This window comes from Perna viridis, chromosome 9 (assembly GCF_037379345.1).
Source record: "Perna viridis isolate PV_CMFRI_1.1 ecotype Kerala chromosome 9, ASM3737934v1, whole genome shotgun sequence".
Taxonomy (NCBI): Eukaryota; Metazoa; Mollusca; class Bivalvia; order Mytilida; family Mytilidae; genus Perna; species Perna viridis.
Window position 1 is genome coordinate 32319196 of NC_142453.1, and position 72089 is coordinate 32391284.

General features: G+C 32.1%; 3 protein-coding genes and 1 pseudogene across 6 annotated transcripts; 2 read left to right on the forward strand and 2 right to left on the reverse strand.

Annotated features, from left to right (window-relative positions):
• The first annotated feature begins 2402 nt into the window (after window positions 1-2402).
• On the forward strand, window positions 2403-6876 carry LOC148607856 (uncharacterized). Its single transcript, XM_088545997.1, has 4 exons — window positions 2403-2498; window positions 4529-4553; window positions 5018-6064; window positions 6665-6876. Exons 1-4 carry the CDS (start codon window positions 2451-2453, stop codon window positions 6835-6837), a joined length of 1293 nt encoding a protein of 430 aa, XP_088402123.1. The 5' UTR covers window positions 2403-2450; the 3' UTR covers window positions 6838-6876.
• A 3413-nt stretch (window positions 6877-10289) lies between these two features.
• Window positions 10290-19402, forward strand: LOC148607857 (uncharacterized). 3 transcript variants are annotated; one of them, XM_088545521.1, is made up of 4 exons: window positions 10290-10375; window positions 10650-10788; window positions 12059-12181; window positions 19188-19402. In XM_088545521.1, the coding sequence occupies exons 1-4, from the start codon at window positions 10298-10300 to the stop codon at window positions 19235-19237; spliced, it is 390 nt and encodes a 129-aa protein (XP_088401647.1). In that variant the 5' UTR covers window positions 10290-10297; the 3' UTR covers window positions 19238-19402. The 3 variants fall into 3 exon arrangements, with proteins under 3 accessions (XP_088401647.1, XP_088401649.1, XP_088401648.1); XM_088545523.1 differs by lacking the exon at window positions 19188-19402 and adding an exon at window positions 15346-15482; XM_088545522.1 differs by lacking the exon at window positions 19188-19402 and adding an exon at window positions 13264-13346.
• Window positions 13516-23573, reverse strand: LOC148607858 (uncharacterized). Its single transcript, XM_088545519.1, has 12 exons — window positions 23341-23573; window positions 21999-22153; window positions 20977-21069; window positions 19580-19736; window positions 18529-18574; window positions 17809-17967; window positions 17298-17353; window positions 16894-17031; window positions 15654-15825; window positions 15060-15167; window positions 14202-14417; window positions 13516-13737 (listed from the first exon to the last, which is right to left on the reverse strand). The coding sequence occupies exons 1-12, from the start codon at window positions 23520-23522 to the stop codon at window positions 13531-13533; spliced, it is 1689 nt and encodes a 562-aa protein (XP_088401645.1). The 5' UTR covers window positions 23523-23573; the 3' UTR covers window positions 13516-13530.
• A 30607-nt stretch (window positions 23574-54180) lies between these two features.
• LOC148607859 (carbonic anhydrase 1-like) lies at window positions 54181-67123 on the reverse strand (annotated as a pseudogene). Its single transcript, XR_015915392.1, has 9 exons — window positions 66943-67123; window positions 65762-65791; window positions 61293-61463; window positions 60683-60834; window positions 59389-59481; window positions 57628-57691; window positions 57063-57220; window positions 56312-56645; window positions 54181-54413 (listed from the first exon to the last, which is right to left on the reverse strand). The product of XR_015915392.1 is annotated as a carbonic anhydrase 1-like (transcript).
• Window positions 67124-72089: the final 4966 nt, after the last annotated feature.

Here is a 72089-nt window from a genome sequence, read left to right on the forward strand (position 1 = left end):
CAAGCATTGAAAATAATCACTGGAGATTAAGATAATACTAGCACTAATCATGAAAAAAAGGAGTTTTGGATTACAGTCTACACTGATGAAACAGCGACAAATGCAATCAAAGACGAAAGAGCTAGTACATACATTTAATGTAATAATAGAGATCAACATTATGGATACATACACTAGTAACTTTGGTCAATATTTATCGTTCTTGTAAAGTAGCTCTCTATGTAAGAATCATGCAAAAACTGAAAAATGTGATACACCCCAAAAAGGCTACATATTTTTATTTTTGTAATTAAGTTGTTTTATGGGTCTATATTATGAAATGTGTAATTATTCAGTCCAATCGGTCTGCTCTTAGAAGATAATCAACATTGAAAATCCAATAGATTCTATTGTATTTGTGTGTTATTTACAGAGTCATCCACCTTAATATTGAAATCTACAGTGCATTCTATATAATTTTATTTCCTAAGAACACGGTTTATATGAAAAACTGAATGTCAATTTCTGTTTACTTTGGCAATTCAAACAAAATATCAAAAATAAAAATATGTAGGCTTTTTACCTATGAATCACATTTTGCATGATTCTTAGCTGTAGTGTTACATAAGCATTTATTAATTGAATTTCATTTATTGAACTTCATGATCAAGATATAAATAGTAAGTTGTTTCAGAAAAAAATGATTTGGCTCGAATTCTATAACATGGCATACCTAAAAACTCCTTTTTTCTTCACAATATCGTAATTATTTGCTTAATGAAAACCTCTGAAGTAATTGAGATGGAAAAATATCAAATATGAGGTGCAAAGTGTCATCATGAGATAAACACTGAGAGGTGAAACTGTAGAAAAGAGAAAGGTGTCTTTCTTCGGGACTGACCAATTAATGTGAGGTACCCGAGTTTGACACGTGAAGGCTTTTCTATACCAATAAATAATTCATAAATCTATGGCTTAATTTTCCTTTCCTCTTTCGTCTACTCAGACACGACACTTTATGAACAGCTCGGCGGATGTTTCTTGAGATTCAGGATGTCATGGAACAAAAGTTCCTCTAGAATACTATAAGTTCCAAAAGTAGAAGTATTACATATACAATTACGGCCCTCTGAGGAGGTGAATATCCAAAATTGTCAACCTGGACTAGGGTTATTTCCCTGAGGGCTTTAGCCGGAGGGGAATAACCTTAGTGAGGTTGACAATTTTGGATATTCACCAAATTAGAGTGCCATAAGTGTTTTATTATACCGAACAAACTAAGGACTGACAAAAAATGCATGGTTTCAAATTTGCAAAGATGGGTTACATGTATTTACCTGCTCTTGTACTTTGGCGGGTTATACACCGGTGAATAATAGGGTTATTCAATAATGGCATGAAATTTGGGGGTTATCAACCTTTCTTGTAATTAAAACAAAAATCCAAATTAATCTATGTCACATGATTATATTTCATCCAAGAGAATTAATCCTTTATTATGTAAGGTATAATAATACATAATATCAGTTCTTCTGGTAATGTTATTGTAATATTTATGCCTAACGAAATAAACCTAATACATGTTTAACATTTGTTTCTAAAGGAATTTTCATTATGAAATAATTCCTAAGAAATTTTGTAACAAGGAACAAATATACATTGATAGAGGATACTTACCCTACCGATGCACCTGGTCCATGCCCCCCACTTTTAAGTAGAACCCGAGTTGCACATTTACCTCTGGTTACTTAATGTTCGTTGTAGTGTTTCTGTTTATACCGGTCTTGTCTTTATCCTTTCGATTTTTTGCTCGAATCTTGATTCCCTCGTATACCCGTATTATTGCTTCTTCGTCAGACATCATTCAATCTGGAATGTTTAATCTAGCTATACAATGTTAGCCCATGGTAAATAAACGGTGTGAAAAAAAAAGTTATTTTTCAAATAATCATTCCGAATGAAAAAGAGGGGTTCCCATTTGACCTATATTGCTCTTACAAACTCGTTCCTTGGTTTGTTTCAATAGTTATGTAACTATGTCAAGAATTAAAGTAATTATACATAATTTGTATAAACGTGGTTGTTTCTGTTGTACTTCGTCGGTATAATGCCAAATGTAAATTTAAATCATTTAATTGGTTTTTTTTATTATTTTTAAGCATAACAGCATGGAATAGTACCTTAATTTCATCGCCAAGCTGCTTAGATAATACAGTTTTGATTGGTTCACATTTTCATAAATTAAAAAAAAGATGGAAAGATTGAATAATAGTTGATCTATACAACATAATATAACAGCAATTGAACAATGCAGGTGCTTGTTAATGCTTAACTTTTGCATAATGACATCTTATATGTACAAGAATATTTCTAGTAATCCCTTAATAATTAAATTTCATTAAAGACGTAGTAGTTGTATATAAGGAGGCAATATTTGTGTTAGACCGTGCATTATTACCACAGCAGACGAGATGTATAAACTCCTAGGTGCTGGGCTTTTGGTGGCATTGTGTTCGTCCGTAAGTAAATTGCTTTAAGTCTTAGCTCTTGCTTTTAAATTGTTTACACCACTTTATAAATTTGGTAACATGTAGATTATCATTCGTTAAAAAAGTAGGGACACAAAAGGTAAATTATATCTATGAAAGGAAATGATTAGAATAACGCTAAGATTGATTGATTCATTGATATATGGTTAACGTCCTACAGCAGATATTTCATGAACGATTGACCAATCGAACAGACCCTGCTTTGTGCTATACCCAGATAGGTATGACACCTCACTCGGATACATTTCCTGATTCTGAGCCACTCTAGCTCCTTAAATACCACGTGCTAGGGGAGAAGCCATGAGTACAAACTTTAAAGTCCTTGGTGTGACTCGTTTGATATTTGAAAAAATGGTGAAAAAGAAATAACATAGATATATAGATATATAGTTTGAGTCTTAAAAAATCAAAATACCATCATTGTTTACTTTCAAGAAAATTATATGATGAATAAATGGACATGGATACATGGTTCTTACCCGGAAACACTGAAGTTTTCATTATAAGTAGCAATAATTAATTTCTGTCTCCGTTTGCTGTAACCTGAGCTCTGACCTTTAATTATTTAGCTAAAAAAAACGTATTTTTTTCGTTGCCTAGGAAGAATTTTGTCGTAGATTATAAAAAAAATAGATGTTTTAATGTTTATCTTCATCATTATCTTTCGACAAATATGGCATCACTTTCACCACTAATTTCACTCTGATTACAGACAAACCTGTGTATCTAGAAAAATTTTCAAGACATAGCCTCCCCTAGATTTGAAAAAAAGTTACATCAAGTTTATGTAAAATTATATAAAAAACTGACCTGACTTTTCCAGGGTTATTAATTTTAATTCTGCAGAGAGTGCAAAAATAAACAAGCACCTGAGATTAACCTGATATGGACCACTCATTTACACAGTTTAATTCACCTATTGTGTATAGATGGCTATTATCCTTCTATTAGCCAGCTTGTCAATATATTTAATGTTTACCTTTAATAGATAAGGAATATCTTAAAACGTTAGTTCATTTTTGTCCTCTATACAGAATTGATAAAATTAAAACAGCAAAAATCAGGTCAGTTTTTGATACAATTTTACATAAAATGAATGCAACTTTGTCATATTTAAGGCATGCTTTGCCTTAAAAGTTTGCTAGATACACTGGTTTGTCTGTAGTAAGCAGGAAATAAGTGGTGAAATTGAGACAATATTTGTGGAAACGTAATAATGAACCTTAGTTTTCCGCAACTTATTAGAAAAATCAATTATTCTTTCTTAGTAATATGATTCTTGAATAATATACAATTCTTGATGGTTCACCCCTTTTTCGTATAGTATCGTGCTTAAAATCATTCTTCTCAGATAAAAATCATCTACCAAAGGAGTCTTTCTAAAATTGATCAAGATTATACCAAATAACCAAGTCTTGGACAGTTTACATTTCATCAACCCGGAAAGATTTTATAAACGACCAGTAATTGTACACATGTTTTACAGAACCATATAACAAAGCTGCGATCTTACTTTGGAAAAGAGTAATCAAGGGAACCAAGGTTATAGCGGTAATCAAAAGAATATAATCCAGGGACAAAGACCAGACATGGAAAACAGACACACACAACAAAGAACATAAAGTAACTAAAATCATACATACAAAGTAACAAAAGTAAATGAGCAACTCAGACTCCACTAAAAACTGGGAGCATGGACCAGGTGCACCGGTAGGGTAAGCGTCCTCTGCTTGTCTAGAAACACCCCCCGAGTTGCTCATAAAAAGACCGGGGTAGACAAACGAGGAAAGGTAAATTATGACCCGTTGAATAAATCAGTTTTCATGATGTTTTCATGAAATATAGCGAAGTCATTAATCATTTCTGTTTTATTGATAAAATTAACTGTTATATTCCTAATTTTATTATTCATAGCTTAATTGACGAAAGCAATATATCTTTTTTTTATAAGTTTGTTTGTTTGTATTAATTTTTTGTTTAATCATTAATATACCTTCCAGGTGTATGCTACTACATACAGACCAAGTAAGTAGAATTTTAATGTGTTCTCCGTGGTAGAGCCTTATTTAACTTTCCGAAACAACAATTAACGTTGTGAACACTTCAACATCAACCGTAAATATCAATTATCATAATTTTACTTTAGCAAAGAAGTTTCATGGATTAAACATTTTCATCTCTTCAAATGCAATTACAAATAATATGGAGTCAGATGATTCTCTTATGTATGAAGTCCATCAACCTCAAATAAATTTTTCAAACCCGTCCTTTGCAATAAAATAAGACCAATGACTTGTACAGGTAACATAAAAAGTATCGTCTGTATACGTATTAAGCATTTTGAGAACGTAAATATATGCAGCGATATTATTTCCATATATTTTAATTATCATTCACAAATTACTGATTTTTTTTCCAAATACGTGCTTGATAATATTACATGATATACATGTGTTGTAAGTATTACATTAAATCTTATCTTATTCTAGAATGTCCATATAATTCCGGTTACTACATTTATGGTCAGACATTTACAGACAAAGACGGTTGCAGCATTTGTAGGTGTGAAGATTACGGTAAAATTAAATGTTCCGACAGCAAATGCGGATGCTTATACAGGGGACGACTCTATAAAGTGGGTGATGATTATGTGAAAGTAGACGGATGCACAAAGTGTACCTGCAAATCACATAATAATCCGGTCTGTGATGACAGCGAATGTGGATGTAAGTCCGAAAATAAGTTTTACAAAATTGGCGAAACCTTCGTTAAATCTGATGGATGCACACAATGCACATGTAAATCACATGGTAACCTTGATTGCAATAGCAAATGCGGATGTATATACAAAGGAATCTTGTATAAAGTTGGTCAATCATACATTAAATCTGATGGATGTACAAAGTGCACGTGTATTGCGCATGGAAAAGCAAAATGCTATGACAAACCCTGTGGATGTACCTATAAGGGAAAGTACTACAGGCCAGGCGCTAAGTTCCCTGCAACTGATGGCTGCAACATGTGTACATGTCAAAGAGGGGGTAAAGTGAATTGTTCCTCGATGAAATGTGGCTGTGTTTACAAGAAGACGTTTTACTCTATATTAGCCACATTCCCTGCTGGTGATGGTTGTAACACATGTACATGTGTCGCTCATGAGAAAATTTCATGCACAGACACAAAATGCGGCTGCGATTACAAGGGAGGATGGTACGGTATTGGCAAAACTTTCAAGGATAAATGCAATACGTGTGAGTGTATAAAACACAATGATGTAAGCTGTACCAAGAAAGAATGTACTTGTGTGCATAACAAGAAAACCTTACAAATTGGCGAAACATTTAAAAAAGGATGCAACGAATGCAAATGTACAGAAAATGGCGAAATTATCTGTACGAAAATTGCTTGTGTATGCAAATACAACGGAATTACTTACCAAATCGGACAAAAGTTCAAGCACGTTGATGGTTGTAGGGACTGCAAGTGCATATCACCTGGAGAGGTGGTGTGTGGAAAGAAGCCATCATACTGCAATGGTGAGTCGTTGTTTGTCATATATATGTTGCATCATATCTTTCCATTTTGCAGGATTTTTATTTTATTTAATGTTTATGAGCCGTTTTAGTTCTGCATTTATTTTTTTTATTATTTAAGTATTCAACATTCATCAGTTTGCCGAAGTTACATTCATTCATTGTATCTTGCGACAGTTTTACTAATAAACTGTGGGAGCAGGAATATGTTATCTAAACTATGTTAAAACCGAAGGGACACATTTTCCGTTTCTTTTTGTTTTATTTAATACAGTTGAACCTGTCCTACCTTTTTCCTAACCTTCCAAAGATGAGCGAAATCATCATCACACAAGAAAGGTGGTCTTTATATACAGTTTAATACTACATAAAATGCACTTAAAGGATACTTCAACCATAGTCTTTTAGGACAGATTATTACTGAATACAGGTTGCTGCTACAAAGAAAATCGAACGGATATTGTGAAACGCAACAAATGCGCCTGTATATGACCTGAATACAGAACTATTAAACTTTCAGTGGTCACCGGAAAGTTTTCAACAGTGTAAACTCACCTAAAATACTATTAATTTCAATTTACAATTTATCATATTTTTTTTCAGTTTGTTCACAACCAAAACAAGTCGGACCCTGTAAAGCAAAGATTCCCTGTTTCTATTTCGACAACTATGCCCGGAAGTGCCTGCCGTTCTATTATGGCGGTTGTGGTCGAAACGGAAACAATTTCAAAACGAAAGGTGGTTGTGAGGCCAGATGCAGAAAGTACTATTCTTAAAGTCAATTATGTACTTCGCATTAAAATTATGAGAACTAATTCATCTTTTACCTTTTTTGCATTGTTGACATTCAGTGGAAATGTAAAAGCAAATTCGTAGTACCGATAAAACATATAATTATTATGCCATTCAATCTCCGGAGGAACATCACTAAAATGAAAAAGGTAAAAAAGAATTCCATTACCACACATTTCCTGAACGGAGTCAATTGCACCTAAAAAAACAAAAGCGATCGATTTTACAAAAAAAGTCATACATGTAGAATTGAAATTGAAATTGAAACACTCGGCGGGTGTTTCTAGAAAAGCAGAGGACGCTTACCCTACCGGTGCATCTGGTCCATGCTCCCAGTCTTTAGTGGAGTCCGATTTGCTCATTTACTTTTGTTGCTTTGTGTGTATGATTTTAGTTACTTTTTGTTCTTTGTTGTATATGTCTGTTGTCCATGTTTGGTCTTTGTTCCTGGATTGCATTCTTTTGATTACCGCTATAACCTTGGTTCCCTTGATTACTCTTTCATATACATTACCAGGACCCCGATATAATTATATATAGCTATTGCCAGTTGTTTAATCTGGTTCCTAATCTGGTTTCCTGGTCAATATTATAAGTGACCCAAAGATCGCTACACTTTGAGAAATTTGTGGAACGGAAACATTACCCACACTTTCTGGTAACCAGTGGTTTTTATTGAAAAACATTCGGGTCAACACGATTACGAAAGCAGTGGCATAGAAAGACTTAAGTCTTTGATTTAGTTCAAAATACCTCAAAAAGTAGCTTACTTTTTTATGTCCATTACCGCTCGGGTCAGCTGTCTCAGCCATCACACGACATTGTGTAAAATTACCGTAAACGGTGATTGGCCAAAAAAATCGACTCATTATATCGACTTAAAAAAATCATCAAAATGACCCGGCCAGCGAAAGCTATATTTTTATATAGCCTAGCTGGCCGAGTGGTCATGGGCGCTGGACTTATTGCAGGCGGTGTTGCCATAGATGTCACAGCGGTACGAGTTCGAGTCCCGCGGAGGGAACGACCAAATATTTGCTTCGCAAATTTGACAGTTCTAACATCGTTGGGAATTTTTCAGACCCTTCTATAAGTTTACGTTATCTTCCCTGTATCAATTTGATCCGATGGAGCAGTGTAGCGAATAGAGTCGTCACATTCTGAGACGTTGTATATATATATATATATATATATACAATTATGTATTTTGAAACAATATGAAAAATGTTGATAACATTCATTGCAGTATTACAAGATTCAAATGCATACCTTGTATTGTACTTTCTTGGTTTATGTCAATGTCGATTATTTTATTTTAGTAAGTTTAACTGTGAATTTATTCTTTGGATGCTGCTGCTGTTGGTGAGAGCTTTGTCGTTAATTTGCAATACAAATACTGGTAGTATTTTTAACCCGCACTTGCAAAGTGGAGGTATCTACATTTATTTTTTTTGTCCGTTCATATTTTCCTCCGTTACGCAGAAGGTATTCATCTCCCATCCATTACCTCTCCTACACCACTGAAAGGAGTTGAATGAAACAGACCTTTTATCATGTCCCCATTGTACACATCCTATTCAGGTTTTTGATCCAAATCAGTGTAGGGGATTCACATAGCAAATACCTGGAATTTCTCATTTATGAATATGGGACATGGTGGACCCATTTGATATCCATTACTCCTTCATCACTACTGAATAGAATTAAATGGAGGTCAAAAAGGGCATGTCTCGAAAGATAGGAGAGGTATATCAAGTAGGTGAACATTACACTATTACTTGTTTTATTTTATAAGAAACTCATCTTCAAGTTGGTCTAAAGCTGCCTGAACAGAACCATTTCTTTTTACTCTTTCAGATCAGTTTCTTATAAATTAATCACAAATACAAAACTGTAAGAAAGTCCATCCGATCGTAAGTAGCTAAACATATAATTCAAAGAAATGTCAGCGTTTAGGATTAATTATTTTAAAATCCCACAAAAACAAACACATACATGTTCGTGCAAAAAGTATTTGATTAATTGATTCTCGAATAAGAAATAAGTGTAAACAAATACATGTATTCAGTTTAAACTTTTCTATTGTTTTGTTGATTTGTAATGAAAGTTGGAAAGAAAATCAATTACAGCTAAATTTGATTTATTGATGCCTTATGAAGCTTATGTTATGTTTGTTTAAGAAACCTTTATATTCAAATATTATAAAAGAACAATCTAAGAAATACTTATAAAAATCAAACTATAATCATTGGTTCAACCTAAAGTTATATGAATTAGTAACTGAATTGAAGACAAAAAACCTCTGGCATTTCTAAACCTTTTGTTGGTTATCCTGATTGGTCGATTTCTACTGACGATGACAAGACATTGGACCTTTGCAGCTTTTAGTATTGGTGTCAATTTAATTGAGCTGTGTTTTTTCGCGTTTTCGTTCACAAAATAGCCTTGTGTCACTGTAAAAGAATGGTCACCAGTTGCATAAACCTGTGTTTTTAGCTTGGTTAATTTTATTGCAAGACAGTAGCAACATATAAAGTATTATAATATTCATTCAATGCCGAGGACCACTTTTAATAAATCAACACATTATTGACATTATTATTGACTTTTAACTAATAGGTAAGAAATTGAGTGCCAGACTGTAAAAGTAACACAGTGGTTGAATACTGATATAAAATAGCCGACCGTTTCGTAAGTTTAGTTTGGCTATTTCTACCATCAAAACCAACGAACAAAACAATTTCCCATTAAACATTGGGTAAGGAACGATTTCGTTCTAATGCACTGCAAATGAATATTTCAAGGGCAGATACCTGTGTGAAAGTTTTTGACATTTTAATATAAACATTCTAACATATTCAATGAAGCATAGATTAAATATCAAAGAAAGAAGATATCCACGAGAGAAAATATATTGTCATAGTCATGAATATAACAGATTTTTTATTTCTTTGATTCTCACCAGAACTTGTACTGAAATACACAAAATCATACATAAAATATCGGCCTCGACTTCATTAAACTTGCAAAATACGTATGTCTGGGAACTTTTTTAAATCGTTGTTGTATCATTCCATTCTTAGATTTGAATTAGACTCAGTTTGAAAGCTAAGAATAAATTTAAACGTATGCAAGTTTTGTGGGACTGTGGGGTTTAGCTTATCGATATGTACACCATGGCTTTAGATGAATCTAAAATGTCCAGCAACAGTGTGTTACAATTTTAAAATAAAACGATATAGGTACTGGCCAGGTTTTCTATACCCTTTTAAGGAATATGAATCTAGAATAGTGAAAGAATACAATTAATTAGAAAATGATACATGTCATCTATTTTTACGATTCAAACCGGATTTCACAAGGTTTGGTTGTCCAAAAGACAGGCTTTGTTATCAATAACTCCTGCTATTAAGGGAACTTATATTGACCTCAAATTCTTATCAAATGTCACTTGACATATCTAAGATAAAAATGAATTTCTGGATTATTTTAATCTTTTTGTTTATTTGTTTTCAATTAATGGTAAGAACTTGCATATTAAAATTATTTTGGACAAAAATGTATATTTCACTTTTGTTGACAAATTCATTTATATCAAAACATGAAATATTATATGCATTCCAGATTGTACAAATAAACCCTAAGGATCGACGTAATGAAATCCTAATGACACATTGATATGTAGTTCCCGATTTTTAGATACTTTCATACTCTTATTAATAAAACAGTTTTGCAATAGTCAAAATGGTGTATTTATTAGTTAATATATGCTTTGATTTTTCCATTTGTTAAAAAGTTAGCTGACACCACTCCATGCAATGCCCAAATAGACTGCGCAAGTGACGAATGCTGTATCAGCAAGGACAGACCTATTGGAAAGAGACACCTCTACAAAGCAACTGGCTATTGTCTACAACTCGGTAGTCAAAATTCTTGTATGTATTTTATTTGCTGCAAAGAAGTGTGTTATTTGTTCATTTACACACGCGTACATGATTATACTAACTTTAAGCATGTTTAATGTGCATTATGTATATACTTGAAATTTAGAAATTTTAAAGCAGAAGCATTACGACAAATGCGACTGACTTAAGAAGGTCGACCTAGGGTAAAAAACATTACTCTTGAAATCAGTGATATGCTTGTAACATATTCAATTTCATCAGTGTTTATCAAGCTTTCATTTGAAACAGAATGAAATCAATCCAAGTTACTTTGATGCTTACATGAGATTAATGTTAAATGTTACATACAAACGTTTCAGTGATTTGAACATCTAGGAGTTGTGTCTCTTGACCTAGGTCTACCTCCTTAAATAAATTTATAATAACATGCACTTGTATTATGGAACATGTAACATTTATAATATGAAATATTTCAAGCATTCGCAAAAAAAAATCTTATTCGTAATTTCGGCCTAAACCACAATATTGCAGTTATTAATGCTATTAATGCTATTGAATAGTTATTTCTAATTGTTCAGTATTTAAAACAAATATTTGAGATAAATCCACTCTCTTCTTATCAAATTTTATGCGTATTTAGTGGAGTTATTTTTTTTTGTACGTGTTATTTGTTTGTTTGTGTGCGTGTGTTTGTTGTTGTTTGCGTCTATTTTCTCATTCTAGTCACTATCCTTGCAATGCATCCTTTTGATTTCCGTTAGAATCCTCTCGTTCTCATAATTCCTTATAAAAAGAATCAAAAGGTCGGCCGATTATGATTTAATTGACATTTCCCTAAGTTACGAGAAGAATAAGAAATACAATAAAACCTCCCTACACCGATCCCTTTTTGGACTTTGGTTTTGTTCAAGCTCCATGAAGCTGCAGTCATTCGCTTCATATCATACTAACCGCTGCAAGCAGACCTTCCGAAGTTCTCTGACATTATTCATGTCAAATTTCGTTTGACAATTGAATGAGGTCGCCTAAAATCATTCTTTTCTTACCGACTTTACAAGATTCTTGCATTTTCTGAGAGGCTGGCAACAGAGTATGGAGTGAATTTCGCACGTCAGACGCCGTTTCGTAGGTTAGGTCTGGATTAGTACAGACAAATGTTCGGTTTACGAATGTTAAAATGTATTTAAAATTTATAAAAAATTGACTTTAGATGTGCCTGTTTTAGACAGATTTTGGGATTATTCGGTGTTTAGTTTTAAAAGATTTCACCGTACATATAAATAAATAGTTTTTATTTTAGCATGTTTTGTGAATTACGGTTCAGCTACACAGCCACCAGATCATTTAGTCTTTGGATGTCCTTGCCGATCCCCTCTTAAGTGTAAAGGGACTGGTAAATATGATATCCCTCTGGGAGAAATAGGTAAAGAATTATATTATATTTAGTAAATATACTTCAGGCTTGCAACCCTTATTTCTACCAATTCAGAGCCAAATGTGCCACATATTTTAATCATATAATTATCATAAAATAATTCACATATGCTAGGCATATGATTATCATATGTTTGTAAAAACATATGATTATCATATAATAATCGTGCTATAGCTATTTGTAAACAGATGTCCGATTCATATGATAATTACATTTGGCAAACCACATGTTTCTCTTGTGTGGCATACTTGGCCGTGTATACTATTAAAAATAGTGACAACAACGTACTTATTTATGTACACCTTTTACATGTCGTCTCATAAAAAAAACTGACCATTCCTACCGACAATTTATAGAATTTACATCTTTAATGTCAGTTTATTGGTAGGTACTAATAGGGTAATTTATTGGAAAGAGTGAATAACTAAAATATTACCACGAGTGCCGACGAACGTCTAGATTTAACGAGTGTGTGGAACTTATTTCTCAAGCGTTCTTGGCACGAGGTATAATATTTTTGTTTTTCACGATAACTAATTATTATATAGATTTTCTTCATAATTTACCGCTATTTTCAATATAAATTTTAAATTCTGTGATTGGCGTATTGATATCAAAGTTGTGATCTTTTGGCGGGAGAAAGCGCGAGAGTGAAGTTACCGAATTTATTTCACAGTATTACACTGGAAACTTTCGATAAAACACTGCTATCAATATATTAAAAATCTATAATACAATGCTCAAGCGATGACCGACAGCATTTGGTATCACTCACAGGTCTAGCTCTTTTTATTTTGCCATTGATGTTTAATACAATTCTGTATTGTACGTGATAACAAGGGAAATACAAAAGATGATAAAAGATAATATCATTTCATGATCAAATTTATCAACACTGTTTTAAGTTTTACCAAGCAAATATAAACTTATCGTTCATCGTGAGTGATTATCTCCGTTTCTTTTAATTTTACTAAATCGACAGTTATCTGAATGAAAGATCGCATTTTCATAGAATACTAAATATCTTAATAAAGTGATAAGCTCTTTTTTGAATTCTTCTTTTTCTACAGGACTCTGTTCACCCTAGTTCCTTAGTGGAAACTGTGAGAAAAAAAATGTCAGTTTTGTTTTATCAATAAAGTATTCAACGTTTTTTATTTTTTTTTTCTGTACGATGGTTGTTTTATTGATAAACATTGTATGACTTTTTTTTCATATTCACGGAATGCAAACTATTTCTTTAAAGGGACGTAATCAACTAAAAAAACTCGATCGACAACTTTGTTGGCGGTCTCATTGTGGGGAAGAAAAATCAGTAAACATTTTTCTTTGAAACTTTATAGAATGACTGTTATGTTTTGAACTGTATTATCAACAGTGATATTCCTTGAATGTATAATTTGACCATTTCGTTTGAAGGTCAGATGGTAGTCACCAAGGAATACTCTTATGGTAATACTGTTCTGTCCATTTAAAGATACAGCTGTATTCGTTCTAAATCGCTGATGAAACAATTCTTGCCACTTCTTCCCGGCAGCATTAGGCTTAAAATGTAAAAGAAAATCACATAAGCATTTTGGATCAATTTTATGAAAAATGTTTGCTTCAAATTCAGGAAGTTTTGTTGTTTTGTATCTACATTTTTTCATTAAAATTATTGATATTGTAATGATACCATTAACATGATATATTACGACTTAGATCTCACTGAGTTGATCTATATCTGATGCGTTGTTGTTCATTACAACATCGAACTGGAATGCCCAAACATTGCAACATAATTTCTTCGTTTTGAGCAAGAAAATGGTTGATGACAAACACACACTAGAGATTAATAAATGTTCTCTATGGTAAACGTCAAATAAATCATATATGTGTGTGTGTTTTTGTTTGTTTGTTTGTTTTTGTTAACGAATGGGATACTTCAAAATGTATCTAATTGTTATGCTTTTTTTTTTTCTGTCTTGGTGTGTATTATCGTTGGTCAAGAATTTCATTATTTACTTACCGTCACAGCGCTCCCAGATGCCAATGCTATTTTTGTGTTGTAAACAGCGCCGTCCCAAAAACCCCAGAGTAGGACACCTTCAATGGACGGATAACTTAAGTAAAGCGTCATGACATCATCTAGTGCTGACGCTTTACTGACGTCATTAGAGTCCATGATTGATAATTCGGTTATCCATATTGGCAGTCCTGCTTCAGCCACTTTGTCTAATCTGTACTATAATAAAATATATTCATTAAACCTTTTTCATGGATACTATTAATATCCTTTTACGCTTAGTTAATTGTTTTCATCAAGATTTATAACCATTGACCAATTGACTTGCCCGATATAAATATGTATGACTATTAGAAACGGCAACCTTAACAACATTTATTATTCCTATTTAATATCTGTTCAATTTGTAAATCATGGTATTAATATCAAATACGCTTTCACCAAGTGAAATGGTATACTGTATCCATATACTGAACTCATTTTAGCTACTTGTTATACATGTCCATATGCGTTTTGTTTTTTTAACAAGGTTGAAATTCTACAATACAACATCAATTATAATTCGGTTCTTTTAAACGGCTCAGTGTTAGGAATTTATTCCCTATTTTAATTCATTCTGCTCGCTTCCGATATATATGTATATATACATGTACCTCATTCCAGAATACCGCGATACCACCCCTTCATTCAAAGGAATGTTAATAGATCATTTAAACATTATGAAAAACCAACTCATCTCATTCCCTATACAACATGAACCTGCTATACCCATTACCTCATGGCTTATAAGATGAGTGTTAAAAAAATCATTCAGGTATTACATCTAATATTTGTTTGAGTTGAAAGTGAAAGATCACATACCTTTAATACGTCCATCTGAACATTACTTGACGGCAAGTGACTTTGTACACCTAATCCATACAGAGGTACTCCGGATGTTTTAAATCTTCTTCCCTGGTTTTTATATGCCTAAATTCGCAAACATATATTACAATGATTCATATTTCAATTTTAACACATGAAATGGATAGACAACTTTTCAAAAGTCGTACAAATGTCATATTGATAACAATAGAATGTCACGCCCCAAAACATGTACTTAAAATGTATTGGTGTTTTTGTATCATACACATTTGTTTGTTTTCAGTTCACGTTTTGAAATGATGATTTGTGCTGACAATTTGCTTTACGTACCCAAATCGCCATGCCAGAATGTTAGTCCAAATACAGACTTACGGACATCTAATCCTTATTTGTTTTTTTGGTTTTTTTTGTTTTTTGTTTTTTGTTTTTTTAAATATTTCTTGATGTAATGTCTGTTTAATCGAACAGTGGATTGGATGCAATTGTTCAACGGTTAAATTTGTACGGTTAGCAAGTAAATCGAACGTAAATTTGCATTTTATCAAAGCGAATTCAATACTTCATAATTATTTAATAATAATATAAACTTACAGTCGTGGACAAAGATGATGAAACTATTTGAAATTCGTTTAAAAACAGCTTTATACTGGGGTCGGAATCATGGATCCATTTAAACATATCATAAGTAATATTAGCTGCTCCCAAGTGCTCCTGGAAAAAGTCTCCATGTAAATCCTCATTATTGACGTCCCAGTGTTCTAACCTAAATTTGGTTTAAGAGTTCTCGATAAAACCAAGGTTCTAGCGGAAATCAAAATAATGTAATCCAGGAACAAAGCCCAGACTCGATAAAACCAAGGTTCTAGCGGAAATCAAAATTATGTAATCCAGGGACAAAGCCCAGACATGGGAAACAGACATACACAACAAAGAAAATAAAGTAACTAAAATCATACATACAAAGTAACAAAAGGAAATGAGCAACTCGGACCATTCAAAACTGGGAATATGGACCAGATGCACCGGCAGGGTAAGTGTCCTCTGCTTTTCTAGAAACACCCGCCGAGCTGCTGATAAAAAGTCAAGTCCGGGGTAGAGGAAAGAGGAAAGGAATACTAAGACACGTTGAACAAATCAGTTTTCATGGTGCAGATGGATACTCCGTAACGATCCACGAGTTCATGATGACGACCATAAAACTCTTGAAGTGATAACTTCAATCTTGTAGCTACATAACTGTTTCAGAATCATAATTGTAAGGAGTATAAGGTTTGCATCATTATATTATCCATATGTTCAGCGCATATGTTACACACACACATATATTTTGTCCTTTTCTGAGAAACTTAAGATTTCACCTACACTGCATTGTATAACAAATCTTGTTCTCTTTATACTAATTATTTCGTAATATGGAACAGAACAGAGCTTTTAATTTGCATATTAACATTCTATTTGAAATTATGCTAATGTAGGAAACAAGTTGAATAAAGATATATGTGGAATGTTCTTTGGCCAACATATACATGTACCACCGTTTTATTTTAGGCTAATAAAACAAAATCTATAGTTTTTCAGTGAAAATGAACGGCATAAAAGGAAGTATTTGTGGAAATTATGCAACCAGTACATGTACATTTGATCTTTCCCTGACCCGCATAAAACAGTAAAATATCGATTTAAAATCTGCCATAGTGTATCATAAAAGCAAAGATGATACTATTTTTGTTATCTTCAAACTATTTTTGATGGTAAATTTAAAACCAAATTATCATTTTAGCTACATTAGCCCTTACTTGACCAGACGGATTATCATTTCAGGAAAACTTACATTCCTCTTGACCGAGCAGTCATTTCATTCACTCTGTTATGCATATCTTGTAGCATTTCCGTATTGGATAATCCGCTAAGCCACTTTGGATTATGAGTTGATCCCGCCCAGAACATGTTATGTCCACGTACTTTCAATCTATGCACAGTAAATAAAACTTAATTTAAACTCGTATAAAAATTTTATTTTCATATTATAAATGCTATTTACTATTTATATTGAGTCAATATTGTAGTATCCACGTATTTTGCTTCTTTATTGTATAGTTAGGAATATTGAATTTTTTGTTTTCCTCTTTATTTTTTTTCTTTTGGGTTTTATATATCATGTATCATGCGTTCCTTTTGTGTCTTTATCTTTACCAGGTGCTATGCTAAGTTTGTATTATTTTATTTAATGCTTACCCATGAGCTCGTACAGCCTTTACTGCGTCGATACCTTTGTCATAGTTTGGATGCCCCTATTATTAAAAAAAAAACATTAGGTTATATTACGTCTTTTGTGGTAATAAGGTTACCAATTATTTTATAAAAATGATAGGAATTTATTACTACGCGCTATAATTATATATATATAATATATATATATTTAAGAATTGGCGATAATAAAAATTTTGTCTATTGAAAAATACAATAAATTTTCCATGTGCGCGTAGTGCAATAAACAAAATATGCACATGGAAAAATTATGTTATTTTTAAATAGACAAAATTGTTATCACAACCATTTCTTATTAATTAATTTTAAAACATAGTTTTATCTTTAAACATGAGAAAAGTAGCCCTTAATTTAACTGAATAGGGGCATGTCAATATTTTTTTCCCATTGAGATATAACAAAAATATTTTAACCAATCAGATTACAGTATATATCTCAAATTAATTTATTAAAAAAACAACAATGGAAAAATAACTACCCTTGTCCATTCCATTAGTCTCCACTTTAGTGCATTTTCAGGTACACCCCATTCAAAGTTATTGTAAAGAAAGTCTTGATAAGCCTTGTGTGAACTATCTGTGATGTACTGCGATTTAAAAGCAGTACCAAGAGCAAATTTACTTCTCAATTGCTTTATCTAAAAATAAATAAACAGGAGGAATAATACAATCTTTACTGACAGTAAGTGAAACACAATATTATATCATAAGGTTTTCAAATTTGTTTATTCTATTTTGTCGCGTGGATGGACATTAATCTATATTTTTTTGCTACATGAAACATGTACTATATAAAATCAAACAAATGAAACGTATTGATATAGTCCATATGTTACATTGTCGCCTCTGGTAACGCCAGATATCTGTTTTTGTTGATGTTTACTGTACCCATTCTATACTATAAACATATTTTGGGCGTAAAGACATTGTCATGGTTTAGTACATTTAAATTTATTTTAGCTTGTAAGTTTCAATTTGTTTTAATTCTTCTAAATTATAAAACATCAAATATCTGATTCATATTGTTGTTTTGACGGAAAAAACATTCACCAGAAACTGTGAGCATTTGAACCGATATAGATTCAAAGTGTTATGCCAGCTACTCCTATTATAATTTCCAATATCTGCGAACATAAATCAAATTTCACGTTAAAGATATGAATCACGTAAATGTATCTTAATTAAAGACACATGCCTACCTCAACTGTTACACCATTAGTATCTAAACTATTACTCGATGATGCACTGAAAAAGTCAACTTTCTTATAAGAATCGAACAAATATATAATAGGGATGGAACATGATTGTTTCTAAATTATAATCTAATTTGCTAATTTAAATATTCTTATAAAAGATTAATAGTAATACTTTAATAACCAATTAATTAATTAGTTTGTAATGATTTCTTTGTAAACATCAATGAATTTTCTCCCTTTGCAACGTCGTACCTTTGTTCTTTGTATAAACATATCTTTAAGAAGCATGAAGGTATTATTCAAAAGAGAATGACGTTTTAGTAAAACAAAAAGAATAACGTTGAATAACGTGATCATATAAAAACTATTATTGATATCTAAATTTATGCTAGAAGCATGTATCTTTCACATAAACCTGAAATCCCATGTATTAGGAAGTACTGAAGACAACTGTTTTTTTTAAAACCTGGCGCTCGCCTAAAATTAGTCTGGCTAACATATGTACAGTGGCAGTTTCTGAAACATATATCACTCAAAAATCTTTCGGTGACGCTGTTTCGGATCGTAATTATTTAACTCAACAATAATAAGATATTGGTGTTTTTTATGCTCATGTTTACTATATGGCATTATGTGACAACTTGTTTTTTTTTCGATTTCAGATCGGAGTTTATGTTTGTGGCAACGGTTTCCACAAATGTTCACCACGTAAATGGAAACAAAATCGGTTAGTTCATTTAAATGGTAAATTACATGCTCGATCGATTTCTCATGTCCAACAATGAACATTTTATTTTTAAATTAACCATGTATGAATCAACTATATCCACCCGCATACTGTTTAAGGTATTCATTTTTGGCAACCAAATCTTTCGAGTAATTATATTTTTGCAAAAATTTCTAAGCGTTATTTTTTAATATACCATAAAGAGGTCGACTATTTTCAGTTGTTTTGTACCCAATTTTGCATTGATCATAAACATACAGAAAAGCAGCATTATTTATATATTTTGATAATATTAAAGATAAATTATATATTATGTTTTGAACCTACTCTATACGCAGCGTTCCTTTCCTGATTTTATTTATTCTGTCATTTGCCTTTGTCTTCCACTGAGGGTCATGAGGAATCTCTTTACAGCTGGCTTTATCTACCAGGTAGTTTACGTTTGGATCGTCTATCTGGATGTACATATTTACTGAGTTTACCCCTATAAATGTACTTTAAGTATGAGTTCTCTATGTAAAGTGCGATTTATTATTGTTGGCATGCATTCTGTTATTCCATTCACGTTGTAAAAGAAAGGTAATCTTATTTTGAACATTTTTTTATGTCTTTGAACATTGATTGTTAATAATTACTCAGCTGCACACATTAGCTGGTGTAATGAACGCAAATAAGACTTTTATGTATTCTTTAATCATCTAAACTCATTTTGTTCAAATCATGCAATTCAGATTGCCATACATGGTATTAATAATGTTTCAAACATTTCTGTCTACTACACGTGCTGTTCAAACATGTTCATGTTTGTATCTGGGAGATCTTTTGTTACATGATTCAGATGGTCTTCTTATAACAGTATGAAGATCTGTTTCTGTTACCTTCCATGGCCGTGATCAATACGTACGACTGGTACTTTTATTATTCAACAATCTCAATACAACAGCAACGTACAAACAATAAGAAGAGAGAAAGATACAGAAGACTCCCTTCTTGAAGGCAAACCCTCTTGAACTTAAATCTCTTAAGTTTTCTCTTTAATAAGTTCCTTCTTAGTCCTCTTTTCTAAGTTCCCTATCTCCCTGTGTCATTAATAATACCCTCTGTATTTGAACCTGTACAACCACATTTTTCCTCATGTACCCTTGTCATCTTAATGGTTGTATTCTTGTTTATGTATGCAGGTATGTCATATGTACATGTAACACCTTTTTGATTTGTACAAGTATTTGGTAATTATTTATCATGTTTTATTATCTGTTGTCCACATTGGAATTTTATTATGTATTGGGAGTTATTTTGTACCTGTTCTCATGTTTTGTATAGTTGTTTTACTCCTTATACATATTAATTTAATCAAAATTTCACATGATAAAATATCAGTTATAAAGTCTCAAGATGACCAAACACTTTCCTCCCTTTCTCAAAGACAAACATTATTTAAGAATGTCTAGCCACTGTCCTATCACATTCGTTTGGTCTCGGAAAATGGACAAAGAATACTAAAGCCAAAAGTCTACTTGTTAAGGATATTATTAGTAATATGGCAGACCTGAATGCACATGTTCATTATCGATCGCTGTTAAAATATTCTGTCAATTCGGTTACATAAATTGCCGTTATAAAAATGTTCATAGGGTTCGTTGTTTAGACGATTGATTTTAGCAAAGTAGCACCTCGATAATGACATATTTCATAGAAATTATTATAAACAAAGTAAAAAGTACCTGATGGAACCCAGAAGTCACCACCAAACTCATCCCAATCGAATTCTGGTTGATGATATTTGTCATTTGCAAAGTTTTTGTAATGATGTTTCCCTGAATAAAACATGATTGGCTTATTAGTTAGTAGACAACACATGTTCGTATCATCAATGGTTTAAAAAGTAGTTTCTTTGTTTAGATAGCCAATATCGGCATAAAATTTAAAACTTGAAGTTTTAATGTACTCTTATATATGTAAAGAGGCAATGTTTAGTACTGGAACGAATTTACAAAATACTCTGACGTGTGACGTTATTAAAGGAACTCGATTTGGCAAATGTGGTTTTGTGCGACAGCTATAGAATTATTGTATCAATATTTATATTTATTTTATATCTATATGATTAGTATTTTGAATTTACTTCGTTTAAACACGTCCGGTCCGGTCGAACTAAGTATGTAATAAACCAACTTTTTTCCGAAAACTATTATGTTAATTCACAATAATCAGAACAGGAGTAGGATTATTCAGTTTATTAATCAAGGAATGTTTCTAACTTTCTAACTTTGAAACCAGAAGTCTTTTTCACAAAAAAAAATCGTAAGTGTAAAATAAGTCGTAAGTTATGATGTCATAATAGAGTTAAGTATTCTGACGTCACAACTTACGACTAATTTTACTCTTACGGTCAGCGGCAGTTTACATTTATAAATCGCGAAGCTATGTGCGAACTGGCCTTAACCAATATCGAGTATAATTTGTTAAAAAAATAGAAAAACATTAAAATTAAAATTTTGATTATTTATTCAGAATAAAAAATGAATTATCTTGCATTATTTTAATCGCAGAATGTGTACTAATCGACGTTGGTAACGTCATAGTACAAAGCCATGTTGTACAAACAACCTGTTTTGCTTAAAGAGGAAAAAAAACAGTCAGAAAGCGTGTTACTTCTGAAATTAAGTGTATTACGTAGTAAACCGGTTAGTAGCTTTAAAATAAACGGAGGAGATAGCTCATAACCATTAAGCCATATACGTACCATCTGACGTAGTGTATTTTAAAGTCATGTGGAGATTCGCATACATTTTTCCTTGTGGGAAATTGGAGGTCATAAGTTTGATAAAGACATTACATTGGTAGTGTTTTCCTCCGTGAACAGAAAAAGTTTGTCCAAGACCAGAGTACTTATGGGTCCTGAAATATAATTTGAATTATGTAGTCAACTTGCTAGATCCATTAAATTATGATAAACGTCATTAATATTTTAGAAATTTAACCTGTTGTATTATAGTGTTATTAACTGGCCGATTCTGTGTTGGCCATGGTATTGATTTCGAGGTTTGATGTATTATTCACAAGGGTAAATACAGCTGACCGAGAATCAATACGGGGCCAATACAAAATCAGCCAATTGGTAACATTTTATCAAATAATCCAAACAGTCCGTGCACTTGGTCTGTATAACCAGTTCGTATGACAAACTAGTCCGTATTGAACTGCATATTGACTCTTTGATGAATCGGAAATAGGAAATGAATACCAAATTGGCCAATACGACTTTCCGTATTGGACCAGGCCGAATATTGGTTATTTACTGTGTACATTATTATGATAATTCATATATTTATACTGGCTAGGGTAACGTGAACCATATTTGTCATGCCGATTTGAGCATACGAGGACCGATTTTTATATATCATTTAAAAAATAAATAATCTAGAAAAAACGCTATGAGGTCAAATGTATTTCTCAGGCTTAAAAACCCGTCTTTCTCCAAGCATGTACCAATGTGTCTTTTTACGCATTTTAATATGTATCCTACGATGTATGTTTAATATTAACGCTTTAACCTGACATGAAAATAATAAATGATGGGAAAAGAATACAATTTCTTATTAACATAAACAGACATAAAATCCTTACCATGTTGTAACCATTGTTTTTGACACCAAATGATAAATTAAACCATAGAAATGATCCCACATTTAAAACATATCTATAATAAGATATAATTTTCATAAGTTGCTCATTTGCTATATATAGTTACTTCATGTTCTTTGTTGCAGACCATGTCTGGTCTTTGTCCCTGGGTTACATTGTTTGAATTACCGCTATAATCTTGTTTTCCTTGATTATTCTTTCATTTAAAGAAAGATGAATATCAATTTTATCTACACTGACATATGTCACATGATCATCATATGCTACCAATGTGTACATTTGTGCTTGAAAGTACATGATAATTATATGTTTGTGGAAATATGATTATCAAATCATCCTCGATACATTATATGATAATCATTTGTTGCAAACCATGTTATTCTCATGTGTGGCACATTTGACTCTACAGTCGTATAAATATGTAATATTTTGTTACCAACCTTCCATGAATCGACACGCTGTGTTGACCATGGTAACTGATAGAAGACATGGTGGCCGTGCATTGGTTGCATGACCATGGTGATATCGATTGCGAATTTTCGAAGTCATTATTTCCTAACAGCTCTTGGCTTCCTAAAACCGATGAAACATAGCAGAAGATTAAGAACTTAAAGACAGACATCTTGGAATTAAGTCGACATATGCGTCCTAGCTGTTGACCTTTCTTGTATAGATAAGTTTATTTATACAAGGAGTACGTGAAAGGTAGTGTAACTACAGAAAAAGATAAGGAACCTATTGTATTCTTATTTTCAAGGGTGGCGTTTTTATTTATTTTAAGGTTGTATAAACTAAACTACAGAATAAGAAATAAATACAATTGTTTTTACTACAACCAAGACATGTGAAAAATGATTCCGTATTTTGATAAAATCAGGGGATTCATTGCAAGTTCTTAAGTGTATTGAAACCAAGATACCATTTTCCAATGGAGTCTGGGGATTTAAGTACATGAGCGTGAATGCACTACAATCCATATCCGAACTGAGTCAGGGGGAATTACGTACATGTGTATAGATGCACTTCGACCAAGATTTCATATCTGGATTGAGTTTAAATGAATGTCAATTAAAATTTCATAACCGTAGGCATAATTACTTAGACATGCCTGAATGTACTACATCCAAGATTCAATATCCAGGTGAAGTCACGGTGTAGGCGTAGCTGTTCAAAAACGTTAACGTTTTAGCAAAAAAGTCCAAATCAATCTCCCAACTGCTTTACATGTCCTGGTTCATAGGGTTTTACAGTATTATAGCTCTTTAAATCAAACCATATGCACAAGACTGATATCAATAAAAGTTCTATAAATCATTCAGAGGGTTATTTATCTCTCATTTGATATTTAATCTCATGAAACATCGATGCATTTTATTGAAACTTTAAAGAATCTCAGCATATTTTCTTTCCTTTGAAATAGTGTTTATTACAATATACTTAGATAAGCAATTATTGCTTTACAAGTTCTTTTGGTAAATTTGCTTATTATTTTGTATAGGTATATAAATAAACAATGTCATTTTACTAAACGTTTTTCACGCCAAGTTTCCGACAATTGAACTGTTTGGGGGGGGGGGAATCTCTTATTTGAACTACTCAAATAAACAGCCAAAAGGAAGCGGTCTAGGATATTTTAATTTATACATTTGATTTCAGCTAGTTGATATAATCTTATATTATGTAATACACTTTGTGCTACGACAAAGCTTCACTTTTGGCAACTAAACTCATTGTTGTGTATAGTTTCTATGCTTTAGTAAAATTTTAAGCAGGAATTATATGGCTTTGATGAGCAACTCGGCGGTTGTTTCTAGAAAAGCAGACGACGCTTAACCTACCGATGCCAATGGTCCATGCTCCAGTTTTTAGTGAAGTCCGAGTACCTCATTTGCTTTTTTTACTTTGTATGTATTATTTTAGTTGCTTTGTGTTCTTTGTTGTGTATGTCTGTTTCCCATGTCTGCTCTTTGTCCCTGGATTAAATTCTTTTGATTACTACTAAAACTTTGGTTCCCTTGTTTACTCTTTGAATTCATTACACTGAAATGATATTTGAAATAACCAACGATTTACAAAACGTTTCTCTCCTTGTTATTGATGTGTTGTTTAAAATGTTTTTTCATATCTTTAGGCCCACATCGAAATAAATTTTAAACAAGCATGATAAACAATTCTCTATTTTATCATGATTTTAATGTATTATTTTTTTGTAAACGTTGGGGTAGTCAATGACAATACTTAACTAGGCATGTGCTTCCGGAAAGTCAGGGCAAAACCTACTTTTAATACATATACAAATTCTAAACAGTGAGAAACGTTTTGTAATGATTATATAGCATACGTATGACTCCTAAGGTATAGTACTTAAAATGTTCGTCCCTTGTTATTAACAACACTCCTAAATGACATGACCAACGATTATATAACACCATTTTTATATACAAACACGGTTTAATTTGTTTTGTGAGAAGTAAGTTTTGTTTGTAGTTACCACAGAGCAAAAATTTGAAACTTTAAACATTATTATGACTGTGATTGTTTGTTACAGCTGTCTGTGTGTTGACATCATTATGACTGTGATTGTTTGTTACAGCTGTCTGTGTGGTGACCAATTATGGCTGTGATTGTTTGTTACAGCTGTCTGTGTGGTGACCAATTATGACTGTGATTGTTTGTTACAGCTGTCTGTGTGGTGACCAATTATGACTGTGATTGTTTGTTACAGCTGTCTGTGTGTTGACCAATTATGACTGTGATTGTTTGTTACAGCTGTCTGTGTGTTGACCAATTATGACTGTGATAGTTTGTTACAGCTGTTTGTGTGCTGACATCATTATGACTGTGATTGTTTGTTACAGCTGTCTGTGTGGTGACCAATTATGACTGTGATTGTTTGTTACAGTTGTCTGTGTGGTGACCAATTATGCCTGTGATTGTTTGTCACAGCTGTCTGTGTGTTGACATCATTATGACTGTGATTGTTTGTTACAATTGTCTGTGTGTTGACATCATTATGACTGTGATTGTTTGTTACAGCTGTCTGTGTGTTGACATCATTATGACTGTGATTGTTTGTTACAGCTGTCTGTGTGTTGACATCATTATGACTGTGATTGTTTGTTACAGCTGTCTGTGTGGTGACATCATTATGACTGTGATTGTTTGTTACAGCTGTCTGTGTGTTGACCAGAAAGATATCGCTCATTAAGCACATGACAAATCCTGTCATTACGAAAATGTTTCTAGATTTAAATGTAAAAAGATGGCGTCGTTGTGTATGCTACACTTACTGATTTTTTCACCTGATGATGATGTTCAACAAATTTGGAACTGTAATCTATGATATTATTAATACATGCATATGTGATAATAACCCAACAAAATTCAGAACAAAATATCAACTTAAATTTTCGTCTGTTCTTGGTTATATACCAAAAATATTTATATTACTTTAATTTTAACATGATGGTACTTATATATTTTTACTTTCTACCTTTCGTGTATCCAAGAAAGACTTCGAATTTAACAATATTGAGTAAAAAGATATAGGCATTTTTGCCTCCGTGGAGTACAAAAATTAGCAGTTGGGGATTTCACGGTAGATCATCCCAGCCCATTGCTGGTAAGTCTTATTTGTTCGTAAAATGTATGTATATTTGTGTTTCCCATCATTTCCCTGGTTGTGTCTTGTTTTTGAATACTTTCGAGTTTGATTCTTTAGTTGGAGTCATTAAATTTAATTCTTGCTTCAATGAATAGAAAAAAATGAACTAGTAAAACTATAATATAAGATAAGATGCAATTAATTTCTTTTCAATAATCATACTATTACATGTCAATGTTATAATGAAAGGTATCAATTTTTGAAACATGTTATAATTGAATAACATATAGTTTATCGAGATTTTACTTTAACTTTTCTTTCTTCTTGTCACCAAACTCCCGATATATCAAGATTAAAAAAGAAAACATTGTATTAAATGACAAAACCAAATAGAGAAGAAATGAAATATAATCTACAATATTATGTACCAAATACACGAGAAATATTGCGAAAGTTTGTCAATTGTCAACAGTTGCCAGCAAAATGTTTTAAAATCAATCTAAAGACATTTGGCGTCAAAATTATTGAAAAGTAAAACAAAAGTGTTTTAATTCTTTTTATAACAAGCTAGATGGTTTCATCATCATAATATTACTGAATAAATTGTACATTTCTGCATTTTGTCATTGTACACGCAACGCAATTAAGAAAAATAAAATATGATGTAAAATAATAATGTTAATTGATATATATTCTGATGTACACTATTATCTGTCAAATATTAATTACTTGCATGTTAATTAAGACAAGTAATAAAGGTAGGAAATTCATACTTCAGGTTTTTGTTTTAAATAGTGAACAACTTTTTGCTTAGATTAAAATTGGTCGTTGCATTTTTTTAACATGTATTAATAAACAAAATGCTCAACAGTAAATAAAGCTAAACACGCAAAAACACTAAAAACCGAACATATCATATCACATATTTATGACAATGGCTTTTATGGTATTAACATGATTAATATTTTCATTTTGTTTTATTAAAAACACCCCCAAAAGTTTCAATTTTGATGCAACTCAATGAAAATACCATAAAAGACATTTTAATTAAAGCATAAATATTATAGTGGTGTTGACATTTAAAAATATAACAATTCAAACAATTAAGTAATGGAATTGACTGTTTGGCTGCAACTTGATACCATAAGGAAGTTGAAACTCTAGGCCACATGATGATACGTATATATGTTTACTTTCTACATTTTGGACGATAAAAATATTTAATACTCCATTGGGTACAAACATAGGCTTATACTGAACAAATGTGAATATTCTTTCGCGACAAGTTAAATTGCTAATAGCATATATCAAATTACATTCAAATCGTTTGTAGTTCCTTAATTTCGTTCAGGTGTGCGGAGGGATCAGGTAATTCATCCCGGCTCATGGATAATACTTAATTGTTCGTAAAATGTATGCTCGTTTGTGTTTCCCAACAGTCCATGTTTGCTTTTCGTTGTTAATTACTTTCGAGTTTGATTCTTTAGTTGATATTATTAAATCTATTTCGCTGTTTAAATGAATCATTAGATATTAGATGCCGCTAATATGATTAAAGCTGCAAGCCTAAATGTATAATATATTCAATTATATATGATTTGTACTTTTGTATTCTTAAAACATGTTACAATTTAGTTTCATCCACAAACATATACTTTTTCGATTTCACTTAAATATTTTCTTCTTCTTTTCGTAAAAATCACAACATGTCAATATTAAAAGAAAAACTATGCATTAATTAAATGACAAAAAAAAAGAAAGCATGCATATAAGAAGAAATGAGATTTGATCCTCATTAATATACAGCCTTATAAACGACAAACACAGTCGAAGAATTGTCTAATAAAATTAGTTTTGTATTCACAGAGATGATACAAACTTTTACCCAAAAAGCCTCATTTAAATAGAATTTTTAAATACATTTCTTTTTACTTATAATTTTTATGACACACAAATTTCGATATCATTTCTTCAAAAGCCAATCGGGAGACAGTATTGAAACTTGAGTTTCCATAGATGAGCGTCTTTAAGGTCAAAGGGTAATAAGCAAAACTATAACGACTGCGTCGGAAAAACTTATTCATTGCTGTGTTTTGTCATTGTACATGAAATGCAATTAATGCTCAAACAATAAAATCTAATAAATTGTAATTGCTACAAATATTGACATGTCCTATTCTCACGGAAATATTTATTGCTCGCACGTTTGATTAATACAGATTGAAAAATAAAACCAAATAAAGGTGAGAAACTTCGACTTAAGGTTGTCAAATAATAAAATCATACTACTACGCAACTTGATCAGAAATATACACTGATTATCGTTGCTTCACAATAAAATTCAAAGTAAAAATAAACACTGCGAAAACAATAAATAAAAACAAACATTTTATACTATAAAAAGTAATGAAAATAGAAATAAACAGTGCAAAATTTATTACAAACCATGTCTAGTATATTACGAAATAGTCAGGTAATATAAAGTAACCAAACAAACATATTCTGTATGCCTAAGTTTATAGAATCATGTCAAGTACTACATGTAAACTAAAGATTCGAATAAGCATGTGAATCCCAGAGTTGCATCGTGCACAACGTACATAACATGGCAGGTTTTCAACTTAGATATCACACTGAACCTTGATCTTAAATGTTCACTATCCTTAAACAATGTGAACACGAATTAAATAAGAACTTACAACCTAACACATTTTCAAAGTTTGCACTGTCACTGAAATATATGTATACTAAGTTCATTAATTTTAGAAATACCATTAAAAAGATTAACAATAAATGTACTTTCGAACATTGCCGTTAAGTATATAGATCTGGGATAATTATTGTAACATGATTTGTATTAATATATTGCAACAAAATATCACAGGATGACAGAAAACAAAAAAAAAGAAACAAAACATGACAAAAAAAAAACAAAAACAAAATAAAACCAAATGATAAGATACATTGCGATATCATCAAAAATGTAATTTGAGCAACATACTTTGTTGTGACTACCTGCTAATATTCTTAGAGCTTGATTTGTAATAAAGAAAACTTTATTACAAAAGTATTACTACTATGATATTTCCCTCATATATTAACGAACTACATTAAGAAAACGGATCTTGACGTGAGCACGTTTTTTTCTAGATGTTATTATACTGGAATCTATGCAGTGTTATATATATACATACGTGTAAAAACGATGTTATTTTAGAAACTCGTTGGAAACTAACTGAGCAAGATCAAATGCATGTCTTACAATAGACGTAAATTAAGCATAAAGATTATTTATCTTCAATCAAAAGTAATTTCATATGAGCCGTTAAAAACATAATGTATTTCAGTCCAAATTAATGCGCTTTTTCACGAAACATTGTAGCGGAAAAGTAGAAAACAAATCAACAGCTGCGTCATGAGCGCATGATACAACCATTCCGATAATGGGCATGTTCTTTTACAATACGAGAGTTGTTGTACGTTATAATTCTTATAAATGAGATATTTAGGTAGCAAATGGAGATTTGTGGTCCAAAGTTATAATAAGACATCTGAAAAAAATCCTTTTTTTTTGTTTAAAAAAGTCTAAAAATATAAATTAAAAGGATTTTTTATTATAAACATAAACATATCGCACATGATACATTTAAAAGTTTTTATTTTTTTTTTCAATTAGAGTGAAACTTTAGGCTCTTAATGAACCGCTAACCTGGCTTGATAAGAAATGTTCTATTTTAGTAACTACGATCATGTTTTTCACGGATAAAAAATCATAACGGTCATTTTTTTTCAGGCTTCCTACAACAATCATATGAACTTCCATTGGTGTCAGTCCAGTAGTTCATGAGAAGAAGATTTTTGAAATTAATAACATTAAACATAACAAAATGTCCAAAAAGGGCAACACATTAGGTTTCTTCAAAACGTTGACAGCAGATACATCTCATCAGGCAAAACACTTCTAAATGGTTACAAATAGGATACATTTAACCATTGCAAAAAACTACTGATTAATGTTCAATTTTAAGTCATTTTGTGTAGAATCCTCAAGACAATATCACTTATTTTCATTGAATTTTGTCCTGTAGCTCCAGAGGAGAAGATGTTTGAAAAAAACATTTTAACGACGATGCCGACGACGACGGGCGACAATTGATTGTTATGGCTTACATAACCTTTGCCCGAGAGAGTTTACAATCAGGGAAACGATTTCTGAATGACAGTTTAACTTTGCTATATCTAATGGAGTGTACCCGTTAGTATTATGTAATGTTAGGTCCTATTGTTTTCAAGAAGTATTCGGACTATATCTAGATGTCCGAATTCACATGCATAAAACAATTGTGTCGTGCCATCTACCTTGGAGGAGTTGACGTCAGCCTTATAATTTATAAGGAGTTCAACAATTCTTTTGAACCCCATAAAGCATGCAATATGAAGAGCTGAAGATCCGCAACACAACGAATAAAAAGTATCAACTGGGTTCAATTTCAATAAAGATTGAACTGACGGGGAAACTTCTGGAAGGATTTCATTGTACCATATTTGTTTCTCCTCTCTGAAAGTTCTTGTTGGATGCTCGAGCAAACCTTCCCTCACCTTACCTTCTTCGTATGTGTTAGCATTCACATTAGACCCTTGCGATAAAAGTAATTCGACAATATCGTAACAATTTATACATACAGCTGATATTAATGCAGTTTCTTTAACAAAAATCTTAGTATTTGTGGAGGCATTGTTTTTTAATAGAATTTTAGCTATTTTGCGTTGCTTCTTTAGGCTATTGCCAAAGATGAAAACCCATTGGAAATTGTTTGGTTAATGTCAGCATTTGCCTCCAATAATGTACACACTATGTTAAAATGTCTGTGTCTACATGCAGCGTACAATGAAGATTGCATATCTACAGTACAACAGTTAACATCAGCATTCTTCTCTATCAACTTACGAACTATATCAAAATGTCCGTTCTCACATGCAATATATTTATATATATATATATATATAGATATTTGAATTTCAGAGAAAATAAACAGACGGTATTCCATCAATTCTTGAAGAGACAAACAATGAAATTGCAGTGTTGGCAATCTTTCCTATTTAATTATAATATGCAAAGTCACTAATGTCAAGTTTAGTATAAGAAAAAACAAGACAACCTGATAAACCAAACAGATATGTTTTTATACGGGAGATAAAATGAAATATCACGTCCGTCAGACGCACGCTCATTAGAGATTTCCAATAAATTGACGACCGAACGGACGTACCGATAGGAATCGTCTGTTTCGTTATGTGGAATGACTACAATTACAGTAGAAATAATGATATCATACGTACCGTTCGTTCGGTAACGAAGATGTACGTATCGCTGGGATTATAGAAGGAAAGGAAACTTAAAAATGTTATTTGTCGCCCTTTATTTCTTAGCTTTATTTATTTTTCCTATAGATTTTTTTTTAATATTTCTTACATTTAATTATACAACCAGAATAAAAAAAAATAACTTCTTGTGTCTAGAATTTTTAAAATATGAATTGTTATTTCTTTGCAAAATATTTGCAAAAGCTGCACATCATTTAAACATTATAAAGGCAATGTGCGGCACCATACATAGATGTATTGAATTTCAATTTCTGTTGTTACAAATGTTTAATTAACTATTGGCTATCGCTTATCCCAATAAAGATAAAAAAAAATTGACTATCGCTTATGTAAACTTATGACCTCGACATTTAGGTTATGACTCGTTTATTGTGATCTGTTCATAAATTGAAGTATGTAACAGTCATTCTCGCTCAGAGGCTTTTCAAGAAGTTTTGTAGATATGTATACCAATATAGAGTAGACACAGCAATGACTAATTTGATACTGAATCATACCGCAAAGGAAGAATATCGCCCGAGATAAAGTCTTGGTATGGTGATCTATTGTATCTATACAAACTGCAATCAATATGTGTTTTATTAGGCTGAATATCATAAAGTTCGTGTTCAGACAAATTCTCAAGAATTTGTCAGGATACATTACCGAAAATTATGTTTTATTCCTGTCATTTCTTCGTTGGTGTCAGGAAAAATAACTTAAGTCGTTGCATTTCGGACGAAAAGTATATATGAACTGCACCTGTATAGTGTTATTTTTATTCAAAATAAATATCTAATAGTCACCGGAATCCTTTTAAATAACAGTAGCATTGAGAAAGGAACAAAAACTGCAATCTTCAGTTGTGATGAACGTGAACTACTTGACCAACAACGAACAAGAATAAATCAACAAAACGAAAGAGTCCTACTTCGCTGCATAATTCTTTATTGTTGTTGTTAGTTTTTTGTATGTAACTTCCATGAACACCCTTTAGTTAAACCATTTTCAGAAAATTACTGATATGAGGGCGGATCAAGGATTTCAGATTATGGTTTAATGGAGAAAGAAGCGTTGCAAAATAAATTTTGATATAATATTCGTGAAATATCAAGATTTTCAAGAATCATTTTTCGGAAATAGGGCCGTTCGCCCGGCATGCCTGTCCTTTTATCAGCGCCTGAATGCATTGCCTCACACGCTGTGTGTTTAGACTCAATATATGTATGGATATGTATATTCAGATATAATACTCATAACTTAATTAATGTAATTTTAAACTTAGGTACTAGTATTCAAAGGGAGATAACGTGCTAAAATTAAGCGCATTTTTGATTTAGTTTCTCGTATGCGGACACTAAGCATTCAGAGAAATCGAGGTTTGAAAACAAAAATTTTGAATGAATTTCGGAGTAACATGTAATGTAGGCAGTTGGATATTTAAACTAACAAACTTGTACGTGTAATATTTAAAGAAAAAGTAATCTAAATGAAACGAAATTCTGAAGAGAAAATAGTGCAACAAAACGTGTCGTCAAATCAAATAACAAAACATAGAATATTTTTTACTTTGAAAATGTCATTGAACATTCATTTGATTTTTAGGGAGATCAAGAATTTGTCAGGATGCGTTTTGGAAGTGACATAACAAGTCACTTAGTCAATTAAATTCTGCACATGATCATAGAAAGGGTCAAAATATCCCGTGCTTCATAAAATGTGCTTTATTCCATACTTTAACATAACCAAGTAACTACATAACATCTTTCAAAATATGACACTTATGCAAAACTTTTTAAGTTTAAAAACCTATATATACATGTATATAAAACGCACTCAAGCCTGAATGCATTCAAACAATATTTTGGTTGCAATATTAGTAAGTGTGACTTAAAATATGCATTTTACATTTACTATTGCAGCGGTGTAGCCTGAAGGGGATCCAGGGTTTGGAAACCTTCTTTTTTATTTTACAAAAAATGCTAACTTCATGCATTAATAGCCTTGTATCCCGCATTTTGTTTTCGTCTACCCTCCTTTTTTATCACTGGAACCGCCCCTGCTGTCGCATTTATCTTCTTATCAGAAGTACTGCACAAAATGTAAGATTCAAAATATTGTTTTAATATTGTTGATCTCTAATACAGATATGAACTGTGAAATAGATATGAATGGTTCCACGATTTTCGTCTGCACTAATTATAAATAATTTCTCCCGTCCGTCACGGTCTATCGCATAACTTTCTGTTAGGGCGAATTTCGTTGAGTAACGTTCGTATACGGCGAGTTCCGTCAAAATAGTGGAAATCTCTACCGAAATGGTGCTGGAATTCAGAGGTAACATTATCTTACAGCTCTTTCATGGTATAAACTTCCCTCTTATACCATATAGCATTCCACCAGTCCCTTATGTCCCCATCCTTATTCCTCATTGGGAATTCCCCATTCCTTTTATCATATCAATAAATATTAAGTTCATTTGGAAAAATTTGGAGGGAATTATCTTTTCTTTAAATGGTATCTGATGTTTCAGTATATTAGAGAATCCTTTTATGTTGCGATGTATGTATGGTAAATGGTGGTGTTTGACCTATTTGTTTATCTGTTTGTACCGTTTAAAAATTTTGTTTTGTGAGACTTGTTTACGCGATTGTCTTTCTTGTCCTTTGCTAGGCATCTGCGGCAGTGCAGATCAAAGGTGAAACAGGAAACATCTATGAGATCTATAAAACTGTTTGCTCATAACTTCCAAAAAGGAATAATCGGATATCAAAGTCGTTACTTATGCGATAGAGAGTACAGTAAACATATGATACCGACATCAAACTCTTTGTACGTTCGTAGCCCAGTGGAATGAGTTGTGCAAAGTGTATATAAAGGATTTATAGAAATAGCGTTTGCGTATATTTTGATATAAACGGTGTTATATTGTTATCATTAATAACCTTAATCTTTTGTTGTTATATATTTCTTTATTATAAATTTATCATTTGCATAATAGCGTTAGATACAAATTATTATTCTTGATGACATAGTGTATTTTGAATAATGACTTCAATGAAATATTCAATTACAATAGTTGAAAATGTAAATCATATGAATGAAACGCTCTACATCATTGAATGTAATATTGCTAACGATGTATTTTTGAATAACTCCAGTCACAAATTGGTAAGTTGGCATTGTGATGTTGAATATTGCCCTTATGGATATTTTGTTTATATATGGTCATCTACCACGAGCACGTACTGCATTCGTAAAGCATATATTATACTCCTGCTGCTAATCGCGGACATACTTGAAGTAATTCCCTTATTTAAACGGTTGTTTGCATATTATGATTTAAGTTGTGTTTGTTTGTTTGTTGGGGTTTAACGCCCGAGCAGCAATATTTCAGCTATATTCAGGCGATGAACATGAAGTGGATGATAAAATGAACATGAAATGATGATGAAATAAACATGAAATGATGATAAAATAAAAAATGGGATCGGACACAAGAATAATGGGGTCGTCCGATTTTGGTTGCCACTGGAAATAGGTAGAGGTGGGTAGGATCGGGCAATTTAGCCTCCTTTGGTGGAGCACTATGGTTCCTACTCCGGTAGAATACCACAGTAGGGTTTGTGAACGTGCGAGGAACGTGGCATCTTTTCCAACACTTTGCACCACTATGGTTTGCGGTCAGGTTTTCCGTATTATAGCCTGTAACACGCCAGGGTTCCCCATTCCACCACCTGGGGCACACAACCCAGTTGCTCTGTGGGCAGAGCGCTCTAGCCCCCGGCCAGGGTTCTGAGCACTTTTTAGTCGCCTTTTACGACAAGGTTAGCGCTGCTGCAGGCCTATTCTTTTGACACCCGGACCTGCAAGGGGCTGTGATTTAAGTAACAGCAAAAGTATTAGGATTATAGTCATAAATGAAAAAGCTATGATAGTGTATTGCATATAAGTCATAACAGTATAGGATAAATAAAGAGTAAAAATGTAACGTGTAATACTGCTATTAAAATATTGTTTTTTAATCGACTCATTTGTGGTAAGATCATGAGCATACCCAATATACATTTCCGCGAGGTAGGGCTTTGGTAGAAGGACAGAATTTACTTCGCAGAAGAGTATATTGAGCATGCTCCACCGTGCTCTTCAACCACTCCGCAGTTAGCACAAAAGATTCTATTTTTGACCGAGTTATTCGAAATAACAAACTTTGGATCAATTTACGCTTCATGAATCATAAACTGAAAATATTTTCATAATAACGCATATACTACCTACGTTTGCGATGGCATTAATTTTTTCCGTTAATAATATTGTCACAGAATTTAACTCTTTCTGCTGTCTGAGCAAAATATCGTCAGTTTCATGGGTTGTTGTCAGTAAATATTTGGCTAATGCCTGCGTTTCATTCTTTATCTCCTTCACCAATTCTATTCTACATTTCTCACTAAGAAGGTTCATTCCTGAATTGACATTTTTATTATATTTATCAATGTTTATCGTTGGGAAATATAGGTACAACAAAAATATACAATATTTCGGAAATGATCATATAAGCACTCATGATGTTTTGTTATGTCACCTTTTTTACCTGGGACGGTACCAAAATAAACTACAAACAGATTTGTCTATTGGTTTTGGGAGTGACTAGAATGGACCTAATAACATAAAGATATGAGAAGAAAAAATGGGATCATGGGTTCTCATTTTTAAGTTATTCTGCTAAGTAAACGACAAACTTTTCAAAGGAAGTCGAACGTTTTAAATAGTATTGACGACGTTCAATTCATAACTAAATGCATGAAAAAATTTGTAATCCATAGCGGGAAAACAGACACGTACCTCATGACCTATCACAGAGCTAACATACAGAAACGTTCCGGGGAATTTTCTTAATTTTGAAGTTAAATTTACCCTGTTATGATGATGTATTTCTTGTGTAACTTTTCGTCAATCTTAAACTTGAGGGTACTTTATATTACAAGGTTGGTTAACAGAAGAAGTTTTTATTTATAACATCATACATTATGCACAATCGAAAATCGTAAAAATGTGCATAATCTCTGTCTTATTTTTTCTTGACAGAACGAACGAGCAGCGTCATTGTATCTAAAAACATTGAACACGGACACCCACCGTTCTTCTAATTTTACAGAAGTTTGAGATACACGAGTTCATCCGAGTTCGGTTAGAGTTATAATTTTAAATACATTTTCGATTAAGGAATTGTCTTGATGTTGGTTATAGTATGATTTATAAATCAAGCAAAGTAAGTACATTAAGGTTTCAAGAATAAAAAAAAGAATGGATATTGGAAGACGCAACAATTGTATCAACGCACTACCCTTACATATAGAGGTCTAAACGAGATCATCAAAGGTGTAAATACACCTTTTAATTAGCTGTAACAGGCTCAATAAAAAGCGAAATGGCAATCGTATAGAAAATGGAATATCGGCAGACCAATACCGAAGCGTTGAAAATAGGACAATTACTTAGATAAGTGCACTCTATATCAAATGCAAGTATAAGATCTGAACGTGAGAACAGAAAAGAAAACCCTGAACGTACACACAATGTTAGACCGGGGAATGTGTCAAAGAGATAATTATTACACACAATAAAGCTAATATCCAGTAATAGTAGGCATGCCTTGAAATAAAGTGTTACATCATATTGTCTCCCTAAACTAGCTTGAAGCTGTGAAATCTTGTTTCACCCAACATTCATTGGTATTAGGGTTACATCAAAAAACAACTGTTTACATGTATGACCGTATGTACAACTACAAAAGATGCTTTGATACAAAAACACAATCAACACTAAGAAATTTTTTTCTTGTTGCTGAATTACAAAAAAAAAGAAATACAACTGCGGTTGAAAAGAAATTTGTCCGTGGATTTTAAGTTTGTCAGAATAGTACATACAAAGTCAAGTACAGCGCTTATTTTTGAAATTGTTATCTTAAGAAATTCAGTCTAGGCACATTTCATTTGTATTACGCATTCTGAGAAAACCTAATCAGGGATAGTCATTGTTAAAAAAAAAACAATTTGTTGCACCGAACATATAGACAGCTTTAGAATCATCGGATCATCGTGATTTATACAGAATTATCATCAGAAACTGTTAAAAGGAAAATTGTTTTCTGAAGATACATAATATTGAATAATAATCATTGCATAAGTAATTCTACACGAACACAAACGCAAAAAATTAAAACTAAATTTATTTTTTTCAATACACAGTTTCTTTCGCATTTGTCCATTTTAACAATTGACGGAGCAAGTTTAATTGTGTAACTATTAGATTAATACAATAAAGATTAAACGATGACTTCAGAAAAAATATAATGGCATTTCATAATTATTCCTGTAAAACTTTAAATTACAAATAAATTACTACTTGCTAAGAAGCCAAAAATCTGCCATAAATCAATGACAAGAATAAAACGTCATGATTATTTTACAATGACCTTTCATTTAAGGTAGTAGACATGGGATATCCCTAAAACCTTTAACGTTATTCTATGTATTAAAATTTGTATAATGTGTTACACTACTCTGTAGTACATCATCTGATAAACTAAACAATTGAATATTAACTTAAATTAATATAAAAAAGATTATTATATAAAGTTTAAAATGAATATTTTCTTCTATTTTTGCAAGCTGTATAGGAGCTACTGGGCTTTTCTTTTACCCAAATAACAAAAAGGGACGGGTGCGATTCTCAGCTATTTGTCTTTAGAAAAACTACGTTTTGCAAAAATTCCATGATTCAACGTTCGTACAAAACTGATATGATGTGGACAATTCATATACAAACTATTAACAAAGTTTCAAACATGTTCACCGGAGAGTTTTTTAATGTTTATATGATTTTGAGGTTAGGCATTGACATTATTTTCCTCTCTGTCAAATTAATGGCTAAGATCACCTATATTCAATAAGAATACCAAATATCAAATTATGATGACTTATATTGAAGAAAGAGCATAATCATGATAAAACTGATGTTGCAAAACAATGTCACATAAATATTCATTTCCTGCATGAAGGGACAAATTTATATGATAAACATATTTAAATGCTGAATAGAGTCATATATGCTGAACACAGGTGTCACGGTTACAAAATGAAAACAAAAAGCTTGAAATCTTATAATTATGAAAAAAGTATCATTCTCAACTCTTAGAGGTTAAGGAGTTAAACAACTAGTAAGGTTATTGTTTTTAGCTGTACTTTCTCATGACAGAACAGGCATTTTTAAGACATATATCGGCCAAAAAAAAATTATACGAAAAACTGTTTCGTTATGTGGAATAAAATCAACCTTGGCCGATAAAATAACTGTTATTTCTGCTATTTTCTTTGAGTTGCAATTATTGCATTGTTGGTATTGTCTTTTTTTTCGAAATTAATACATGCTTTCCATTTCTCAACAGACTGATAGTTTTAGTTGTAGCCAGGACAACAGAAATCATAGGCAGGTTCGCTAGTGCTCTTTTGAGTTAGTAAGAACCCATGTTTATCGCAAATTCGTCAAAACTGAGAAGACTATTTAAAACTTAGACGTACTTAACAGTTTTACAAAGTTTGATATGATTATCTTTGCAAATATACGAAATATTCACAAAATGAACCTAATGACAAAATGACAGTTTCAAACCTGTTATTTAAAGAGAAAATTCGATATTTTATTGCAAATGTTAGATGTAAAAAAAATCAGAATGTGTTTTTTTATAACTTTACTTTCTAATTTTACATTTCGATACATGACAGGTCATGGTCAGGCTTTCATTTTGAATTGTTAAAATTTGAAAGTTTTTGGCATGTTTACCAACTGCTGCGGACGACACTATTTGCTAGTTTTTCTTAAATATAGCTATTGATAGTTGTGTGAGATGGAATTTGAGTGATCTGATGTAAAAAGTTTGGAATTTTTCTCATCAGCAATGGGAAGAAAGTCATACAAATATAATACAACATTTTTTCTTTAAAATTAAAAGCCAAATGTTTGACCTTTGACCCCATTTTGTAAGAGACGTGACCATAACTCTTGAAAACAGTGATATGTTTGTATCATATTCACTTTCACCAAAGCCTTTCAAGCTTTCTTACCCTAGGTATACATGTACCTCCTTAATTAAATTTATTTATATGTTTTTGAGAAAAAAAAACGAAATATTTTAGGCATCATAACGTTATTTCTATAAACATTAAGGAGTGATTTCCTAAGTATTCCCGAGGCAGTATCTCTGGAACTAAATTGGCTACATATCTGGGTTTTTTTAGGTCTTTGTTTGTATTTCACCATGATCAATGCGCATGCAAATTTTAGGACAAAATGTTGGATTAGTTATTCCGGTACTATTACCTTAATATCGTATATTTTCTGGGTGCATGTGTCTAAAACAGTTCATTGAATCCGGCATCTTTAGTTCCTCGACTCTGGATACGTTACGTTTTGTTCGGTATCATTTATGTCTATCTTATAATGTATTATATATCCCTGATATGTTTATTTTTCTGTTTTCTTTACACGTAGATCGTAACCTACATTTTACAACTTGCCAATGGTTCTTAGTTTTTCGGCTTCCATCAATCCACAAATATTCCATTGTCTAAAATTGCTTGGATTTTTTTCATTTGATCAGATTATCGGTCTATGAATTTACTTAATACATTGATTATTATTGAAAAAACATTTCATTTAGTTAATTATTTTAAGTACTTCTCTGTCTGAGAATCAGACAAAATGTTCATAATGTATGTCATATGAAAAAAAAACAGAGATTTTATTTGGTAAACCAAGTATTTATACCTGATTACCTCTAGAAATGACCATCAAAGTGTGTGTAGCCAATTATAATTATCAAACTCCCAAATAGTTTGACTACAGAAAAGAAATGCATCATGTACAGCCAATTATAATTTCCAAATAGTTTGATGGTTATCCTTTGTCTTTCTTCCACACTTCTTGTTTCTGAATGATATTTTTTGTACTCCCCTGTCTAAGTTACAGGCATATTGTGTATATGGTGTGACATATGAAGAAAACAACTCAGAAATTGATATGCATTATCCAAGCTTTTATACCTGATAACTGCCAGACCATCAAAGTGTTTCGGAAAGTCTTCCTTTTGAAGACATTGATAGGTCATATTTAGTTAAAATACACTATGGAAAAATGGTGGGAAAATTTCCCGCACTTTTCCCTATATAAAAAAAAATATCTATACCACAGATGCTTAAGGATAAATTTAAATAGCTTTTCAGTTGTTTTCTTGTTGCATTTAATATATATGAGACAAAATATTTGGAAAATGTTGGTGTGTCACACATTGCATGATTCTTACACAGAATGGAACTTAAACATTCACATGTTTGCGTAATATTAACACACATTTGTTATGAAAAAAAGATACCTTTGTCTTCCCAGCATTCAAGCTTGTCTACAGCCTTCTTTTCATGCTGTTGTGGTAAACTACTACTTTTAATTAATTCTTTCATGAGAGCCAACGCCGATGAAAACCGTGAAGCGTCCCACAATTCAAATTGCAGTGAGCTCATGGATTTCTGACGTGTTCTCTTACCTACGAAGATAAAGTAAACAAAGTAGAGGGTTGACAGATATCACCATTAAAAGCAAAAGTTATAGAGGTTCATTAAGTCAAAATAATAATGTGTTGTGTAGTAATATATCGTGTTGTTTTAATATTAGATAGGAGTAAAGATATTGTTTTGTCGGCATTCATTATTTGCTAGATTTTTTTTAGATAAAATAATTTATGTTCATAAACCAAACTATAAACGATTCATACCAACAATATACTAATTATGTCATCAATATTTGATATTAGTATTAATTAAATCATTATAATGGTAATGAACCCTAGTTGTCCACATACCGCTTCAGCTTTATTCTTGACTTGGATCGGGAAACTGTCAATGTTGCTAATAATTCTGAGTAAAGCTGTTACATCACAGCTGCAATCAATATCTGAATACCTTGTTAAGTTGGTCTCGTTTATAAATAGCTTTGAAAGATATACCTCATTTTTGACTCTATAGTCATAACGTCTTAAATTTCGACGTGGGACCTTGTTACTATTTATAGCCTCGTAGTTTAGGAAGATGCTTTTTGCTCCAAACGTCTTGAGTTGTTTTGGATAGGTCTGTGTATGAATGTTGTAGTCTACTGTCATAGAACTATACAGTTGTGACAGTACGGGTTTTATGTACTTCCTTAGTAACGGGCATACTTCTGTGTGTAAAAATATACCCGCAATCTTTTCTTATTGTCATCAATGAGGACTACAAATACATTGAACTTATGTTGTTAAAAGTACAGAATAATATGTAAACGTACAAGGGAAAGAATTACCGACAAATGTCAAACGAATCAACGTTATTGTAAGATCTTTAATGTAAAACAAAGCGGTCAACAATACAACGTTGGTATAAGTAGACCATCAATTATCACAACAGAAGGGAGGGTGCGAAATAATAAATATGATAGTTTGAAACAATGTGAAACAAATAAAAAGAATTGATGGTTTTCTTATTCAGATGATAACCGATGGAAGTTCCTCATATAATTATGTGTAACATCTTGACAAATGTGAGGAGATCAATTATCTATTTTTGATTCGACTGTTAGCTGTTTTTTTTCTATTGACCAAACTTTACGACAAACGTGATGACTTTTCATTCAAAATTGTCAACTTACCTTTCATCTGTGGCAACATCCTTTCAGCACCTGCGTATGGAAAGTTCATATTACAACTCATACGTTATGCCAGAGCTTGCCGAGACTACGCATACTTTTTGTATCAAGCTAGAATTCTAACAAATAGGCTTCTGGGGCAGGGTTATGTGGCTACAAAATTGAAGTCATAAAAGTTTTATCGCCGTCATCATGTACTCGTAGATCGTTACGGTGTATTCATCTGCGCCATGAAAACTGATTTGTTCAACGTGTCATAGTTTTCCAACCCTCTTTCGCCTACTCCGAACTTTACTTTTTATGCCTTCCCCAATAATAATATATCATCCCGATTTTCTTTATTCTTTATAAAACTATATCTATGTTTTGCCCTCTGGAATGCTTTTCGCTTCTCTTTACATGCCGCATTGAACTAAACTTGGTATGTTTTATTTCTCCCATTCGATCTCTTAGGAGATGTAAATACCGTATCAGCATTACTTGTGAAAAGATCACAAATTTTGTCAACAACAGTATTTATACGAGTATTAAGATCAGCACCTTGATCTAGACTACATTCAGCGGAAAACAAAGCCGATATTTGATCTACATTTGTGACGTCACTAAAAATTGACTCAATGAATAGGTCTTTCTTATCGTCACTGTACCTAACATGCGTGAGAGAATTACTACAATAATCATCGGAATATGTAGTACTACGTGTGTTCGATTGAGCGTGAAAACAAAAATACAAACCGCAATGGACATCGAAAAATAACGGATTAAAATCCAATACATTGAATTCTTTTATTAAAGGGAACACGTTAGAATACAAAAGTAAATAATCCACCAGAGACACATTATTACACGTTACTAATCTTTTCATAGAATCATTTCCCGGTAATCTACTAATACCTATATACAAAATACGAACTTTGTATTATAGCTTTTTGCAAAATAAAGGTTTTATATAAGCTAATAGCTAAAAATGTCCCCTTTTTCGTTAGTTTTGGTAAAATAAAAGTTCAGTTACTCTTCTACGAAAAACAGAATTAAAATTACATATTAGGTTTTATATACATGTATTAATCTTTTTTTAAAACGTGATACTTGGACGCTTACTCATATATTCTGTAAAAGCAAATTTACCCTTAAATACCAGATATGATTCAGTTTAGCTACTAATTCAAGTTTCCAAAAGATAACATTTTTTGTTCTTACTGTTGAAATTTGTTTTAAAATTATCAGAAAATATACTACAGTTAGTATAACATGATGTACAGGTTTAAAGGAAATTTAATTGTGGGAACATTTTGGGAGTACCCGAGGTCTACTACTTTAATTACAATGTAAAATGTTTTATTCAAAGCTGCACCAAAAAAAGATTACAAGTATTGATAGTTATTTCAAAGTAAAAGTTAGTAATAAGTCAAAGGTACCCGTTGCCATTCTGTTTTTTTATATCTGAAATTTGATTTATTAAAAATAGATTTCATTTTAATGCGCTTGCTCTAACCTGGTAGTTCCTGAGGGACAGCTTGGATTTCTTGTAATCTTCGGACCAGTGATGGTGACACAGATCTCTCTATGCCTTGTTGGTCTGCCATGTTTATTTTCCAAGAAGAATCATTTCCTTGTTTTCCACTATATTTCTGCAAACAAAACCTGTAATTTTACATATGTCTTACAAATGATGCTACATTAATCCTATTAAACATATGTAACATATGTAACATATGTGTAGATGACGTCTAGTTATAGTGAATTCATAAAACACATTTAACCAGAGAACTTGAAAGGACACCATAGACTCTATAAAGTCAGCATCTTACCTTGACTTTCATTTGGAGATCGATAAACAAGGAATATTCTTGATCAAGTTACAAGGCATAAGTGCATTTTTTCCCGTATTTTCAATTTTCCTGTATCTGTGGCAATACCTGCCTATAATATCTGCATATAGATATTTTATATCGCAACTCTTCCGATATTCCAAAGCATTCCGAAACCTTGAGGACTTTTTGTACCGTGCTAGACCTCTTACAATTAAGATTCTGAAATAGGGTTATATTACTAATAAATTAAAAGTCATTCCTTCAGAAGTTTTATGGTTGTACAAAATGTAATTATGTACTACATGTATTGTATCGTTATAGTGTATCAATCTGGATCATAAGAATTATTTGTTCACTGTGTTATTGTTTTCTTTTTCTTTTTCATATATTCCGGTTGTGACATTGGATAAGCAACTCGGTGGGTGTTTCTACAAAATCGTTGGACACTAACCCTACCGGTACACGTGGTTCATGCTCCTGATTTAGTAGAGTCACGGTTGCTCATTTACTTCTGCTTCTTTATGCGCATTATTTCGGTTATAGGACGCTTACCCTACCTGTGCATCTGGTCCATGCTCCCAGTTTTTAGTGGAGTCCGAGTTGCTCATTTACTTTTGTTACTTTGTATGTATGATTTTAGTTACTTTATGTTCTTTGTGTATGTCTGTATTCCATGTCTGGTCTTTGTCCCTGGATTACATTCTTTTGATTACCGCTATAACCTTGGTTCCCTTGATTACTCTTTCAAAACAGAAATTTCTTGCTTTATTTACATTATTCCAAATCCAAGCAAAATCCTGCGTAAAACAAAAGTTTATTTGTCTTGCATTTGAGGTAAAAACATTTGTTTTCAAGTCTACATAAGTCATGTGATTTTACTGTCACGTGACCTTTTTTTAGCTCAGTGACGTAGACACGAACCTTTACTATCCTAAAAGATATTTATTGTCGTCATTATTTCAGAAACAAATGATGCTACTCTTATATCATATATGGTGTATAATCTAAAGTATTTACCAGATACTCGTAAAACTCGGCTCAGTTCAATTGTTAGATTTCACACCTCTTTTACAGTAAAACACATTCATGGAATAATCCTTTATATTTGAAAGTTGCCTTAATAAGATTTAACGAAATTCGAAATCTACCATCATGATTAGACTGTGAAATGTGTGTATAATAATTAAAAACATCCTAAATTTCTTCTTCACATAATAGCGGAAACACGTGTAATTTCTTGTCCTCGTTTAATTTCCCCTATCTTATGAGCACCACTGACTTTTCGTTAATTTGGGATTCTACATTCCGCATTCAGTGAAGAACAACTGGTAGATCTTTTTGATATATATCTTTATTGTAAATATTGTAAATAAAAAATATCTGTAATGTTACTAACATTTGCATTAAAAACGAAAATAAATATCTTTATTGGAGTTACATAACAATGTACCCTGAAAGTCTAATAATTAACGCACAGGGGTGCATAGTCGAAAGCTGTACACTATGTATCTATTAAAACAGCTTATGTGCAATAAAATAAATTTAGGATTTAAAAAAATCGTGGATATCTTTACTTCTTCAGTGCAGTCATTGTCACATTAAACTGTAAAATTACGTTAGCAACAGGATGCTCATTTCTCCTTAAATTACTAAAATTATTCTGTGGTTTCTTAAGATGGCGGTTTGTATCTTACAGAACGATTATAAAAAGAAATGTAAGAAGCCAAAAAAAGTTCCATCTCATTAAACTGCTTTATTGTATGGACTTTTTCATCATAATAAAATATTGTTATTTAGCCCTACATATGATGAAATTAATCATTAGGTCACTGTACAACAGCGTATACACATAATTTGTGCGAGCTTTGTTATGAGGGTAACAATATCTACGTTTAAGATTCATATAAAAAGATTTTTCCGTCCAAAGTAATTTATCAAATAGACAAAAATATTAATCAAAAGTAATACATGCAGATCAAATATCAAAGAGGGTTGGTGTATGTAGAAGTATTGATTTTGAAGTTAAGTACACATATGCATACAATTATTTTAATTTCGTAAGGATTTAAAAGCCTTGTAATGCTTCAATTATTAATTGAATACAAATATTATTCATGTTTGAAATGAATTCATGTCTAGTCTGATTCTACATATCAACTTTGATATACACTTCCTTTCAAATGCTGGTTGTTTGTAATTTTAAGCATGTGAGTAATTTTGTGTATACGTAATACTTAGTATAATTTTGTAAAAATACTGTTGTTCTTGGGGTACCAATGTTCGTGGTTTTCTTGGATAGGCCAAACCACGAATATGGTACCCATCAAAAAGAAGATTTCCGTCAATGTGTCAACTGAACAACCTAAAATCCACGAATTTGAGTTTCTCCCTTTATCCACAAACAATGGTATCCTCGAATTAAAGTACTTTCAAGGTACAAGTATTCAAAAACGATATTTTTAACTTACGATATAGTTCTTTGGGTATCATAATTAATTGTAAGCCGCCAATCCTTCTCTACTTAAAAAAGAAAGGTAATTCTAATTCAATTATATAATTATAAGAAAAGAGACCTTTACTTTTTTTATTAATGACCATACCCCCATCTTAATTTTTACCTTTCAAAACTGATTTGCTGTTTTAATCATTGTGTGAAGTACTATCTCATTTGCGTGTTATGGATGAGGGTGCTGAATTGGCTTTCTATTTCGATACGTTTTGTTTTATGCACTTGCAAACTTTAACTTTGATCAATCATATACTTGTTTCAAATACTGCCGATGAGAATTTACTCCTGTGAAAACGTCTATAGCATACACAAAACTTGCAATATCAATGTGAACGGACCTCAAGTTGTTTCTTTTTTTTTTTTTTTTCCTTTTTTAACATTCAAATACAAAATTAAAAATTACCAAAGGGAACATCGCAAAGATGTTTTTCACAAATAAAATGTTTTTAAGTTCTAACAAATCACAAAGAATCTTTCGACATGCATTTCCTTTTTCAACATTCATTTCCTTATTTGATATTTTAAGTTATACATAGTTGGGAATAGTCACAATCGAGCACCTTTAATATTAATGGTATTTTCTGTATCATGTAAATTTAGAGTAATCAAGCAATTGCAAAGAATAAGAGTGAATGCTGGAGTAAAAGAAAAAATGGCCGAAAATCAAAAGAATATAATTCAAGGGTAAAAACAAGACAGGGAAAAGAGACACACATAACAAAGACCACCAAATAACCAAAATAACATAACCAAAGAAACAGAAGTAAATGAGCAACCCAGACTCTACTACAAACAGAAAGCATGGAGCAGGTGTACCGGTGGGATGCCGTCAGAGAATCACGCACCGAGTTGTTCATAAATTGGTACGTCTGCGGTAAACAAAATAGAAAAGGAAAACTATGACATGTAGAACAAATCGGTTCTCATGGTGCAGATGGATATACCATAATGATCCACTAGTTCATGATGACGACCATATGACTTATGTAGGGCAGATTTTAATCTTGTAACAACAAACCCTGTTTAAGAACCCGAATTGTAGGAAGTTGACTAAATGTGTGTAGTTTCAGTGGCTATGGGATAACATGTAAGATGTGATACAAAAACGTCATCCGCAGGTGCTAAAGGGATGTTGTCACAGGTGAAATGAAAGATGACAATACAAAATGCGAAGTTATCCCGCTTGTCAAATAGTCTGATTTTGAGTTTAAGCTCCTAAGATGAATGATGTTGTTACGTTGCCTAGTGGAATTAAGTCCTGAAAGATGTAAACAATCGATAGTTTGGGAACATATAGCCATTTTGATTCATGTGTCTACTTCAACTAAAATATCAAAAGGACTTTAGACATTTCTGACCAAAAACACATTTTACGCCGTTCGTACTACAAAGGGGCATACAGAGCGGATTATAAGAAATTTCAACTAAATGGACGAACGTACGGACGTAACGATAGGGATCGTCTGTTTTGTTATGTGGAATGACTACAATTACAGTAGAAATAACGTTCAAACTAAGGTTTAACTCATTTCGATATCATTGAAATTATTATAAAAAATAAGGTAATGCCTTTACAAACTTGGCTTTTATTTATAAGACTGTAAATGGAATTAACATTTCATACGTACCTTTCGTTTGGTTACGAAGAAATACGTATCGCTGGGATTATAAAAGGGTAGGACACTTTGAAATGTTACTTGTTGCCCATTATTTCTTTAGCTTTACCTTATTTTCTATAAGTTTTTAACAATTCCGATATTTTGTTATATAATCAAAAAGAAAAAAAATAATTAAAAATAAACTTAAGTTTTGTAGATATTTATATGTAGAGTACACTCGACGAATGACTGCTTTCATACTGAATTATTACACGAAGGAAAAATGTTGAGATAAAGTCTGATTAAGGTTATCTAGTGCATGTTTACCATATTCAACTGCAATCAATTTGTGTTATGTTATACTGAATGTCATTCAGTTCGTGTTCGGATAAATTATCAAGAATTTGTCCGAAGGTGTTTCATAAAATTGTATTTAATCCGGATCTTTTCTATGTTGGTGTCACTGACAGGAAAATAACTTAGGTCGTTACATTTTGGGCGAAAATTATATATATCGTCTGCACCTGTATAGTGTTATTTTAGTGGAGAGGAAACTGCCGATGATTTTCATTAATAATAAATATCTAATAGTTACCTAAATCACATCAAAGGAGTCCTACTTTGCTTCATATTTTTATTTTGTTTTTCGTTTTTTGTTTTGTTTTTGCTTTTTTGTTCTTTCTTTTGTTTTTTTGTTTTTTTTTTTTGTTTTTTTTTTTGTTTTGGTTTTTTTTTTTGTATATAGATGTAAACATTTTCAGATTATTATTAATGCGAGGGGCGGATCAAGGATTTCAGGTTTTGTTAAATGCCGGGCAAAGCGAGGCAAAACAAATTTGGACAGAAGTCGTGAAAGAGTAATACATGGGAACCAAGGTTATAGCGGTAATCAAAAGAATGTAATCCAGGGACAAAGAACAGACATGGAAAACAGACATATACAACAAAGACCACAAAGTAACTAAAATCATACACACAAAGTAATCAAAGCAAATGAGCAACTCGGACTCCACTAAATACTGGAAGCATGGACCAGGAGCACCGGTAGGGTAAATATCCTCTGCTTTTCTAGAAACACCCGCCGAGTTGCTCATAAAAACGTCAAGTCCGGGGTAGACAAACCAGGAAAGGAAAACTAGCGCAATACAAAAAGTCTGCGTAGTTTCGGCAAGCTCTAGCATAACGTATGAGTTGTGATATGAACACTGCATACGCAGGAGCCGAAGGGATGTTGCCACAGATGAAAGGAAAGTCGACAATTCTGAATGAAAAGTCATCACGTTTATCGTAAAGTTTGGTCAATAGTTTTCCTTTACCATCGATTTCTAAGTGTAGCAAACTCATCTTTGGACAGTTGGAAACTTGCAATGAGCTAGAAAAAGTTAAGAAAAAAATTAGTGTCGACCACATGATGGTGTGTAATGTAATGACGAGTTTACGTGCAATTATATATATATGTCAATGAATTAAGATTTTTTGCATATTAGCGTCGTGTATGCTTCTTAAAAATTCCGATATATTTTTATATTTGATGAAAAATAACACTTATTTTATCGTTTTTATTGGTTTTGCTTCTTACATCCATCAAATTAAAACATAATTATGAGACGAAAAGTAATTGGGTTTGCCCAGGTTTCTCCTTTTTCTTTTTTTTTTTCTATTTTTTGTGATTTCTGTTTTTTTTATTTATTTTCTCTACATACACTTTGCAGTTGCTCCTGAACAGAATACAAACATTGCATTTGTTGCTCTTACAATGGTTCGTTAGTTCAATTTAATGTTGATTATGAATACATATGATGCGTGTAGTTGCCCGAACATTTATAAAAATACATTTAATTTTTAAAAACAAGACATTAACCATTTTACTTACCCATATTTATTGTTGTCAACTTTAGTTTGTTTACCATGGGATGTTTTTAACACGTTGTCATACGGAACAATAACTGAGAAAGGAGAATAGCTGATAGAAATGGTAATACAAAAGTAAAATGAGATTGGACATTGGAAACATTCAAAGTTCGTTCTTTGATCGTCACTATGACCAAAATGATTATTATGGCGTGTCTTTTTTCAAGAATGACTTATGAACTGAATTTGTCCTGAATTCTCTTCCTCTTTAATAAGCATGGCATTCATGACTGTCTTGCAGGAAACTCCCATCCTTTCTGAGCACATGAGTTCACTTACTTTTGTAAGAGGGTTGTGCTGCTTGTGTCGGTGTGTATTTAAGATTTTCTTTGTCTATTCATATATGTTTCAAAGGTGCATTTGTCAAAGGAGTTCTGGAATTATGAAAAATATTACTTCCTCTACAGCAGACCACATTTTTTTTATTTCTGGTACTTCAGTAGTTTGCGATTTTATGTTTTAGTATAGTATATGACATTGCGTACTTCATGTACACCTCTTTAAACGAAGAAATTAACACCATATAACATCACATTTTTCTGAAATTAGTTTGCCTCATTCCCGACAGAAAATTATCAATTTACCCACTATTCCTTTGTGTCATAGTTATATTATCTATAACTGCATTATTAAAATCTATTAAATTAAGTATAGTTTTAATTCGAAAATTTTCATTCTCTCTATCAAGTCTTCATACCAATAAACCATTTTGGAAATTTACTCAATACAAGTATATCATAAAATGTACATTTTTGCTGTGAAATAATTCAATTAAAATCACAAATGTATAATAAAAAAAATCCGATACGGACAGTACATTAATCCGATACGGACAGTATATTAATCCGATACGGATAGTACATTTTGTATATTACAGGCTTTGAGTTACATATGCATACACATATATACATATACTGATCACCCGATTGCGGTTAATATAGAACTATAACCATAACTATATTTTAACAGTTATTTTTTATGAGAAGAAATAGATTCATTTATGTCCGTTCCGTAAACATCTGTTTTCACACCATTTTGGCATATAACAATGTTCATAATTAATAATTCCATAATTTTCATCATTTTTATTTATGCCGATTTGTCCATATTTTGCATAGTTAACCGTTCACTAAAATGAAATAAAAAGCAGTTTTAAATTGTAGCATTTGTCACTAGTAGGTCAAGTGAAATGGAATGTATATCAGGTATCATTTCATAATATAGTTGAATACATGTATGTTTTTAATCTGTTAATTGAAAAAAACACTAAGGCGGATTTGCATACATGTAATACATTTAAACGGACCGATCAAACTCAAAATAGTTGCATGTAGTAATATTGAACAGTTAATCCCTTGTATTTTAACTATGTACATACATGTGTTGTACACTACTAGTATTTTTTTTTTCTTTTTATTAAGAACTTTCTAAGTAGTTGTTTCTAACGCTGCTTAAGAATGATTTTCCCTTACGTGTACAGCATATCAAAATGTAGAATATTTGTATGATTGGTATTATTTTCATCATATATTTTTGGTATTTTTTTTAATTAAAATTCAATTTCACACGATCGAAATATTGTCTCTTTTAACGATGTAAATATTTGTCAATTGCTGAAACACTGAACACAATATAAGCTTTCAATTGTCATAATGACATAGTCTACTGATACATGTAAATAGACAATAGTATACATTCAAACTACAACTGTGCAAACAAAAAAGGAAAAAATCCAACAAAAAGCCTGGGTGAATTGTTATTCAAAAGCATGATGACTGCACCTAAAATACCCCTGAATCTTATTAAAACAAAATATAAAATGACTTCGTATTTGAACTTGTTTTCTAATCAAATTATTGTCACCTTTTTATTCTTTTTTTTTCGCACGATAATTTAAGTCACAAGCGTAATTGTTACTGAATAATCAATGAATAAGTCCAAAAAAGCGCACTACAGTAAATACCAAATAGAACATGGAAATTAGTGTGCTTTTTACTAATGTGTGTTCCTATAGATTATCATGGCCTCACATCATTACGTATCATAAGATTCGGTCAGGTTTTAAGGAAAAGTTTTACAATTCAAACGTAGAGGTGATGTAATGTGTAGTAAATCTACATATGACAAATTTGTTTATGTGCTATAGCCCCTTCTGTTTACAGTTGTGGAGAACACATACACTCATCTTCTCATATATTATGATATTTATAAAGTTTGCTACTTCGACAAAAGGAATGATCGATTATAATATATCTCTATCACTATTGCATATCTCTATTCTTACAGAGACAACAACTACAATATGACAAACACAAGACAAAAAGGAATGATCGATCTTAATATCTCACTATCACTATTGCTTATCTCTATTTTTACAGACGCAACAACTACAATATGAAAAACACAAGACAAAAAGAAATGATCGATATTAATATCTCACCAATCAGTATTGCATATCTCTATTCTTACAGACGCAACAACTACAATAGCACCAACACAAGACAAAAGCACAACTTGTCCTACAGAAGAGGAGAACACTGCAAGGATCTTGTTGACTATACTTATCATCGGATTATACAGGATTTGTAAAAACAGACGTTGAAGAATAAGAACGATTCAATAAATTACATGAAGAGCCCTATCCGAGATCAAATCAATTTGTAAAGCCTATATCTATATATTAATCATGGATTACAATCAAGTAAATAAAAAGATTTCTCATAGTTGTCATTTTTATATAACTTTGTGCTCCTAGAACAATCTCACTTTTCCCAAAATTCTCGAATATCCAATTTTAAGCAATCAGATTTGTCAAAATTTCAGTTCAGGAAATATTTGAGGAAATCTTCAATTTCTGATATTTTATGAAACCCATGCTTGGTCGACATGGACATGGGCGCTATTCTTTACTGATTACTTTTCAAAAGCATTATAATTATAGTTTATGCTTTATAGGTCTCTGGTCGTATTAAATACTGAGCCTGTTTTAAGTTTACCTGTCTATCCTTTACACCAGAAAATGTATTTCGTGATAAATAATGTATATCAGAAAACCTTTATGATATGTACTTGCGACAACTTGAATGTTAAAGCGATGTTACCACAGTTAAAACGTAAACAGAAGAAGATTTTAAGGGGGAAAAAGACTAGACCAAGGCAACAAACAGAAAGCAATACATAATTCGAATGAAATAAAAGACTACACAATGATACTAAAGACTAATTACAAGGAAAAGTTCATTCCGATGGAACAAGGCTTGTCCAAGCGTACAATTCTATTAATTGTCGATCAAAGTCGATATGACCCTGTTCCAGAAGTCGGAACTTGTCGGAAGTCTAGCGTGATACATAAGTCTGCGTAGTGACGACAAACCCTGGCGTAACGTATGAGTTGTGATATGAAACTCCATACGCAGGTGCTGAAGGGATGTTGCCAAACATGAAAGAAAAGTTGACAATTCCGATTGTTTAAAAATTTAAAATTTTTAAATTGCAAATTGATATAGGTTGGGAATCCGTAAGGGAGAAAGATTGACGTTGATAAAATCTTCTCTTATATCTTTTCTAATTTTTTCCTGTATGTAGTCGTGACATTAGTGATAAAGTTACATTGTTTTTTTTATCTTTTTGTGAGAAAAACTTTCGTTATTTTGAGTACCAAGGAAGGGAGATTAAAGTTGACAGCGGAAAGCGATGTTATGTTCAGCTCATTCCCTTTGTATAAGAATATTTCAAATAACATGTACAACTAAGTCTTCATCGCTCACATTTATTTATATTTCTTGTAAGTTATATAATTGTAACGTTATTTCGTAACGTTATATCTAAGATCGTCTTATCCATACTAATACAATGTCTAAGCACATATGTTGAAGCGACTTCTTTTGCTCTTTCTTCCACTTTGTTTTCTGTGTGATTTATAGGTTGTCCAGAAGTTAGGTATGTTCCCATAAGCATATGAATTTCTGAGCTGTCTTTCGTACTACAAGAATAATTTGGTAACATAAACAACAGAAATAACAAAAAATTAATAAATAGCACATGCTGCACTTCTAAAACACTTGATTTAAAAACAAAGACATAAAACTGTTTTGGATTGTCCGTGAAGGTTGATCAGAGACTATTTTGACATTATTTTAAGAGTAATCAAGGGAACCAAGATTCTTACTTTCCCCATTTTTTTGCTTCCTTAGGACTTGATATTAAAGCTGCTGATATGAAGTTACTTCTTGGAACAAATGTACAGCATACTGAAATCTGCAATATTTGTGTTATTTGCCAAACATGTAAGTGATTTTTAATGGCTTCCTTCATTCAATTTTTTTTCTATATTTTTCGGTTACTTTTCTGAGGTCAGTATTTTAGATAACATGTCATGATAGCTAACCCTACATGAATTGGATAAAAATTAATAATTTTGATATAAGTTTTTGGAACAGATCAATGCAGGCAATTTTAATTCTTTTTCCTTAAGAGTAACTACAGGAGCTAAGATTTGAATGGAATCAAAAGAATACGTATCCTGGATAAAGACTAAACAGAAAAAAAACCACACGCATACAAAAAATCTAAAAAGTAAGAAAAGTACATGATGACGCTGTACTCCACTTAAAACCGGAAGCGTGGACTTGGTGCACTAGTAGGTTAAGCGTCCTCTGATTTCTAGAAATACACAACGAGTTGCTCATAAAAATAAAAACGCACGTAGTTTATAATGACGACTTTAACACATCAGTAGTAATGACTTTAAACTTGTAGCAACCTAACCTTGTGCATGCAGCCTTATTTTAAGGCGTCTAGAACAGTCCCTATTGTTTCGGCAAACAAAAGCCAAATGTAGCATTTTTTATATGAAAACATATACGCGGCTGCATAAGGAATGTTGCCACAGATGAATGGAAAGTTTACCATACAGAATGATTCTTCGCGTTTGTTGTATAGTTTGGTAATTAATTTTCCCTTTTCATCGGTCTTTTAGTGTAGATATTAGATATTCATTTATAGTGTCTGTAGTGTCCATTACATGTATCACAGCTTGGAGAAATATCGTCGTATATAATCCCCGAACCCCAAGTTGGACTGTTTAAAAATAATACGTCATCAATATACTGAAAACTGATTTTTGTTTTTAAATCTGGGTAAACAATGTTCCATTTATTGGATAAAATGCGTTAAATAGCACCATGGCAAACCATTTTCGTAAAATTTTCGGACAAGATTCAATCGCACCAAGTCACTCAAAAGGGGGATGAAATATTATTATTCATCGGGGTGTTGACTCATATCAGTTTATGTAAAAATGTAGGAATATCACACGACTTGCTCAATGATTTTGATCATGAATTGACATGGATATATTAATCAATAATAACTATGTATGATTATACAGTGCAAAATAAGGAAACAATTGATATCATTTATTACCAAAAATATTTACATGTTCTAGAAAAAAATAGTTGAATCTAAAATATAACAAATATTTTTTTACTTGTAAAACACTCTTTGGTTTGTTTACCAGAATTGGTAGTAAAAATTTAAAATTCAATGATATTTCTGACATTAATTATTCAGTGTTTCAATTTCAGAAGTCATACGTTTTTGATTGGTCAATAAAATTTTATCCCATGAGTTATCCCATGGACATCGTTTTTAGTCACTGACGTCATCAGTTTCTTTATGGTCTACACTTTTAAATTTTGAAACGAGAATTAAATTATGAGTAATGACTTTCATATTTTTCTGTCTATTTGTAATAACCTTAATGCCCAAGTTGCACGCATAGAACTAGTCTGATCTGCATGTTATTTAGTGTGCACCGCGTAATTGAGGTAATTTCAACACAGACAAACAATATAAAATCCATTTCTTTAATAGACTTACCACTTTATCACTTCCAAGACCGTTAATTATCGATCTCCCATAGTGAGGTGAAAAAAAAATATTTAGATGCATATCGAAACGGGCTTTTACTACGTGGCAAAATATATGGCCAAAATCCTAGCCTCTCCCCATCTAACACTTCTGCTATACATTCAAGTAAGCTAAGGGATGACTGAGAACTGCTAGATTGCCCGTTAGGTCTTGAGTATGCCAGTCCTCTGCGGTCATTGGTGTAAACGGTTCTATCATTTAAAGGTTGAGTTGGTCTAAAGTTATCTGAGATGGCCACGAACCTTTGTATGTGTCTATCAGACAACAAACGAAACTGGTTTATCTACAATCAAATGCACGCAAAGAAATGATGAAGTAATAGTTTAACGCGTTTTATTGGATCCTTACAACATCTTATAACTATTTATTTGACAACACAAAAAATAACGAATTAAGATGGTTTCAACTTCTTACTTAATGAATACAGAATTCATTTTTTAGCTAGTTATAATCGACAGAAAGTCACTCAAATTTTGTATTAATTCATATATACTTTTAGAGTATTGTTTCAGTGCTACTGGGGATAAGTGGTTTCTCACTAAATACCAAAATTTGTCTTTTTATATGACTATTGTTTTTTTACTTTTTTTGTTTTGGTTTTGGTTTTTGTTTTGTTTTTTTGTATTTTGTTTTTTGGTTTAGTTTATTTTTGTTTTTGTCTTTATACGAGGTAATTACATTTATAAATGGACAGACGTACCTGTCTCTCTGATATTTTGATGTGCTCTTTAAACACCGTCCAAATAACACTCTCGTAACATTGTGGAGTTGTCAGGCCTCCATAGTATCTGTAGAATACATCGGAGTTTTTTGGAAAAAGAGCTGACAAATCAAACGTTTTGATGTCAACGTGATCGTCTGAAAGCATAGTTATTAAACATTTTAGACAATAAGGCTTATTCATTATATTGAGTATGGTGGATGTTTTGAATGCTTTGTGAGTCTTTTGATTTGTTAAGTCATTTTTTTTTCAATCGGTAAATGTCAGATAGTGTTTATGATTTTTTTTTAACTATGTGACAACTCTTAAGGCAATGATGATCAATTTGTACAAAAGAAAATTTATAACAAAACATGGAAGTATATTTTTGATAGCAGATTATCATGCCCTTTTTATAAATAAGTTTCTCCTCATATTTGCGGATTAAGTCTGTATTATGTTTCACAAAATGAATGTTGACAGAAAAACCTTAGCGTTAACATAGATTGAGACTGTTTTTATTCTATGTTTAAACACGTTTTAGTGATAACAAAGTCGTACACACCTTTGTGGCGGATTTGGCTCAGATGACTTATGACTTCTTCAAATGCTGGGTTGTCATTTCCAATCTTTAAGTGGAAGAATGATCAATAATGCATTTAAAACATACTGTATCAAGTTCCGTTTTAGAAAGGATGAGCATTAAATATTATGCAGCACATGATCTCATTTTTTTATATTTAAATACGTTTACTGATAGGGTCACAACGTGATTGAGATAACCAAATTGTACAAGATGGCACGGGACCTTTGACTTTAACTATTGACCAAACTTTACGACAAACGTGATGACTTTTCATTTAGAATTATCAACTTTTCTTTAATCTGTGGCAACATCCCTTCAGTACCTGCGTATGAACTGTTCATATCACAACTCATACGTTATGTCAGAGCTTGCAAAAACTACGCAGACTTTTTGTATCGCGCTAGAACTCTAACAAATAGGCTTCTGGAACAGGGTTACGTTGCTACAAGATTGAAGTCATCACTACAGTAGTCTTATGGTCGTCATCATGAACTCGTTGATCGTTATGGTGTATCCATCTGCACTGGGTCATAGTTTTCCTTTCCTCGTTTGGCTCCCCTGACTTGACTTTTTATGAGCAACTCAGTGGATGTTTCTATAAAAGCAAAGGATGCTTACCCTACCGGTGCACCTGGTTAATTTGCTTTTGTTACTTTGTATTTATTCTTTTAGTTACTTTATGCTCTTTGTTGTGTATGTCTGTTTTCCTTGCTGGTATATGTCCGTGGATTACATTCATTTGATTACGCTATAACCTTGATTACTTTTAAATATACAAAAAGACCTGGTGATCATTATTACATATTTACTGATATGTTTTTTTTTTTCTGTTCCCGCTTTAGAAAAACAATGTATAACTGTTCGTTGAGTGTTATTATTCGTGGTTTTCTTGAATAAGCCAGAACACGAAATTGGATTCCAAACGAACGTGTTTCCCATTGATGTGTTACTGAAATCCTCAAAACCACGAATTCAAGACTCCACGAACTTGTGTTTCATCCGTAATACACACGAAAATTGGTATTCATGAATTGAATTTCTTTAAAGTATATTTCATTGTTTAATCATTAATGCGCAGGGGAGTTACGCCATCATTCTTCACGCTTCCGTTTCCGGTACTTTTTTTAACCTCTGTTTTACTATGGTTTGTGTTGTTTTGTTAGCTGGGTTAATTGTTAGCTCGATTAATTAGAAAATTACATGTATTACCCCTTTGAATGAGGTATTTTGTAGTTGATTAAATACCAGAAAGTCATATTTGATAAACACATGGAAAATCCGGTTTCTGTATTTTCTCTCAAGTCAAAATAAATCAAGTTGTGTATTTTGGTCAGTATACATACAATTATTTATACACTTTATGTTTTAAAAAGTAACTATGACTTCGCAAATATGATAATATTGATAAACCGTTACCAGCGAAAAAGATTCAAACATTGATTGTAAAAGAATATGGACATTTTACATGCTATCTTATCCTTCGAAAACATCAATAATTGAGTGCACACAAATACAAGAATAAGACTAATGCAATGGGAACAATAATCTACCAACTCTTTTCACATTAAAAACATTAAATACATATTCCAAAAATTAATGTTTACTTTATAGAAAATCTTATTGGTCTAAGATTGCCGAAAACGCACATAAATGGCAATGTATCTGCCATTCAATATTATATTGAATTAATTAGTCAGATTAAGTTGTTTTAATTAGTATCTACCGTAGGTCAAAGAGAACATCAAAGAGAAACGCAAGAACCGCTAGTCCGCCATATTCATTCTGGGCCTTTTCAAAACTAATGAATCTTGCAGAATACGTAACAACATGCATCTGAAAATAATAAATTAATTAAAATAATGCATTTTATCTATGATTTCAAAGTAATGACAAATTTCTCTGAAAAACGTATCAGAGCAGATAACTTTTTACCGTTGTACTAACACTCTTTTTTCTAAATCTAAATAAATAGAATCAATATCATATGCTTGTTACTGAACATTTGGTTGCAAAGATGACTACACTCTCTCGCCACGTGTTTAAGAAACAAAAATGGCTCATAGTAATTTTAGATATACATATCGTATTAAACTAGCATCTTGAAAACTAAAAAAACTGGCAATTTTCAAATGCAAAAGGGTAAGCATGGAGGAGAAGTGTACAATTACCCTCTCAGAGAACATTATGTAACACATACTTGTTTTTGTTTGTTTCTTTTTTGTTAAAGTTTACATTTGAATGTATGAATGAAGATTGTACCTGTTTAATGTTTTCATGTCAGGATTTGGCTATGTACGTGGATTTTGATGTCTCGGTATTGTCTCATCATTGCCTTTATTTTGATGTCTCAGTATAGCCTTTATTTTGATGTCTCAGTATAGCCTTTATTTTGATGTCTCATCATTGCCTTTATTTTGATGTCTCAGTATTACCTTTATTTTGATGTCTCATCATTGCCTTTATTTTGATGTCTCAATATAGCCTTTATTTTGATGTCTCAGTATAGCCTTTATTTTGATGTCTCAGCATAGCCTTTATTTTGATGTCTCATCATTGCCTTTATTTTGATGTCTCAGTATAGCCTTTATTTTGATGTCTCATCATTGCCTTTATTTTGATGTCTCAGTATTACCTTTATTTTGATGTCTCATCATTGCCTTTATTTTGATGTCTCAGTATAGCCTTTATTTTGATGTCTCATCATTGCCTTTATTTTGATGTCTCAGTATAGCCTTTATTTTGATGTCTCAGTATAGCCTTTATTTTGATGTCTCATCATTGCCTTTATTTTGATGTCTCAGTATTACCTTTATTTTGATGTCTCATCATTGCCTTTATTTTGATGTCTCAGTATAGCCTTTATTTTGATGTCTCATCATTGCCTTTATTTTGATGTCTCAGTATTACCTTTATTTTGATGTCTCATCATTGCCTTTATTTTGATGTCTCAGTATTGCCTTTATTTTGATGTCTCAGTATTACCTTTATTTTAATGCTAAATGGTTTTTACAATTTAGTTCCGTTAAGTATTTACCTCCATAGGAAAGAACTTGCCATTGATATCATGTTCTGAACCTCTTGAATCAATAGAGCCCCAGTGATAATGCCACTGTTTTACAATATATCGACCTGGAATACCGCCTCCTTTGATATACAGCATGTTACTTCCTTCTACGTCAACTACAACTGAATTAAGAATTTAGAACGTAATGTTTACATTTGTCTTAAAAAAAGTATAATTTCATTTCTGTGCAATTTTGAAAAAAAAACATTCATTCACTTAAAAACTTACAAGACATTACAATGATTACTGCACTTACAATTTTTACCTTAGATATATTATTCATAAGAATTAACAATTGGTGAAAATAAGCACCAGTTTTCGCTTAACAGGTTCTTTTTGTCATTGTTTCTCAGTTACATATACATGTATTTGAAAATTTAAATGGCATGTAACCAAATTAAGACTCACTGTGCTTTGATTGATTCAAATTTAAATTCATTTTTATTCGAGCGAAAGTATTTTATACAAAAATCTACAATATCTTTTTTTTTTCTTTGTGTGTGTGTGTGTGTGTTTAACACTTTTAATCAAATTACTTTTAAAATTTACTATTACTTATTATTATTGAAATACAATGTACCTGTATGTCCGTTATTCTCCATTGTCAGTCTTACGTTGTTAATTGAATGCAAATCAGAAAAATCGAAAAGACCCAGCCGTTTATCCACCTTGGCTTTCCTTGTCTGAATGTTGATAGGTGATTGTTTTCTACCATTACATGTGGGGTAAACTAGGGGCCAACACGCAGGCCCTTAAAATAGAAATGTAGGAGGAGGAGTAATATAGGTCTTACTGTGGTACAACAAATAGAGTCAACGATATAATATTAAGGTAAAAAAAAAGAATAATAATAATAAACTTTTAATCTTTGTTGATAACCATATTTGCTAAAACTGTGGCAGAAAAAATTAAAATTAATGTTTTTTTTTATTAATGTTGTAGTCGTTAAGGTTATTTGGAACGCATACGCATATGCCAGACCACTTGTGCATATGTACTTTACTCTAGATGCCCCTATGGCCAGACCATTCGTGTATGGTCTGTGCAATTTGCGAAGTGTAGAAGTTCAAGGCAATCAAGTTTTTCACCAACTTTATTAAATGTCAATATTCAAAAATACGATGGTTTTGTTAACTTGGCCTCTGGAAGAAGGGAATGAAATTGAAATAGGTGTGATTGTTTTAGTGATGTAAGAACAAATGATTAACCTTTTTCCAAAGCATTCGATATGTGTACAATATACGATTTGGTTTGAATGTTTTGATAAGTATTCTACGAAACGCATTCCTACATGTTTTTAATTAATTGTATGATTAATAATTAACAGATTTGATTTTTCAGCTATTTAAACCCCAATACATTTGTATGCAAATATGAGCCACGTACGATCTAACTATTTGTTGCACTATTCTACCAAAGGACTTCGATTCCATATGGATATGAAAATTTCGGATTTTACTGATAATATTTCGTGTTTCTTTTTAAACAATAAGGTCAATACATTCACCTGTACATCTTGGAGTTGATTTAAATGTGGTATGGCGTTTTGAGATGTATACGATGTTTGTAAAGTATAAAACAATATCGGAAAAAAAAGCATATATTTAAATGAAATAGTATGGACCATAACATGTATCATACACCCCCCCCCCCTTAACAATCCACGAATTCATGATGACGACAAATACAATTTCTGTACATATGACTGACTTCAATTTTGTAAAAATGTAACCCTGTTCCAGACGCCTACGCGTAAGAGGTCAAGCACGATACAAAAAGTCTGCGTAGTAAGGCAAGCTCTGGCATAACGTACGAGTTGTGATATATAAACTATATATGCAGGTATTGACGAAATGTTGCCACAGATGAAAGGAAATTAAAGTTCACAATATGGAATGAAATGTCGTCACGTTTGTCGTATAGTTAGGTCAATAGTTTTCCTTTTTCATCGATTTCTAAGTGTTCAAGATATTAGGCTGACTTTACTGTGTCTGTAATATCCGTTATCTCAAGTTCTATGCGGTAGATTTGATGTATAAAACCCAATACCAGGATCGTTTAACAAAAGTACTTCATCTGTATAGCGGAAGCTAAGATCAAATAATCTGGCTAAAAGATTTTCCTTCCTTTCGAACAAATCAGCTATAAAGTCAGCCTCATAAGAGGGGAGGAATAAGTCAGCTAGAAGAGGAGCACATTTTGTTCCTATTAGAATGTATACCGTCTGATATAAAAAAAAAAACAACACCTCCACCACACTAGAAAAAAAATCCAGCATTTTGAAAGAGTAATCAAGGGAACCAAGATTATAGCGATAATCAAAAGAATATAATCCAGGGACAAAGACCAGACATGGAAAACAGACATACACAACAAAGAACATAAAGTAACTGAAATCATACATACAAAGTAGCAAAAGTAAATGAGCAACTCGGACTCCACTAAAAACTGGGAGCATGGACCAGGTGCACCGGTAGGGTAAGCGTCCTCTGCTTTTCTAGAAACACCCACCGAGTTGCTCATTAAAAGACAAGTCCGGGATAGACAAACGAGGAAAGGAAAACTATGGCCCGCAGTTTTCATGGTGCTGATGGATACACCATAACGATCCACGAGTTCATGATAACGGCCATAAAACTTCTGTAGTGATGACTTCAATCTTGTAGCAACATAACCCTGTTCCAGAAGCCTATTTGTTAGTTTTCTAGCGCGATACAAAAAAGCGTGATATGAACACTCCATACGCAGGTACCGAAGGGATGTTGCCACAGATGAATGGGAAGTTGACAAGTCTGAATGAAAAGTCATCACGTTTGTCGTAAAGTTTGGTCAATAGTTTTCCTTTACCATTGATTTCTAAGTGTAGGTCAAGATATGAAAGCAATTTGGTGGTAAATTTTGTAGATTTAGTTATTTAGCGTCGTATTTGTGTAGAGTTTAAGAATCCAGTATATACATGGTAGATCACAATCATCTTCTTTCATTGAGAGAGCAAACGGATAGAACGAATAGATGATTTTTCACCATCTTTTCTATCTCTTCTTTGGAGATTGTGGTAGCAATATAGGTCTTACCATTGCTATTATTTTCAACCTCTACGTCTGATAGTAGATTGAATGTAATGCGTTTTGCAGACAAAAACATTTTTATTCGTTTTTATGTTGCTTAAATCATCCGTAGGGACCATATTTGAATAGAATAGTTTTTGCAAGAACAGTCTACTGGTTTAGCCACGAAGTCCTCAATCTCAAAGTCCTTCAATAGCTTTTATGAATGAAAACGTTGCATGCATTAGGATAAGCATATGAATATGAAATAATCGGTATTGATTTGTCCATGAAATATGGAAGGATTTTGTTGTTTACTTTTTTGTAATGGAGGATAGATGCCAAATTAATTGCATCTATATCTTTGTAGACAAACGGTAGTGGAAAAAATGATCGTTTTTCTTCATCTTGACCATTTACACAAAATGGTTTAAAGGGTCTATGGAGACTTCATGCATCTTTTATGATATCCAATGGCGATAACAATGACTCCTTATCCGTTTTGAATTTTTGCCAAATAAATTCCTCACATTTACTTAGTAGGTATATTGCCTTGAAAGATTTCCTATATTTATGATATTGACATCGCACCCAAAAAGTATTACACTACCTAGTTTGTGTATCCAGTATTTTTTTCTCTTTCCCTACGATAGCATTTACTTAGGACATGCCTGTTCGTTGAATGGTATATTTGTTTTTCGAGAATACGAACTTTCATAGAGCGGATTATATGATCCTGATGATTTATATTTTAATAAATTGTAGATACTTTGTTGGTATTAATTCCCAAACGATGAACGCACATTCATTTGTTTAATCGTTCTTGTATTTCACCGACGACATATACTATACCGTATTAGTTACATCACAATCCGTAGTTTAAGTACTTAAAGTTCGTCGATTTGTAACTTACGTCATTCTTGCGTGAAAGGTTTTGTTCGTAAGGGTACTATTGAAGAAAGAGTCGGTTGTTAGAATGTTAGCATATTTTGAAAGAAGTTTTAATTCCGCATTTTGAAATAATGCAATGGGTTTCGTCTTCATTGTAATCAAATGTATCATTTTAAATGGTTAAATTAGTTGTGACTATATTCTGCATTTAGATTTACGAAAAAGGTCCTTGGTTTAAAGCGATTTTTTTTTCATAGAAAACGATTTAATAGAAAAAAAAATAGTTCCTTTGCAAAATTTCTACAACCAAGTAAGTGGTTTGAATATCTAAAATTTCATATATAAATACATTGATGATTGGAAAAGGTGATAAAGATCATATTTATTATTATGGTATATAAAACCGCAACTTGTCTAAGTATCTAGCAAACACAAAATTTCCCTTGTAACTTAATCAGTGAGAGGATTGCTCCCTTTAATATGAAATATACATGCTGTACAACTCAGAAGAACAACATCATGTTCTAAAAACTAAACTTCAATCTTTTCCATAAAGAGTATTTTTGCTTTTGCTCAATGCTTAACCCAGCCCTTTAAGCAAATTAGAACAGAACATCGGATACATTCCACAGATTTTATTTTATTCCATTTTTTGTGAATGTTGATATGCAATTTGTTGTTGTTTCTTGTTTATCTGAGTGTAACGTAATGCTTAGGACTAGCCATGTTTGATTTTTATAATTAACCTGTTACATTTGTAGCAGGTTAATGATGTTTTCTTGAAAAAAAAATGTACTTGCAAACAGATCGTCGAGTCATTTAGGTGTGATGGTACCAGTTGTATGTACAATTTACTAAGTTTTTCAACGTTATTTCAAGTTCTTTTTTTTAAACTATCAATTTGGATTTTCAAATTAGACCAATTTTCCTTTAAAATGGAAATTCAGTGGGTAAAAGAGTTATCAAGAGAACCAAGGTTCTAGCGGAAATCAAACGAATGTAATCTAGGGACGAAGACCAGACGGGGAGAACAGACACAAAGAACAAAGAACACAAAAAAATTCCAACAAACGCAAAACTATGTTTAAGCTTAAAATTAGAGAAAACTTACGAATACCGTCGTGGTAACCCCAATCTGTTCCTACAAATTACAGATAGAAATTTGATTAACTTGAGTAAATATTTTTAATTTATGATACGTAATATATTTGTAAAGAACAAGAACTCCGATTTGAATTATATTATATTATTATATTATATTATATTGTTTCTTGTATGTTTTTCTTGGTTAAAGATTTCCCTTTTTTGCAACACTAGTTATCAATTTAAAACAAGCAATAGAAAAAAACGTGACCAAAATTAACCTAATAAAACAAGAGTACATATTAAAACCAATTAATATCCACAAATAGGCAACCGGTGTTTTATTGCGCTATATTTACGTAATGGATGTTAACTATATATTTGCATAATTATATTTAGTCATTTAGTGGTACTTGGATGGCAATTTCACGATATATCTCTATATTTGTCATGTTGTAACTATTTTGATGGCTTACGTTTGTTACGATATAATTATCTCTTAATTAATTTAAAGCAGATTTTTTTAAGTATAATTTTTATGTTTACACGCAGTTATTACCGGATCTAAATAAAGTAAATGCATTATACACAATTTCTATTGCAGTAATATATCAATGCTGCGACACCATTAATGCAGATGATTTGTAACGGTACAAACTGCTTTCCTTAGTCAGGTTGTGATGCGTAGAATCGTTAAATAAAACAAAAAAAAAACAATTATTTATGCTGCAAATTAAAACTTATATAATTTGGGTTCAGACAAGTCTGACTATTGGGTTTGTAAATACCTTCGATTACCTTTTGGCCCACCGGCAGTGGCATCGACCCAGTGGTTATTAAATACAAAAATACGAATCATATAGTTGTAAATTTCGATATGATGTACACATGTTTCAAGTAGTAACCTCACAGCGTTAGAATCAAATATGAACGAAAAATACAAAGCAAGGTCTTAATCAAAAATTAATTGTATACACAAAGTACTCAAATCCATCATCAAAAGGTTCTACCTTGTACAGTACAAAGTATGAAGCCTCGGTTTTCTAAGACAATTAATGAATTGTGAAGAAATGGACTTTGTAAAACAAGTGATTTAATTTGTTTTTACACTTATTTGGTGTAGCAGGATATACAAACAAAGGTTAAAACATGTGTAAAGATTATTATTCAATTTTAGGAGATATTTATCAGTCTGAAAATACATCTTACCTGCACCTCCAAACACGATTGGAGAGTCAGCTAACAGTATCAGAATGACAGAAACAACTGAGTAGGCCACCATAATGGGCTATGATTATGCTCTCCTACGTGTACCTCTAATAAGTAACACTATTCCAAATCTCCACAATGCAGTAGTTTATAAAGGGAAAGATATTGTGTATTGTATACGTTCTGTACATGAATAATTAACTTACTGTAATATATTAGGATTACAAAAAAGAAACAAGGATATGGTTTGACTTCTGTAATCATGTTTCGCATAAATTAATATGCATTGTTCAGAATGTACTATTCATCAGCCCTCTTATTCTAAGACTGTCTTTTAACATTATTTTTTAAAGAATAGTAGATACGAAAATAAATACCATTGATATAAATATTGCTAATTACGGTATGCTGTATACGTTTTTCAGGGTATAACCTCTTATCAGAAGCATTACATGTAGAACCAAATATCTGTTAAGCTAAAAATATTGTGTGCAAGCAATACTAAAAACAAAATTGGAAATTCATTAAAAGGAGGCCAAATTCAGCACCCATAAGTTTTACTTGTGAATGTAAAGGAGATGTATTACTGTAGCCCCATGTCCCACGTAAGAAATGTAGCCTTGGTGTTTAGAATAATTAATTCGTCAGAGCTACATAAACAAGACAGCCTTGTAATGACTTTTGTTTTCCATTCGTAACGTCCCTTACTAGGTGCCATTATGCTAGCATCTCCATTATGCATCTCCAGTCATTTTTATCTCAAAAGCGGACCAATTAAATGAAAAACTGGTTATTTGATTAGTAACTGTTTCCGATCAAGAAATTAAACTGGATTTGGTGGGTTTTCAGCATGCATGATTCACCTTCTGTCTGATATTTATAAAGACTGCTACGTAAGAACTCAGATGTCAAATAAGCTTCAGAAGAAGGTACAGCCTTTGTTAACATAATCAGTGTATATGTTCTATGGTCATTATGACAATTTAGATTGGCCAATATAAAGTTCCCATCTCAGAGGTTTCGAGATGTCGTCAGTCAAATTTCACGTCTTATCAGATTAACAAAACACAGAATTTTGACACTTACTCTCTGCATTAATAAAGATCATTTGACATACTGTGCCGAATGAGCTAGAAGAGAGAGTGTTTAAAGGGCTTCTAGAGTTAGGTCATATGACTCACTAATGTATTCTGTTCATTGCAATTTTTAATCGAACAGCCGTCAGTTTTGGCCGTTGAGTTATGAAGGTTTGGTAGAACGTTTTGGTTGACTCCAGATAGTTTAGCTTCTAACTGATACCGATGTGTAAGGGAAATAACTCAAGCAAGATTCAACTTCTAGATCAAAGTCGTCAGCTTCGAACTGCTCTGACATCTATGGCAACACCGTCTGCAAAGGTCCACTGCCCTAGACCATTCGACCAGCTAGGCTATATAAAAATATAGCTTTCGCTGGTCGAGTTATACTCTGCGTAGGATAAATCTAGAATTGGGCCTAGTACTCGACGCATGGTAGTACGGGTCAGCTTATCTAGATGTTGCTATGTAGGATGAAGGATCAAATTAACGAAACATGTCAAAACACAGTACATTTTGTAATATTATACATACGTCTCAGGATGTGACGACTCTATTCTCTACACTGCTCCATCGGATAAAATACATATATATCGAGGATAGTACAACTTGTTGTCTTTTGTTCTATTTGTTGCAGATATGTACATGTATCATGTATCGACCTTAAGAGTTGAATCCAATTCGAGAGATTCTTATAGTTCGCTTGTTTGTCATATTTTTCAACCACTGTCGCAGGCAAAGGAGGGTTGACAGCTGATTAACATGATTAACCCCGCCACATTCCGAAGCCTGGAACCTGTAATCCCGTGGTTGTTGTTTTTAATGTTCATTGTTATTCCATTTGCATTTTTTGCTATATGTTTTAAGTCGAATTTTGTCTTTTACGAATGATATCACTTGTTTGGACTGTTACAGATTTGCCCATCACTGAAGATTGTAGGGTGACCTGTAGAAGTTGAATTGTTTGTTCCTTGAAATTTGATGGAAATTATACTAACAATTACACTGCAATTTTTCTAATACCATTAACCTAGTCAATTTTATAACTTTCTAACCTTTAAGGGTTACAAAAGTTACTATTTCATAATTTATTATGCTTTCTGCAGCTTTCATTATGTAGCTGCGTTCACAATATGACTTTATCCAGCATGTAACTGTGTCTATCATGCAGAAAATGTGTGACATTATATTGCATCATTTTGTACTCTTGTCAATGCTGTTTATTGCAAATAAGATATCATACCATGTTTGGTTTCAATTCTTTCAGTCATATTGGAAATGTAGCACAGCTTAGAAGTTGCTTGACTAAAACAAAGTAATGATAAAAAAGTTGAAATAATATGTTCTAAAATTTCGTAGGGGCACACAAGAAGTTTAGCATGTACTGCACGATAGAGAGAATACAAATGGGATGTCCTTTAATTCAGCTTTTACCGAAGAAAATGTTTTTCTTCAAATGGAGTGACGACTAATGTCTTAAACGTAGGTTGAACCAGGGACAGGATTTTTCTAATGATGAATCAGGACAGATAATTTATGAATGAAATTATATCTATGATCTATTTGATTGTGAGATTTGTCTCACTGTTCTCCCTGAGAAGTAATTTGTTTTGACAAGTTTGAAAATATAGTAGTTATGAATTGCTAATCGATAATGGTATTTCATCCGTATCCGTATCCGTAGCTAAAAAGTAGTAATTTAGAAAAAAAATAATAATAAGTTTCATCGTCCAATTTGTAACATTATTTCAGTCCTGAGAGGGACAAAATTATACAGGTTCACATCTGTAATAACTATAATTATTTTAATAGTGGTATTACCTCTAACTACAATTTCTTTCAATAATGACACTCTTTTGTTATCAATACATATGACGGACCAAGTTTTGGGCTTATTAAACTAACCAGCTGCTATTGTAGATTTGACAAATACTCACCCGTGAAAAAGAAACATGCATAAGAGAAGCATATTGAAATAATTACTTCTATCTTTTTCACATTGCACAAATATCTTGTATATCATATTGAAAAAGATACCTCACTTTATGTTTATTCCTTTTTTCATTAAATCAGACGTGGCGTTAATTTGAAGTCTAATTTTTCCTATATGTTTAAGTTTGGTCGAAGTTACTTAAAAGATTTACATACAATATTTAATTTGAATTTTTTACTCTATTTAAAACATAAGAGTAACTTTGGTTTTATTTTACCAAACAAATAAAAAAAGGGGAAAATTTTCAGCAATTTACCATATAAAAACTTTGATTTTGCAAAAGCGTATAATTCATTGATGATAAAATGATATTATATGGATAATTTATGAGTACAAAACCAAATTTAACAAAGGATAAGGGTACATTAGGCTCTCTAGTGCCTACCAGAAGAAGTGGAATTATCTCCCTTTAGAAAATTCAATTTTTTTTTATTTTTTGAACTTAAAACAATTTGTTTTATCTTCCCTTTTAACAAAATAAAAAAACAATATGTTTTCGTTTACAAACGAAATAAAGAAATCTATATGCGTATTCAATCAGTATATGTTGAATAGCGTAAAAAACAATTACACCTTGATGTTTTATTTGACACTATTTGTTTGATTTATATAGTTACGGTTTGTTCGGGTTAGGATTGTAAAACCAGGCAGCGACATTTTTCCCTTCTGTCTAATGTAGATATATCTTGTAAGCAAGCAATAATTTCTGTCTCCTGTTCCGTAAATTAGTGTTTTTCAACAAGTATTTACATATTTTAAAACACGTTTATATAAAATTCGGTGATATCGAGAGTATTCCGCTGAAATCGGAATCAACAGAGAAGAGAAAAAATACAGATCATGTGTTGCCATTGCCTTCTCAAATACATACAGGTAGTAGCGATGCATGAGTGACTATATCTTCAAATAAACAGTTAAAAGTCACAGATGTTTCTTTCTTGTGCTTAATGACAGACAGACAGAGAGAAAGACAGATCCCTGCTGCGCCGTGTTTAATATTTTCTTAATCAGTAATGTAGGTAAAACACAATAAGCAGGTATATGTATAATTCAATGCTGATAAACTTATCATTACTTTTAGCAAAAACTAATGCTTATAAAATTGACGACAAATAGTTATTGTCTGTATCACTAACAATATGAGCTGTTACACTACACAAACAAAACTACAGAAACGTTAAATGTTCCGTGACTTATGATTAAACAGTTCAATTTTTAGGATACTAGTACGTGTACTAAGGGTAGATGAAAAATGGACTCCCAGAGATCTGACATGTTCTTCATACCGTACCATAATTTCAGAATTTTGAAGAAAAAAAAATTTATTCGAGTTTTCAGTGATAAAACTTCAGCGACTATACATTTGTAGGTTTTTTCCCCCAAAATGAATTTATTTTCAGTCATTCAAAACAAAATCATTTCAGTTGAAACATAAGTTTATTCTGTTATTTTTATCATGGTTGGGACAAATGAAATTACAATTCAATAAAATACATTTTTGGAAATAATTGCAAAGTATTTGTAATGGAAAGAATTCTTCTCAAGACAAACGCCGATATGCAATCTACATGTTGTACTGGAAATTTATTGTTTAGAGTTTGATGTAGACATCTTGACATAATTCTACTTATGTATAATTGTATGATGTTATATTTATAATGTTGTATATATACTATCTAGCTGCATCTTTTTTTATGCAACTAAAATCCAACGTTTGTTGATCGTTGGATCGTTATGGTATATCCATCAGCACCATGAGAACTGATGATTTATTCAACGAGTCATAGTTTTCCTTCCCTCGTTTGTCTACCCCGGACTTGACTTTTTATGAACAACTCAGCGGGTGTTTCTAGAAAAGCAGAGGACGCTTACCCTACCGGTGCACTTGGTCCATGCTCCCAGTTTTTAGTGGAGTCGGAGTTGCTCATTTACTTTTGATACTTTGTATGTATGATTTTAGTTACTTTATGTTCTTTGTTATGTATGTCTGTTTTCTATGGCTTGTCTTTGTCCCTGGATTACATTCTTTTGATTACCGCTCTGACCTTGTTTCCCCTGATTACTCTATCATTCAGGGT

Excerpts from the sequence above, each read along its gene's own strand:
- LOC148607856 (XM_088545997.1), top strand. The coding sequence starts at position 2,451 with ATGTATAAACTCCTAGGTGCTGGGCTTTTGGTGGCATTGTGTTCGTCC. Across the intron at positions 2,499-4,528 it reads TGGTGGCATTGTGTTCGTCC|GTGTATGCTACTACATACAG; the intron begins GTAAGTAAATTG and ends TATACCTTCCAG. Across the intron at positions 4,554-5,017 it reads TGCTACTACATACAGACCAA|AATGTCCATATAATTCCGGT; the intron begins GTAAGTAGAATT and ends ATCTTATTCTAG.
- LOC148607857 (XM_088545521.1), top strand. The coding sequence starts at position 10,298 with ATGTCACTTGACATATCTAAGATAAAAATGAATTTCTGGATTATTTTA. Across the intron at positions 10,376-10,649 it reads TTATTTGTTTTCAATTAATG|TTAGCTGACACCACTCCATG; the intron begins GTAAGAACTTGC and ends TTTGTTAAAAAG. Across the intron at positions 10,789-12,058 it reads ACTCGGTAGTCAAAATTCTT|CATGTTTTGTGAATTACGGT; the intron begins GTATGTATTTTA and ends TTTTTATTTTAG.
- LOC148607858 (XM_088545519.1), bottom strand. The coding sequence starts at position 23,522 with ATGTCTGTCTTTAAGTTCTTAATCTTCTGCTATGTTTCATCGGTTTTA. Across the intron at positions 21,070-21,998 it reads AAAATACACTACGTCAGATG|GGAAACATCATTACAAAAAC; the intron begins GTACGTATATGG and ends TGTTTTATTCAG. Across the intron at positions 17,354-17,808 it reads GACTAATGGAATGGACAAGG|GGGCATCCAAACTATGACAA; the intron begins GTAGTTATTTTT and ends TTTTAATAATAG.